Source organism: Camellia sinensis, chromosome 5, assembly GCF_055761805.1.
Source record: "Camellia sinensis isolate YWXY chromosome 5, ASM5576180v1, whole genome shotgun sequence".
In the NCBI taxonomy this organism is placed as follows: Eukaryota; Viridiplantae; Streptophyta; class Magnoliopsida; order Ericales; family Theaceae; genus Camellia; species Camellia sinensis.
This window is the reverse complement of record NC_138965.1, coordinates 100,088,895-100,160,983: the sequence shown is the minus strand read 5'-3', so window position 1 is coordinate 100,160,983 and position 72,089 is coordinate 100,088,895. Positions and strand designations below refer to the sequence as shown.

The following is a 72,089-nucleotide window of genomic DNA, read 5'->3' as shown; positions in this document are numbered from 1 at the left end:
TTGTGAATAAAAGAAAACAAACAAACCTCTTGATGATGTTGATATAAAGTTCATGGATCCATTGATCACTCTTAAATCATCAAGGAAACACTCATAAAGCACCCTGCAATATAAAACACTTTGTTTTCTTATTCCTCTCTGAAAATTTGGGCAGCTCAAACCCTCAAACAAGCAAACAACACACTTTATAGTAAACTAGATCACAAAGACCACTCGAGCGCACACTTCCCCGCTCGAGCGGTGTGAGTAAAGGCGATGCAAAACATATAGGCTGATTTCTCAAGCGCAACTTTCACCAATCGAGCGGTAAAACTTGTTTCCTAGAAGTTCAAGCGCTCTGCAAAAATACTGGATGATCTTTTTTCTCTGCTTGAGCGCACAAATGACCACTCAATTAGTCAAACAAAACCTCATTCCCCATACATAGTCAACAAAGTGGCAAACAAAAGCATATTTCGTGTTGGATTCGTATCTAAATACTCACATCCTCATTGAAATATAAGAGCGAATAAAATTACAACTAAAATGAGTTTTGTCAAACGGGATTGTCAATTACCAAAGCATAACAAAGTAAACCCTAGTTGTTAATCAAAGTGATTTCGAAATAGAACAATTAGAGGAGAGATTTTCTAATTGGACAATGCCAAATAAAGATATTAATCAATTATATGATAAAAAAAAAACTGAATTAAGACAAACTTATAAAATTAAAACAGTAGAACAAAATTTACTTTTTACTCATAATAGCTAGACTTTTCAATTATTATAGATAGAAAAAATATTACAAAATTAAAACAAAAATTCAATTATTTACATCTTGACTAGTGCAAGTTGATATTAAACCACTAACTCGAAATCAACTCAACAAATCAATTGTATCTTCACTTCGAGATACGCGACACCATAATTATAATGATTCTCTTTTAGGTATTATCAAGACTAAGTTTAGTTCAAGGACCAGTTATTTCGAATATTACTCTAATTTGAAGTATCATTAGCTGATCCAACTATTCTAACACTCTCACTTTTACTATCCAAACTAAGAGATATAATATGGATTCAACTACCTTAAATTTAATGATAGTATATTGAGTTTATTACAAAGCTACGACAACACCTTGCCCTAGCTTTAAAAAATTGTCTCTGGTAACAAAGATTCAACGATATTGTTTCAATCTCACCGAACTAGGTCTGAAATTGTAGTTCCCAAAGTAATAAAATGAGATGAAGTTTATCAAAAGATGCGAAAAATGATGACACTTGAGTTGTGAGAACCCAAATATACAAATAAAATAAATAATTAAATAATAATTATTTTACAAATCTCATATATTTTTCTTGTGAATCTTTATGTGCAAATTAAATATTATTGGAAGGTTTTTTAATTAATTTTAAACTTAAATTAAATTTATGGTGGAAGTTTTTAATTTAGAGGCAAGATTTATTATTTAAAAAAAAAAAATAGGGGGCAAGTTGGTAAGTATATTTTGATATAATAATAGTTATATTTTATTTAAATTAATGAAGTTGGAAATTAAAATAATATAAAGAGTTAATAATTTAGAACCTTTTGTATATATATATATAGGAACCCTAGGTTGCCTAATACAATATAGGGCAGCAGCAGCAACCACGGGAGAGAGAGAGAGAGTTTGAGAGAAAAGAAGAAGGAAAAAAAGGGTTGCAAACAAGGAAGGATTTTTGGGTGTGTGGTAGGCCTTTATCTTTCTTCTTCTTTTTGTTTTTGTTCTTTATCCCTACTCTATTATTATTTAATTCATTGATGGAAATATTGTAGGTGTATGTATTTTTTATACATATAAATACTGTTACGAAATCTGAGGAGAAAAACTGTTACGTAAAGAATGGGAGTAATTCTTAGTTTAAAAATTCTATACAGAATCATAAACTTTAAAAATCAAGGAATCATATCAAACGGATGAATTTTGAATTGAAATTTTTATAGAAGATTATTTACATATTGAATTGCATATTAGAGGTTTCTCATAATTTTGGGGAGTCAAAATCTATATTAACTGGTGTGTTCAAATCTGTCCAGAAAACTAGTGTAAAACAGTAACTTCGGAAGTGTCGTTCTCTTTGGGTATAAATCCGAAAATTATCAAATCAGTGTCATTAGAACTGATTACGAGTCTAGTTTTTTACATTTTTTGCCTTGCATTGATTGCTCATGTATACTAAGAGAACCATTAATTTTTTTAAAGTGCTGCAGAAAGTGACCTGTTTGGATATAATTGTAAATAATTATTTTGATAAGAAAATCAAGTAAAACCAATTGGGTTTGAAACTTAAGATATATTAGTTGATATCTGAAGGGTTTTGGAATTTTTCGAACCGCGTGGAGTGAGTTTTTAATTTTCAAAGTTAGCGAATAGATTGGGCAAACTTGTTTAAAATTCTGTTTTATCTTAAAGATATTTTTAATCAAGTTTCGATCTGAACCCATGTCATGAGTAATTTGAGACCTTGAAGAATATGAACTTACATATTATTTAAGAGCAACGGTGAGTGGGGTTGAGCTGTGTTAGTGCGCTTTAGTTTGGGGTTACATAGTTTATTGTTCCTTTTAGTATGTTTAAATTAGTAGTGACGTGTAGTTTTAATACTTTGTTCAGGGCACTAGTTGGACTTTCATACTTTATTCGAGGATTATATTATACTGTGTTTAGGTGAGTAGTTGCATGCTACATATTTTTATAAATGTTCCCCAACCCTAAACTGTTGGAAAATTTAATTGTTATTTCAGGACTAAACTGTTTTGATAAATTATTATATTATCAATGGAATTAAATTATTTCTGAAACATATGTAAACTTGGCATACTGTAAACTATTTGTTATGGTCTCATGTTTATAATGGTGAACTACCATGTTTTGCAAAACTGAATTGTATTGATTATCGGGACCATATGTATATTTTAGTCCAGGGAGATTGTTCCACTGTGTGTGGTGACTCTGGCCACTTGGGAACAGATCCAAGTTGGGCCGTGATGACTCTAGTGCTCAACGATTGTAAGGAAAAGACCAAGGCTAGGCTAGGTGACCTTCAATCGGATCGTCTTAGAAAAAAGGCCCGAGTTGCCACCCTGAGGATGACTTTTGGTTCGATATTGGATCCAACGAGCTTATTGCCTTGAGAACTTTGTGGCATGTTACTTGTTATTCTTAGTGCCCAGAAAATTATTGGTGTTCGTGTTGTAATCTGTTTTAAGTGGAAAATGTCGTTTATCATGTTCTTGAGAGACATGAGTATTTTAACTGTTGAACTGTGGAACCTTATTTTTTAAACAGATTATCTTTATCAAAAGTGTATGCCAATCTAGTTTCTGTAATATATATCTTATTTTGGAATTGAACCTTATTTTCAAACTGTATTTACTATCCATGCTGCTACTCACTGAGCCATCAGCTGACTTAGTTATTTATCATTTTCAGGTGTTAGAAAGACTTAGAGTGTAATCACGGCGTAGCGGGGACTCAATTGCATGGACCTCTAGGACATTCATTTAATCTGTTTTAGATTGTTATGTCAAGTTTGTACACATTTCTTTTTACTTTTATTGAGGTTCATTTAAGATTATTTTGATATGTATCCATAAGTTTGGATAATATTGATTACGGTTGGTTCTGCCGTTTATCCTTGTGACATATCACTAGATTGACTATTGGTTATTTATTTATAGGCTATCGTCACATTTATTCAATGTGATTATGGATTCGTGTTTAGGCTTACGTGTACATTACACTGCTGGAAAAATGACTTTTAGCGGCGTTTTAAAAACGCCGCTATATGTTTGAAAAACACCGCTAATTCCTTTTGTGACGCTTACAACCAAACGCCGAGGACGCGGCCGTCGCTGTAAGTTCATGACGCTTTAAAAACGTCGTAAAATTAGTATAGGCGGCGTTTATAAATGTGGCAACAACGGTAACATGACGTCACACAGGCATTCAGCGACGCTTCAAAAACGTCGTAATAGCTTTTTTGTTTTTTTAAAAATATAACTATAGTGGCGTTTTGAAAAACGCCGCAATAGAATTTTTTTTTTTCCTTTTTATTTGAACTACTAATTTTGTACCCAATAAAACTTTGCATAGACATATTTCTGTGAGATTATTATTCCCTCACATCTATAATAGTACCCAATACAACATCCTTTAAGAAAAAAATCCAATAAGTTCAATCCCAAAAAACCAAGCAGCCATCTCATACACAGTTTCACATCATCCAACAACAATCTAATATAAAAGGCAATTAAAATTGTCTTAAAATACAAATTGACTCTCCTGTAGAATATAAGTTCCAGAATAGAGATAAATACAAAAATCCTTGGAAAAAACCCCACTAATTCAACAAAATAGAAAGTCAAAGCATCTATTCTAGAATGAGACTAAACTCACTCAAGTTCTAGATATCCATTGCATAAGTCTTCCAAAGTTAATTCTAATTTCCCAATTGTCTAGCCATTGGCTGTAACGCCCTCAAAATAATAACATTAAACCCGTCAGATACGACATGCATTTACATATAAACTAACCACATTCCTTTATTTCATTGAGTTTCATTACATAAGTATTACATGTTAACATCAAAACAAAATGCCCTACGGGCTTACAGCTTTCCAAGTTAACACTTGGTTACAACAAAAGAGTACAAACTCGTTTACACATTAAGCCCTTGGCTTGAAGTTACATGTAATACATCAAAAGTAAAACAACTACACTATGTCCGCCTCTAGCCTCCTAAGCTATGTCCTTGGAGGTGGCATGCTTCCTGTAGCTGAAAATAATATTCCCATATAGGGTGAGCCACAACCCAGTAGAAATGCACTAAACCAACCATGGACAATGACTAAAACATTAGCAATTGATAGTTGGTCAACACTGATACAATCACATAAATAACATATTTATGTCAACGACTTACAAGTCCCAATTACTTTTCATTTTCCCTTCAACAACAGATAAGCATACTGTAGACACCCCATTTTTGACCGTCCTCAAGACTTGGACGTCACCGTTTGAATACTCGGTGATTATCCATGTTTGTGTTCGTTTGGAGTTCCCGGAGGTCTCGGCTCGCGCGCCATGCCTCAGGATCCCCGAATTCGACCTTTTAGTGTCTGGTTTTGCACCAAACACTTGCATCTTGCCTTTGAGAGGCAGGGTGGGGCTTGTAGACCATCCCCACCCATCACCGGCAGTGGCTAGATGCCACCGGCTGGTTTTTGCTGCCACCGGCAATATAGTTTGCCGGTCGGCACTATTTGTTGCCGGTCAGCACTTTTTTGTGCCGGTCGGCACTTTGTTTGGCCAAGATGGCATTTTTTGCCGGCCGATTGCTGTTCATCTGCTTTTGCAGATATTTTTGGACAGCTGTATAACTTTTGCTCCCCTCCATACACGTGTATGGAGGGATCTCCCTCTTGCAAAGCTTGTCTTGTAAGCTTTACAAGAGGCTTATAGAGAGGGCTCTCTCTAAGGCAAAAGAAGAGGGCTTTAGACATTTTTGAGGGAGAAAAGACAGAGGAGAGCTCTGGTTTTCTAGGGTTAGCGTTAGATACACTCACCTATCTCTCTTTCTCTTCCATTTTGTTCACTAGGTGTTTTGTGCCTTACTATTGCACACAAACACCTAGTGTTTCACCTTCCTCTTGGAGCTGAGGTTCTAAAGAGTGTGTTTTGAAGTTTTTGTCTTGGATTCAAGCTCAAGGAGGCCATTGGAGCATCTTTGTTGAAGAAGGCTACAAGGGTGAGAAACTAGTCCCTTTTTCTCCCTTTTTTGCATTGATTTTTCATCTATCTTAGAGATGTTTTTGTGATTATTGTATAACATAAAAAAGTTCTATTTTTAAGCCCTCTTTATTGTTTATTAAGAGTGTTTTGTTGTTTGAGGGTTGTTGACCACCCTTAGGCCTCAAAAGGCCTCATTTTGAGCCATTTTGTGCTAGCTCCGGGATTTTGGTGTTGAGGTCTCTTCACCACTGAAATCTTGAGGGATTTCAGTGGTGAAGATGATGCTTTGAAGTCCCAAGAAGGAGAGGGCCACCCCCTCTCCTTGTTGTCCTTGAAAAGGGCACATTTTGGCCTCTTAAAGAAGCCTATGCTTGAGTGTGTGTTGAGCATGTTTGGTTTGTTTTTCATGCTTATATATCCATGATATAACATGATTTCAAGTTGGTTTTGGAACCTCATGCATGCTTAGCATAGTTGCCTTGTAATGCCATATTTGTGCCTTAACATGTCTAGGTTGTTAGCCTTTGTTGGAGCATGTTTTAGGCTTGTATTTGTGAAGATTATATGCTTATTTTGCCATGTTTTAGATCTGTCCATAGTCGTTTGGGTCGATTTTAGCATGCATTATATGGCTCCTTTGCATTTGGGCTTGTTGGCCTTGAGTATGTGCATGTGTAGCATGCCATCTTTGCATTGTTTTGGTGATTTGGGATCATTCTATATGTCATTTCAGTCCCATTTCCATGCTTGTTTGATTGCCTTGCATGCCTCTTTAATGCTTTGAAAGCATATGTTGCAATGCTCCATGTTTTGGTGCCTTTGCATGCCTTTGTCTTTGAGCCATCTAGACGCCATCTAAGTGGTCTTTTGGGCCTCATGTTATGAGCTAAAAACCTGTTTTAGGTTGTTCAATGCATGCCATGTTTGTTGTGATAAACATGCTTCAAAGCTTCATGACTTGCTTCAAGTGCTTAGACCATGCTTACATGCATTTGCTTGTCTTGCTTAATATGATTTGGCATCATTTTATGACATGATTTCAATGCTTAGGTTGCATGCTAGTTGCTCTCGTTTATCCCTTTTAAGTGTGCTTGAGGGTTGTTTAAATTGTGCCCAAGTGTAGGCCTTCCATCATGTGTATGTGTGCATGTGTTTTGGCTTCTTGTTTTGGTCATTATGGCTACTGTTTTAGGCCTTATTAGAGTTGCCTAATTCATGTATAAGTCCATCTTGCCATCCATTTGCATTGCCCTATGTATGCTTGCATGATTGCATAAGTGCATTGCCATGCCATGTTGCATCCTTAGCTTGTATGCCTAGGTTGCATTGCATCTTGCATGCATGCCTTATTCCTTGAATTGGTGATAGGAATTGGGCCTAATTTGTTTGATTGGTTTGCATGCATTTGAAACCAAAGTTGCATACTTGGTTCCTTGGGCCATCATGCATGGAAATGCGTGATTGGTGGTCCGAGAATCGAGGCACATGTCCCTTTGAGTCATTACAATGATAAGAGACATGGTTGGTGCATATATGCCTTGAAATGTGCTGCCATGCCTTGCCTTGTCCTCTGTTGCTGTGGGTTGCAGGTTCTGCAGGAATACTCTGCCGACCGGCAGTGTAAGGTGCCGGCCGGCAATATTTTCTCTGCCGACAGCTTCAATTTTGTGCCGGTGGCAACATCTCAGTGCCGGTGGCAATTTCACCCAGCCGGTGGTGTCTCCCAGCATCCAAGGAAGCAGTCCTGAAATTTTGGCAGCCTCCAGAGGAGCACAGGAAAGAAAACAGAGGCAGCCTACGCATGGCGGCGCGCTTCCCGAGGCGGTTTACTGTTTTCTTAGAATAATTAATTTGTTAATTAATTTGTAATATTTAATTAGCTCGCGTAGTTAATTAATTTGTAATATTTATTCGGTCCCTCCGAGTGAGGGCGTGTCTGTAATAAGTGTGGGTGCGTGTGTGTATGTCTTCCAACCCCCACTTCTTTCTCCCTTTTATTTACCTGCTTATGATGGTAGATTAGGGCACGTTTATTTTAGCATACCTTATGCTATGCATGCGTGCATCCATACATTTGTACTGCATGCATTAGGATCGGTACATCACGCTAACTGCATTCGTACTTCAATTCAAAAATTGACTATGTGATAGTTGATCGCATTTCATATGCCATGCTTAGGTTAGCCGAGCCTGCCTAGATTGCATTTTTGCATGTAATGCATTAGCCATTTTTTTAACATGAACTAGGATCATGCATATGATTACTGACTAGTTTCTGTTTTGGCTCGGAGTACTAGGTAAGCTTTTATGCTTTAGCATATCGCATGCGTGTGAGTGTTGCCATGACAGTATGATTACCATGAGGCTAGCTGCTTATGTGATATAACTGCTTGAATGCCTGTGGATGGAGGTTGAATTACCTAAATTGGAATAATGCATTAAAACTGTGAGTTTTAAGCCCACTAGATAGTGGCAAAATCATCTTTTCTAAAAGCCCACTTGAGGGTGGCAAAATCTGCATTTTAGCCTACTTGCGAGTAGCAAACCATTTTCAAAACAAACATGAAATGTTTTGTTCCAATTTGGGCGATTTGGTCTATACTTGTTTGCTGCGCGCATAACATAGCAATTCTAGGCTAACAATTGGTTTAAGAACACATAAAGTTTTCAAAAACGGATATCACGGTTAGTAGAGGCCGGTCTTCGGACCGGGCGAAAGGGGGTGCTCATAGCTGACCTTCCCCGATCGTACCCAAGCTCCCGAGCCGAGACAACTCCGGTGATGACGGACATGTGGCCTTCGGCACCGAGTCAGGGTTTCCTAAATTCTCCCATTTTAAAATATTTAGGTGGCGACTCTGTATCTGGCAAAGCAGTCCATGTTTGGCACTACTTTTTTCAATAAAATCTGTTTTCTCAAACGATTTGCCAGATTTGGACTCTTTGGTTCAGATTTAGAACCGTGACACAAATCGAGTCCGAACTGTAGCACGAGGTCCTCCGCGGGGGCTGTTACAGTTTCTGGCGACTCTGCTGGGGAGTTTAGAGAGCTTGACTCGAACTCGTGATATCCTGTTTTGATCTCATTTATGTGTTTCTTTGCATTGCATGTGCATTGGTGCGCCTAGGAACACAGTGTTTGCCATCTGCCATTCCTGAACGGTTTGCCGGAGGCTTGTCTTGTCAAGGCATGTTCATAAGGCTGACCGGCTATGGCCTCTGACAGTATGGGAACACAAACCCCGGTTTTACCGGGGCACCCTTTTGACCATTCAACCTAGTGCATATTCGGAATCCATAGTGACCATTCCAAGCTAGGACAGGTTGCTTACCCGATGCTAAGTTGTTTGAAAACTGCAGCGTGCGTAGTGAAACCCTAGCTCCTGACAAAATAGGACAGGGAAACCCTACCCCAACATAGGGGTGTTTTCTTCTCTTTACTTGCTATGTGCTTCTAGAATGTATTTCTACAGGGAAGTACGTATCAGTTTGCAAGTTTGAGGATCAAACCAGAAGATACCAAGTATCAGTATCAGTTGTAGGAATCAGTTATCCGCGGGTATCAGATTCAGTATTTTGGGGAACAGAAATCTGGGAACAGTGATCAGCAGTAGGGAACAGTTGTTTGGCTACACCCGTGTTCGATCAGTTTGGGCTGAAATGCTGTCTGTTTTTCTTTCAGTTTACAGAGTGGCAGAGTTGATACAGAACAGCCAGTGTCCCCCTTTGCTGAGGCAAGATTTATGGCGGCACAAAGTTCAGAAGAAATTGTGGTTATGGCAGCTGTATCGGAGCAGGGAACCGCTCCGCAGAGTGAGGCCAATATCAGTATCTCATACCCGCCCAGGTCGCCCGTTGTGCACCCGGTTTGGGCTCCCCAGTTATACCAGGCTCGTGAGCCCACCACCTTCGAATTGATGGGGATGATAGGCGATCTCCAAAGGTCTGTGGCAGACCTCGCCTATGGAATGTCGGCTTCACCGCCAGCGGCGCCGTACGCCGGGAATTTTGTACCACAGGAGCCCCCGCTACTGGGGCGGATTGTGATAGAGCTCAGCCAGCCAGAGGTGGCCTCCGGCTATAGCCACGATATGTCAGCACCAACCCAGACCCTCGATCAGGCTGAGGCCAGAGGAAAAGATAAGGCAAAGGTAGATGCCGACCCTATTGAGCAACTGCTGTGGGCAGTCGAGGCTTTGAAGGCCAGAGGGATGAACAAGCAACAAACATCTGCAATAGTGACCAAAGCTGTAGATGATGCTTTCCCCGCTCCAACCAAGGGCAGTTCAAGCCAGACAGAAAACCGGGACGGGCCCCGTCATGCCCAGACAATTCCAGTAGTTCCCAACCCTACACCGGGGAAGGTTCAAAAAGCCAAGGCAGCGCCAGCTGATCCTTTCGCCAGCGCATCTGGCAAGAATCCTCAAACTGCAAAGTACCTGCCCCGAGGGCGCAGGGTTTTTCATGACCTCCACATGCCTTTGTCTAGGGCATTGTTAATATTGGCAAAGAATGGGCATCTTAAGCCTTTGGAGCCCCGGCCACTCCCGAAGAATCTCCCCGCCACCCATGATGCTACCTTGTACTGCGCGTACCATCAACAGTCCGGTCACAGCACCGATGGATGTTCCCGCCTTCGTCATGAAGTGCAGGATTTGATCGATAACAAGGTTATCCTACCACCCACCTCAGGCAAGCCCGTCACCACTCAGTTGTTGGATTTCGAGGGCTCAGATACTGCGAGTATGTAAAGTGAACCGCCTGCGGGCAACATTTGATACATTTTTGGGTGAAGCGTCTGGCACGCATTTTTGAGCATCGGTGAAACCGAGTTTTGTAAATCCTGGCTTGGAAGTCGAGTCAGTCTTTTGTTTTGAGTCTGTCTCTTTGTCCTGAGTCAGTCTTTTTTGCTTAAGGGTCTGCCTTGTTGTATCGAGTCAGTCCCCGTTGTATATAATACCTGGTGATTCTGGGGTTGTTGTCCCGAACACCGTTTTGTTTTGTAATTATCTGTTTTTGTTTTGAGTCTGTTTCTGCCGAGGGGCCAGTTGCACCAACAAAGCCGATCAAAACAGCTGTTGCTATCTCAACTTCATGCTCGCTTTCAGCATAAGTGCCAGAGAATTTGATTGGGCTGACAGTACATCTCGCCTGCTCTCCTGTGTGCCAAACTCATTGCATTAACCTAAGTTTTCCAAAAAACAAACTTTTTGAACACTGCGGTAATGAAAACGAAGAGGAAGGAATTCCTCGGGTTTTGTAAAATTTTGATCATTTTGAGAGAAAGAGAGGCATGCTAAGCCTTTTTATGAATGAAGCCATGCTTGTCGGCATGAGTACTGAGAAGGACCCTGGCCTGATCCAGATTGGTTCCACACTATCTTCGGCGCGAGCGATTCGTCGCCTTCTTAAAAACTTTCAAAAACAAATGTTTTACGCGGCCCTGCGAAGGCCTGTGTGGAATCGCTCTTAGGATTGCGCAGCCTAGGATCGCTCTCAGCCTCAAGATTCAACCTATTTGTTTTCCGACTTTGAACCCTTTCAGAATGTTCAGAAAGCTCAACGGACAAACGCCATGAAAGGCCCGTGTGGCCAGTTTTGAGGTAGCCTTCGATCAAGAAGCACCAAGGCCGAATCAGAAGGAGTAGATCTCGCCGGAAGAAGCTCGTAGAGTAACCCTGATGGATTCTCCGCAAATCAGTGCAACAGCCATTCTCCTAGACACAGAGAGGCTTCAATTTCAAAAAACCATTTGGCATGGACTTGCTACACTTTTACCCTTTGAGAGGCTCGCTGGGCCAAAAACCCGGAAGGGCGGTCCAGGCAAAAGTTAGAGCAAGAGAAAAATACAAAAAAAAAAGAGAGACAAAAGATACAAAAAAAAAGAAGAAAGAAAAAAAATAGAAAAGAGAAAAGAAATGAAAAAAGAAATAGAAAATGAAAAGAAGCTCGCAAGGTCGAAAACCCGCATTGGGCGCCTTGGCAAAAGTGAGAGCCAAACAAAGTGAAGGTTAAAATACCCGAGTGGACCTTAACCGGAACTACGTAAGGCTTGATTCCCATGTTTGGGATACGTAGGCAACTTCATCATGAAGTCCAGCCCCCAACGCTTTCATAAGCGTCTCAGTCCATGCAATGGTTTCGGTTTCATCCTCAAAGTCCAGTGGCCAACACCCTTCAAGGTGATTGTGTCCATATATGTGTTGTGACCGTCTCCGTCATCTCTGTGTCTGAGAGTTCGACCACCGCCAATGAAGACTGTCTGCGGACTGCTGCGGCACCATCCAAACAAGGGGCAACTTTCCGTTGCCACAAGCCGCTGTGAGCCGCCTTCCAAACTAGGGGCAACTTTCCGTTGCCTCCCACTCCCTTCAAACCAGGGGCAATTTCCCATTGCCTCCGATCCGAGGTTGCGCATCTCGAAGGGTAAGTTTCATGCTTGTTGAGCATCAGCTGTTTGAAAAATAGTTTTCGAAAATTTTTACTGAGGTTGACTATCCTCTCGAAAACTATTTCGTTTTCCAAAACCGGACCCTTGTCTTGGACCCAAAAAGGAAAATTTTCAGTGCTTGCTGCCTGACTTGCATGCCTTTCAAATCAAAAATCGAACAAGTACGTTAATCCGACTCTCGTTTCGATCAAAACCGTTTTAGTAGAAAGCAAAAACGAAAAATGGTTAAAATGATGAACTAGGGGCACAGTTGAGCCAGGCGTTCTGTCTCTCCCCCGTCATCAACGTACTTGCCAGAAGAGCACTCTGCCTACCGGAAGAATAGCTGTGAGCTAACGGCATCGGGCGTGAACCCACACCTTGCTATTTATCCATCAATCACCCTGGGGAGGGATGAAAAATGAGAGAATGAAGAATAGAGAGGTGTGAGTTGAGAGAAAAGAGAGGAAAAGGGTTTTGAGAGAAAAATCCGAGCTTGAGAGTTGAGTGATGTGAGGATCACAAATGAGAAAGGGTGGGAAACAATACCCAGATTGAACTGGCCCCTCATGGTCCGAGGTCCCCCATCTTCGTTTACGCGTCTGTGTGTCGTGTCTCTTTCATTTGACGGTCTCGTCTTTTGTTTTGAGTCTCTCCCGAGCGTGTCTCGTTGTGTTTAGGTCGTGTACCTCTTTGTTTGAGTCCTCCCCGCTGTGTTCGGTGGTAGGCTCGATATCCCGGTTTGAAAAACCCTCATTTGATTTCAAAAATCATTTATGCTCAGGATGCTGTGCCATTCTCTACATTCGAGCGTGTTTCGACTCCAACCGGTTCCGTCTTTGAGCTCCGTCCTGTCAGATTGGGCTGTTTGTTTGGAATTTGCTGTGTGCATGATGAACCGAATGCTGTGCTAAGGGCTGTATACAGATTAATCCCCGACAGAGTAAGGGCTGTGTGTCCAGAATCAGGCAGTGGGTTGCTTGGGTGTATTTTGTTGTTGGCTGTTTAAGTTATCTGATTATTACAGTGCAAGCGTTTAATTTTCAGACAACCAATCAATTCCATTTACATTGAGGTGTAACATGATGAGATGCGATGCAATGCATGAAATGTGTAAATGTAAACACTTTTTCAGATAAAAAGTCCGTTTCATTTCACTATCTTTTCAAATATACAAGTTTTGGAAAACAAAAACCTGCCCGCGGCAGTACAAGGTAATCTATCTACCAAACAAAAAGAAAAGTACAAAGAAAGAAAGAAAAGATAGCAAAAATCTGCATCTGTGTCCAGCGACTCCAAGGGCTGTCAGTCCGTCCTGGTCCTCTTCCTGGACGAAGGTCCAGGAGCATCATCAGCGTCGTCATCAGAGCCCGAGCTAGAACCTTCTCCGGTCTCCTCCTCCGATGACCCTGCCTCCGCCTCTGACTCCTCGTCGTCGTCATCGTCGTCCGGGACTGGAGCTCGCGAGCTACTCCCGACGTGAGTCCGCCCTCCCCTGGTACGGGGAAATATCCTGCCCTCCTCATCTCTCCCCCGAGCAGGGATAGAAGGTCTAGCTGGAGCACCTCCTGCCATGGGAATCTGGAAAGGAGGCTGAAAAGGTACACAAAAAGGGAAATGCATCAGTACACTGTGAGCAGTTTAACAGTGCAGAATGCAGTGTGTGAGTACAGTGTATGAATGCCGTGAGCAGTTTAACAGTGCAGAATGCAGTGTGTGAGTACAGTGTATGAATGCTGTGAGCAGTTTATCAGTGCAGAATGCAGCATATGCAGTGTTCAGATACTGTGGGATCAGTGTATCGGGTGTTGTGCCGTGCGTCAGATTATGTAAAGCAGAGTATGAATGGTTTGAGGCCAGTGTCAGAGGGACATACCGGTATGCTGTAGACAGCCAGAAGGTCAAATGTCCGCTGGAGCATCCCCATCATCGAGGCATTCATCGCCAACGACTGACGGGTGTACTCAGAAGAAGCCTGCAAAGGTATCAGATGCATTAGTATTCTGTGGAATATCAAGTAAGCTGAAATGAGTAACTGTACGAAGTGCAATGATACATACCGGCGGAAGGTCGGGGATGTCAATGAACTCATGCCCAGCCGGTGGAGGGGCGAAGGGGATCTGATAGGTCGCCCCACCCTGCCCCTGGAAAGTCAGCACAGCGGGTAGGGCAGGCCACCCAGCTCCTCGTCCACCTCGCACTCCACCCCTGCCACGGACCCGGGCCCTCCTCGAAGATCCAGCCCCTGCTCCCGCTCCGGCCCCAGCCGCCGATGCCACAGGCCTGGCCCCCTCTGCTCGACGGCCGCTCAAAGGTCGCATCAGGTACGTCCGCACGTACTCCTGATAGTCGCCGGTGCCTCGGAAGCCGGCCTCCTCCCAGCCGATGGAGTAATCATCCAGCTGCTCAGGGGTCAGCCCCTCGGTCTCCCTCATCTCTGCAGGAGGGTGAGCCGGGACTATCTGCTCAGGTAACCCGCGGGTCTGGCGTAGAAAACGCTCCCCCAGGTACCAAGCCCGACAGACCGGGCCCTCAACCAGAATCCGGAAACGCGAGGTCTCCTCAGCACCAGGGAACCGACCCCGCATCGCCGATGGCAAGGAAGCCCATGGCCGCCATGTGATCTGAAAGTGGCAGACAGTTTGTTATCTACTGTTATTGAAATATGCAGTGGGAAAGCGAAGCTAAATGAACTGTAAGTAAAGCATACCTCAGCCGGGGTGATGGTGTCGAAATATCGGCGGAAGAAGCCGAACGTCTCCCGTGGTCGCCGGGTGCATCCCCCGTCAAAGCGACTCGAGAAGGGAACAGCCGGAGGAGGCTCCGCAACTGGCACAGGTGCAAGCCTAGGGAAGTAGGCATAAACCCACAACTGCAAAACAGATGTCAGTATGACCATCAGATGAAGCAGAATATACAGAATGAAGCAGAAATGGCAGAGCCGTGTGTTGAGCCGTGTATTGTGTGCAGTGTAAGGCAGAATGTATGTGTGTGCCGTGTGAACAGTATACAGCAAGTCTAAGGCAGACTACAGTGTGTGCAGTGTACAGAGTACAGAAAGTACGAGACAGAAAGGAAAAGCGGAGAAGGAATGTACCTCCCAAGCCCGCCAGTAACCTCCAAGCAGCTGGCCGCTGCCGCGAGAAGCCGAGCTCATATAGCCGTACAGGGTGGCCAGAGCAGCGCCGCCCCAGTCGTAGTGCAAGATATCCCGGACGTCCACCAGTGCGCTGAGAAGGCAGAGAGGCACGGTGTTCGCCCGGTCGGCGAAGATAGTAGTCCCGAACAGGAACATGAGGAAGCCGCGGGCATACCTCTCCACGTCCTCCTCGGTCATCTGAGTCTCCTCCCCCAGTGCGGGCTGGACCCTGAACTGTGCCTCGAACCAGGAATATCGGACAAAGCCTGGACGAGCTAGCGGCGGGGCCTCCCCCAGTAGGTGGACCTGAGTGGCGGTCCACTCATCCATCGCTATGTCGAAGGGGATCGGATCACCCCCTACCCCGATGCCTGTGAGCATCGAGAAGTCATAAGGGGTCATCGTCATATCCCCCGCAGCAGAAAAGTGGAAAGAATCGGTGGTGTCCCACCACCTCTCCGCCAGAGCGGCAAGAAGAGGTCTGCAGGTGGACAACCTAGAGAGCCCTCGGCAGAAGGTGCCGAAGCCCGCCTGATCCACGATGCGCTGGACCGCATCAGGGAGCTCGTCATACCACTCCCGAGCACCAGTATTCCCATACCCGCGAATGGTATGGGAACCCTCCTGCAAACAGAGAATGACAATTGCAAGACAACATTCAAAATGCAGTTGTGAAAAGACAAATATGGCATGTATGCAAGTTTGTCCAGATTTTGACAAATACCGGGTGCCGGTGTGCTTACAGTAAAATACGTGTGCTGTGTCAGCGTGTTTAGGTGTTTCAGAACAGATGTAGCATGTATGCAAATCTAACAGATTCAGACAAATACTGGGTACCAGTGTGTGTGCAGTAGAATACAGTGAGTGCAGTGTGTTTGAGTGATTCAGGGCGTGCAGTGTGTGTGCATATGTCAGTCTCAAGCAGATATCGGTTGTATGTATGTTTACAGTCAACTACGGTCTACGGCATATCAGATTTCAGCAATTAAAGAATACAGCTAACTATGGCAGTTTTGTATCCTACATTGCAGAAAGTAAAGCAGAAGATGAAGAGTTACCTCGGGAGTGCCAAATGAAAGGTGGGAGGTAGGCTCGCGTAGTAGTAGCTCAGGGGCCGCGTACCTCTCAAAGCTCCGGAACTGACGCAGGCCGTCTGGGGGCAGAACGTGGATCGCCGGCCGGTAGGTCGCCGGGTCGAACGGGCGCTCGCTCAGTGGTAAGAGCTCGACCCCGGGATCCATCTCGTGGTCCGGGGGAGTCCCGCCACGTGGAATGTTGTCCGCCATGAAGAGAGTGGTGTGAAAATGGCCGGAAAAGGAAAATCGAGCCGGAATATGAAGAGTCAACTGAAAAGTCAACTCCCGAGAGGGTCGAAAATGGCCGGGAAGGCCGGAATGTGAAGAGGCACGGAAATGAAGAGGAAAGTGAGGGGAACGAACCCCGAAAAGGCGAGAACGCCGAACGAGGCAACGAAACGAAAATGTGATCGGTGGAAAATGTCCGAAACGCGAAGAGGATCGCGAATCCGACGACGAAACGAGCGTAGAACGCGAAGAAACGGGCGAAAAATGAGAGAGAAGCACTCTAGAGAGAGAGAGTGAAGGATTTCGGCGGTGGAAAAGTAAGGAAATAGGGCATGAAGCCCTATTTTATAACACCCAAGGTGAAAAGACAAAACTGCCCCGCACCAGCAACTGTTTGCCGGTCGGCAATGTTTTGTGCCGGCCGGCACTTTTTTGTGCCGATGGAATTGTTTTTGTGCCGATGGCCAGCCGGTGGCCTCCTCTTTCTGCCGGTGGGGTTCCCACAGCCTTGTTTAGGCCATTTGAATTGTTTTGGGTCTTAATAGCTCAAGAAAGTGCAAGAAAGTGCATCTCCGACGTTCAACCGGCCTCCGTTTTGACTTCGGGCCGTGTCTTCAGTGCGTGGCACTCGAATTCGTGCAAGGTGTATCCTTTTTGTATCCTTTTTGAATTCAAAAGTTGCCCCATGTGTGTTGCACGAACTCATCACACTACTTCGGTACATTACATCGCACTGTCGTGCGCCGCACATTTGCATTGTTATGCACGTGTTACATGCGTTGCAACACGCACCCCCTTTGCATTGTCGTGCACATTTCTCATGCATCATTGCATTTCGGAATCCGTGCGTTGTTGCGCATTTAAGCCCGTTTACATTCCGTGTGGCATGCACGTCACACCTGGCATCGCACTGTTTTGTGCATTTCAAACCATCGCACTGTTTTGTGCATTTCAAACCATCGCACTGTTTTGTGCATTGCATTGTTCGCGCTGTTCTGCGCATTGCACTGTTTTGTGCATTTCAAACCTCGCGCTGTTCTGCGCATTGCACTGTTTTGTGCATTTCAATTTCGCGCTGTTTTGCGCATCTCATTGCATTTTGCATGCATTCCATCGCACTGTCCTGTGCACTCGCGTTGCCTAACGCATTGCGCTATTTTGCGCATCATGCCGTCGTGCAACACGCACGGTCTGGCGAGACCTTAAACACGCATGGTCTGGCGAGACCTTAAACACGTACGGTCTAGGAGACCTTAAATCCTTGGAAGGTGTAAGACCTTTAGTGTTCGCATTGTCATGCACTTCGAAAGCCGCGTGTTGTCGCGCATTTCATGCAACATGCATCACTTGCATCATTTGCATTTCAGAAAAAAAAACAAAACAAAAAAAAACATGCATTGTCATGCATACATTTTGCATCCCGGTCTAGGAGACCTTAAATCCTCTGAAGGTGCAATTCCTTCGGTGTTCGTCGTGCCCGAACGACTTTTCGGTGGTCCGGTAAAGCCACCAGTCTGTGCTTGCGATGAGTTCCTAGAAGACCAACTGGGACGGTGGAAACTAGAGTTCGAACGGCTTATGCCTAGAACGCAAAGGTTCGGGAGTTCCGAGACTAAAGTCTGGTTTAAATACCCAGAGGTTTACCCTCGGCTTGAAATCTGTATGGAAGCCCCATAGGTTGAGGCGGCATGTCTACGCCTCAGTTCTGGATACTGAACCAACCTAGTATATCACCCTGTTGGTAAGATAGGGAAAGTTGCAATCATAGTCATTGCATCATAGTGCATTGTCATGCATTTGCATTGTAGTTTGCATGCATTCATTGCATCGCCTTCCGCCTATGGCTTGCGCCTTTCCAGGTCGAGCTTGGTCTGGTATGTGTCCTTACATTTCATGTTAAAACACAGTTCTGTATGTGTATCGCGCCGATTCCACGTTGATATGTTGGTTGAGGGTTGCGGCACCTTTTCTGTGTTACACATGGCTCGTACGTGTGCATGCCTTTCCTAGGCAAGATTTGGTTTGGCTTGTATGCCATATCCATTGTATCCATATCCATTCCATTGCATATTTGTAGATATTGCATTGTAGATTGCATGCATTCATTGCATCACCTTCCGCCTATGGCTTGCGCCTTTCCAGGTTGAGCTTGGTCCGGTATGTGCCCTTACTTTTCATGTTAAAACACAGTTCTTGTGTATCGCGCCGATTCCACGTTGATATGTTGGTTGAGGGTTGCGGCACCTTTTCTGTGTTACACATGGCTTGTATGTATGCATGCCTTTCCTAGGCAAGATTTGGTTTGGTCTGTGTGCCATATCCATCCATTACATTGTAGTGTAATTTTTGCATCCGGCATTAGGATCGTAGTCCTTTCTCCAGTGGGTTGTTTCCCCACTTATGTCAATTCCACCCAATGCTTGTTCTTGCGTCTGTCTACAATGCTCACAGTTCAGTTGACCGTTCTGTGGTAGACAGACTTGTTATCTCCATCAATCTATTTGACATAGATGTGGTTTCGAACCGCTCGTGATTGGATCACGATTCAAATGCTTTGCATGTAGCTTGCATTGTTTCAAATACATTGCATCTTCATTTGCATTGTTTATACATTGTTTTGTATATATTGCATTTCGTTTTGCATCCATTTTGCATTGTCATGCATGTTGCTAACAATATTGTACCTGTTAAGTTTGTTTTCTTTGCAGGCACGATATTGTATGTACGGTTCATTTGAAGCTGGTGCAACCAGACGAGCCGCACAGGTATTGTATCTCCCGAGTGAGACGTATTGAGAATTCCATAATTCTCTTACATCCTATCTGCGTTGTAGTGTAGTTTGGTATGCTAGCTTAAAACTGTTGCATGTTTGCTTCGTTACAGCTTTCTTTGCATGATCATAAGTTATGCTCGGCTCCGTGCATTGTCTTGCATTTTGCCCCTGCCTCCGGGCGCATATCTTATTTGTATTACATGTTTGTCTAAGTCTTCGGCCTTGTCAAAAATGGGTCATCTCTGGGCTTTGACATTCACTCCCATCATTGTTATGACTTCCGAGTTCTGTCAAAGAGGGGCAACTGTAGACACCCCATTTTTGACCGTCCTCAAGACTTGGACGTCACCGTTTGAATACTCGGTGATTATCCATGTTTGTGTTCGTTTGGAGTTCCCGGAGGTCTCGGCTCGCGCGCCATGCCTCAGGATCCCCGAATTCGACCTTTTAGTGTCTGGTTTTGCACCAAACACTTGCATCTTGCCTTTGAGAGGCAGGGTGGGGCTTGTAGACCATCCCCACCCATCACCGGCAGTGGCTAGATGCCACCGGCTGGTTTTTGCTGCAACCGGCAATATAGTTTGCCGGTCGGCACTATTTGTTGCCGGTCAGCACTTTTTTGTGCCGGTCGGCACTTTGTTTGGCCAAGATGGCATTTTTTGCCGGCCGATTGCTGTTCATCTGCTTTTGCAGATATTTTTGGACAGCTGTATAACTTTTGCTCCCCTCCATACACGTGTATGGAGGGATCTCCCTCTTGCAAAGCTTGTCTTGTAAGCTTTACAAGAGGCTTATAGAGAGGGCTCTCTCTAAGGCAAAAGAAGAGGGCTTTAGACATTTTTGAGGGAGAAAAGACAGAGGAGAGCTCTGGTTTTCTAGGGTTAGGGTTAGATACACTCACCTATCTCTCTTTCTCTTCCATTTTGTTCACTAGGTGTTTTGTGCCTTACTATTGCACACAAACACCTAGTGTTTCACCTTCCTCTTGGAGCTGAGGTTCTAAAGAGTGTGTTTTGAAGTTTTTGTCTTGGATTCAAGCTCAAGGAGTCCATTGGAGCATCTTTGTTGAAGAAGGCTACAAGGGTGAGAAACTAGTCCATTTTTCCCCCTTTTTTGCATTGATTTTTCATCTATCTTAGAGCTGTTTTTGTGATTATTGTATAACATAAAAAAGTTCTATTTTTAAGCCCTCTTTATTGTTTATTAAGAGTGTTTTGTTGTTTGAGGGTTGTTGACCACCCTTAGGCCTCAAAAGGCCTCATTTTGAGCCATTTTGTGCTAGCTCCGGGATTTTGGTGTTGAGGTCTCTTCACCACTGAAATCTTGAGGGATTTCAGTGGTGAAGATGATGCTTTGAAGTCCCAAGAAGGAGAGGGCCACCCCCTCTCCTTGTTGTCCTTGAAAAGGGCACATTTTGGCCTCTTAAAGAAGCCTATGCTTGAGTGTGTGTTGAGCATGTTTGGTTTGTTTTTCATGCTTATATATCCATGATATAACATGATTTCAAGTTGGTTTTGGAACCTCATGCATGCTTAGCATAGTTGCCTTGTAATGCCATATTTGTGCCTTAACATGTCTAGGTTGTTAGCCGTTGTTGGAGCATGTTTTAGGCTTGTATTTGTGAAGATTATATGCTTATTTTGCCATGTTTTAGATCTGTCCATAGTCGTTTGGGTCGATTTTAGCATGCATTATATGGCTCCTTTGCATTTGGGCTTGTTGGCCTTGAGTATGTGCATGTGTAGCATGCCATCTTTGCATTGTTTTGGTGATTTGGGATCATTCTATATGTCATTTCAGTCCCATTTCCATGCTTGTTTGATTGCCTTGCATGCCTCTTTAATGCTTTGAAAGCATATGTTGCAATGCTCCATGTTTTGGTGCCTTTGCATGCCTTTGTCTTTGAGCCATCTAGACGCCATCTAAGTGGTCTTTTGGGCCTCATGTTATGAGCTAAAAACCTGTTTTAGGTTGTTCAATGCATGCCATGTTTGTTGTGATAAACATGCTTCAAAGCTTCATGACTTGCTTCAAGTGCTTAGACCATGCTTACATGCATTTGCTTGTCTTGCTTAATATGATTTGGCATCATTTTATGACATGATTTCAATGCTTAGGTTGCATGCTAGTTGCTCTCGTTTATCCCTTTTAAGTGTGCTTGAGGGTTGTTTAAATTGTGCCCAAGTGTAGGCCTTCCATCATGTGTATGTGTGCATGTGTTTTGGCTTCTTGTTTTGGTCATTATGGCTACTGTTTTAGGCCTTATTAGAGTTGCCTAATTCATGTATAAGTCCATCTTGCCATCCATTTGCATTGCTCTATGTATGCTTGCGTGATTGCATAAGTGCATTGCCATGCCATGTTGCATCCTTAGCTTGTATGCCTAGGTTGCATTGCATCTTGCATGCATGCCTTATTCCTTGAATTGGTGATAGGAATTGGGCCTAATTTGTTTGATTGGTTTGCATGCATTTGAAACCAAAGTTGCATACTTGGTTCCTTGGGCCATCATGCATGGAAATGCGTGATTGGTGGTCCGAGAATCGAGGCACATGTCCCTTTGAGTCATTACAATGATAAGAGACATGGTTGGTGCATATATGCCTTGAAATGTGCTGCCATGCTTTGCCTTGTCCTCTGTTGCTGTGGGTTGCAGGTTCTGCAGGAATACTCTGCCGACCGGCAGTGTAAGGTGCCGGCCGGCAATATTTTCTCTGCCGACAGCTTCAATTTTGTGCCGGTGGCAACATCTCAGTGCCGGTGGCAATTTCACCCAGCCGGTGGTGTCTCCCAGCATCCAAGGAAGCAGTCCTGAAATTTTGGCAGCATCCAGAGGAGCACAGGAAAGAAAACAGAGGCAGCCTACGCATGGCGGCGCGCTTCCCGAGGCGGTTTACTGTTTTCTTAGAATAATTAATTTGTTAATTAATTTGTAATATTTAATTAGCTCGCGTAGTTAATTAATTTGTAATATTTATTCGGTCCCTCCGAGTGAGGGCGTGTCTGTAATAAGTGTGGGTGCGTGTGTGTATGTCTTCCAACCCCCACTTCTTTCTCCCTTTTATTTACCTGCTTATGATGGTAGATTAGGGCACGTTTATTTTAGCATACCTTATGCTATGCATGCGTGCATCCATACATTTGTACTGCATGCATTAGGCTCGGTACATCACGCTAACTGCATTCGTACTTCAATTCAAAAATTGACTATGTGATAGTTGATCGCATTTCATATGCCATGCTTAGGTTAGCCGAGCCTGCCTAGATTGCATTTTTGCATGTAATGCATTAGCCATTTTTTTAACATGAACTAGGATCATGCATATGATTACTGACTAGTTTCTGTTTTGGCTCGGAGTACTAGGTAAGCTTTTATGCTTTAGCATATCGCATGCGTGTGAGTGTTGCCATGACAGTATGATTACCATGAGGCTAGCTGCTTATGTGATATAACTGCTTGAATGCCTGTGGATGGAGGTTGAATTACCTAAATTGGAATAATGCATTAAAACTGTGAGTTTTAAGCCCACTAGATAGTGGCAAAATCATCTTTTCTAAAAGCCCACTTGAGGGTGGCAAAATCTGCATTTTAGCCTACTTGCGAGTAGCAAACCATTTTCAAAACAAACATGAAATGTTTTGTTCCAATTTGGGCGATTTGGTCTATACTTGTTTGCTGCGCGCATAACATAGTAATTCTAGGCTAACAATTGGTTTAAGAACACATAAAGTTTTCAAAAACGGATATCACGGTTAGTAGAGGCCGGTCTTCGGACCGGGCGAAAGGGGGTGCTCATAGCTGACCTTCCCCGATCGTACCCAAGCTCCCGAGCCAAGACAACTCCGGTGATGACGGACATGTGGCCTTCGGCACCGAGTCAGGGTTTCCTAAATTCTCCCATTTTAAAATATTTAGGTGGCGACTCTGTATCTGGCAAAGCAGTCCATGTTTGGCACTACTTTTTTCAATAAAATCTGTTTTCTCAAACGATTTGCCAGATTTGGACTCTTTGGTTCAGATTTAGAACCGTGACACAAATCGAGTCCGAACTGTAGCACGAGGTCCTCCGCGGGCGCTGTTATACATACTAGCTCTATCATCATTTCCACAGATATGTATAAAAACTATATCTCACATTCAGATAAGCATAAAAACTATATCCACATTCTCAACAGATATGTATAACAACAATATCCTCAGATAAGCATATAAGCTGTATCCACATTCTACAACAGATATGTATATCAACAATATCCACAGATAAGCATACAAGCTGTATCCACACTTCACAAAGATAAGCATATGAGCTCTATCTTCACTTCTCTAGACAAGCATATGAGCTGTGTCTACGGAGTTCATCCCCTATCTCCTCCCAATACCTATCCGGTTTAGAGGTACATCCCCTATCTTCCCCTAAACCGCGGAGTACATCCCCTATCTCCTCCTCTACACATAACGTATACAAACACAATGGTTCTATATACAATCACCCAATACATACAAATAATGTATTCTATCAACCGTCAAGTTCCATGACACATTTCATTGATTAGTTTCAGTTTACCTAATCATCATGCATTGTCTACAACAATCACGACTATCCACCACCGATAGCCCAAAGCAGTTATCTCTAAACAGAAAATAAATGCACAATGGATATTCAATCAACATTTCATTTCTTCATTCTTCTCAATTAATTATCTCAATTAATTAAACAATGTAATTAGGCCATTTTCCATAATTACCATTTCAAACCTTAGGTCCCATTTTCATCAATGATTCAACAATCATTCCATTTTTCTATGCCAAACATGCATCTAGGTTTATTATGAATTAAACCCCAACTTTTGTAAAATTACACAAAAGCCCCAAACTTTCACAAAAATTACCAAACCAAGACCAACATCTCAAAATACCAAAATTTAAAGACAAAACCCATAGAGAGGAGTAGGATATCCCTACCTTGAAGTTTCAGCCAAAAAGAGATGAAGACTCCAAGATCAACTTGCTCCAAATCCAAACTTTTTCAGATTAAATCGAAGCTCTTAACACCCTCTACCTTTTTAACAAAGGCCCTAGGCTAGATTCACACCCTAGGGAGATCAAACCTTAGAGAGAGTGCAAGTTTAGAGAGAGAGAGTGTCGGATTAAGGGTTTGCTCAAAGAAAAGAAGTGAAAAAGTGATGTTTTAGACGCTGCTGTGCGCTGATATAAAACACGCTCGCTCGAGCGAAGGATTTGTCGCTCGAGCGACCAGACACAGAAAACTCTCGCTCGAGCCAAGAAGTTCTCGATCGAGCGAAGAAAAACCCAGACCGCTCGAGCCACGAAAAGCTCGCTCGAGCCAAGAAAGACAGCTCTCAGGTCCAGAACCGGTGCAACACAACTCTCGCTCGAGCGACAAACTCCTCGCTCGAGCGAAGGACCAAAAATCTGGGCAGCAACACTAGGCTCCCAAACGCAACCAACCTGTAACAAACCTGCCCAACGCATCTTATAACTCAATATATAAAGTAAAGAGGATGCAAACTAGAAAATAAACAACTACCAACATTCACGGACACATGTCCGGATCACTGTACAACAAGGGTAAGCCTGGGATCACTATATTGGCTTTCTAAAAAAATTGTGCAAAACGTAAACACTAATGTTTTGACATCTATGAACTATACCCAATAGAGCTTGAGCCGCTGCACTCTTTTCTGCAAATTTGTTATTGTTGGAAGGCTGGCCAACAAAGTTCAATCCATTAAAAATCACAGTAGAATGAAACTTCTTGTTTTTTAGTTGCGTTGTCTTGTAGGTGGGTGCTTCATGTCCAGCCCTGGCAAGCAATGTTTGGAGCTCGTTCTTGGAATTATCACCACCGCCATCAATACTTCTCAAGGGCGTGCTTGGCAGCATCTCTTTTGTGATCTTTTTTGAAGATGTTGGTACCTGGCGACCAAAAACAAATCTACCTTCACATTGATCCTCTGATACTAATAGTCTTACCGCTGACAGGAGCTCATTGTGATTTTTTATTTCCATCTTGGAATTCAAAAGCTACATCAACAAACTACAGAACGATAAAACAAATAAATAAAACAGTCAACATCAAATTGCGGGTATTTCTCACTTCAAATTATGAGTGAGTGAGAGAAAGATTCAGCCTTGAAAACTTGGCCAAGGGTTTGGAATTTTGCCCATATTTATCCATCCCTTGTGCCAAACATAACTGTGTTGCAAAATACTTACTTTCATTTGAATAAGTTCTTCAAGCTCATTCTTCAATCTTAGATATGTATCTGCCAAGGAAGGTTTCATGAAAAACTCCAAGTATCCTCCCAACATTTTCAAGTGTCCATCCTATGCAAAAGCAGGAAATGATCCCAGTAAAATATATGGCACAATAAAATGAAAGAAAATTAATTATCATGGATATATTTTGCAAGAATCGATATTGTCGATAGTATCGACTATAGATGAAAAAAGAAACCAGGCCGCCTCTAGAAATCTTTCCTCCAAATAAGAGAATCACGGAATCAGATACCGCAGTTGAATCTAGGAGAAATACTGAATTCACTTTAACCTTGTCATTGAAAACCAGCCAAGGGTATGGAATTTTGGGTTCCTGGGCGTTCATAGAATTCTGGGAGAAAGAAAAAGATAATGCTATCCACATTAGAACTCAAAAATAGAATACCTAAATCTGATGATTGTTTTAATATTAAAACATGTTTATGGATGATGCCTTGCCGAACACCATACCAAAAAAGAATTTCTTATAACCTTCTGCGCATTTCTATAGATGACAAGTAATCAGAAAACAAATACATATCACAACAAGGTGCTTCATTGGGAAAGTGTTGCTTCCACAAAAAAATAAAAATAAAATGTTAATTGTTTAATACATTTGAAATGACTACGCTTGAAACTGGACCAACATTTATTGTGAAGCTGTCAACACCAATAGCATTTGATAAGACTATAATGATCTAAGAAAATTTCACATCTAAAGTGAACCACAAAGAGAAAACAAAATTAAGGGAAAATTTGAGCAAAGAAGCAATCACTGAATAATGAAGCCAAGGTCCTATTTATCTCCATGACAGTGTCATGATTTTTTTATTTTTTTATTTTTTTTAAAATCATCTTGATGGTGTTGTATTTGTGCGCCATATTTGTATTCTTTCATAATCTATTTTCCAAACCAAATAAAAACAAAGAAACAATACAAAAACAAGTAAGCAAGATAAATAATAGCACTATTATGATGCTACTAAGAGACAACGTGAAGGAGGAACCTAGTTCTAGATCAACTATTTTATTATGTAATTCCGTTTCAATCAATAAATCAATGACAAACCTGTTCCAGCAAGATAATTATACATCAGCAACACAGTTACACTCAGCACCTTGACTAGTAAAATTGGGAGAAATTACAAACATAATTTGGATTTGACGATGACTTTGGTAGAAAACAATGCAAATATGATTTAAAATGTCAAGAACTGAATGACCCCTACTTGGATTTAGAACCTCAGATAAGTACAGACTTCTAATGGTGCTTGCCAACTAAACAAAGAGGTAACAAGTTCAACAGCCTCAAACAAATAAGGCCGTTCAATAATTAAATTATCCAGAAACAAATGCCAACTTCTATCAGTGAGCTTTCATCAGCCTGAGGTTCTTGTTGGTCTCCGATGAGAAAGAAAGACTTGGGAAACGGCAGCTTTGTGTTATGTGGACTTTATGGAGGGAATACAACAGGAGGTCTTTTGAGAGGATCTATACTCTTTTATCTATTCTTTTGGTATAGAGAGGAGTGTCCTTTCTCAGTTATTTACATTTTACTTGCTAAAATAAACAAATAAATAAAAATCACACATCTATGTAAGTTGAAGTACTTAGCAAGTGATGATTTAAATGTAGCTTTATGTACTCAAAAATGTACAATGATCACTAATGATAAGATGTCAATCAAAGAATGAAATAAACGAGCACCTAAATGGGGCTTGTTGCTATAATTGGCATGAAGCTTGATTTACAAGCACTTTCTGCTTTTTATTGCTCACAGGTACCTGTGAAAATGATAAAATAAAGAGAGTTAGTGTAACAACTATTGCACCAAAAAGGAAAGGGAAAAATGGAGACACTAGCATATAATTAAATATTCAATTTGTTCATGAAATCCTTATGCGAATCCTTATGCAATTCATCATTTTGGTAAATAGGAATCCTCAACTTTTTGTGCTCAACAAATTACCATACATATATAATCAAGTTCGCTAACAAATTTTGAAATGAATTTCAATACAACATTACAAAGCGTAGGTGAAAAGGACTATAACTGCCTATAAATTTTGAGTAATAAATGCATAACCCATTACCTTTCATCGCCGTCTTCCAACACATGATTATGCACCTGTTAAAGAAATGGAAAAACATTAAAAAAAAAAGGACAATGAGTTTACTGCGAGATGAGGTGAATAAACGAATATACAAAAAATTCAAATATTACAATGATAACAAGACACTCATACAGCCAAGTGTGTACATGGCAAATACACAAGACCCTTTGTAATGCCCTCAAAATAACAACATTAAACCCATCAATAAAGATATGCATTGATATGTAAAAGTTCCACATTCTTCCATTTATCAGAGTTTCATTACAAAAAGTATTACATGTTAACAACAAAAGCAAATGCCCTATGGGCTTACAGCTTTCCAAGTTAACACTTGCTTACAACAAAAGAGTACTAACTCATTTACACATTAAGCCCTTGGCTTGAATTTACATGTAGTACATCAAAAATAAAACGACAAAAGTATGTCCGCCTCTAGCCTCCCAAGCTATGTCCTTGGAGGTGGCATGCTACCTGTACTTGAAAATGATATTCCCATATAGGGTGAGCCACAGCGCAGTAGAAATACACTAAACCAACCATGAACAATGACTAAAAGATTAGCAATTGATAGATGGCCAACACTGATACATTCACATAAATCACATATTTATGTCATACGACTTATGAGTCCAAGTTACTTTTCATTTTCCCTTTTTCAACAGATAAGCATGTTAGCTCTATCATTATTTCAACAGATATGTACAAAAACTATATCCCACATTCACAGATAAGCATATAAGCTGTATCCACATTTCACAAAGATAAGCATATGAGCTCTATCTTCACTTTTCTAGACAAACATATGAGCTGTATCTACGGAGTTCATCCCCTATCTTCTCCCAACACTATCCGGTTTAGAGGTACATCCCCTATCTTCCCCTAAACCGCAGAGTACATCCCCCATCTCCTCCTCTACACATAACGTATACAAACACATTGGTTCTATATACAATCACTCAATACATACAGTTAATGTATTCTATCAACAGTCAAATTCCATGACACATTCCATTGATTAGTTTCCGTTTGCCTAATCATCATGCATTGTCTACAACAATCACGACTATCATCCACCGATAGCCCAAAGCAGTTATTTCTAAACAGAAAATAAATGCACAAATGGATATTCAATCAACATTTCATTCCGGTGAGTGATAAATAATTCAACTACACCCTTTAACCCTTTGCATTCCTAATCTCAACAATCTCATTTCATTTCCTCATTTCTCTTAATTAATTATCCCAATTAATCAAACAATGTAATTAGGTCATTTTCCATAATTAACATTTCAACCCTTAGGTTCCATTTTCATCAATGATTCAACATTTATTCCATTTCTCTATTCCGAACATGCATCTAGGTTTATTATAAATAAAACCCCAACTTTTGTAAAATTACACAAAAGCCCCGAACTTTCACAAAATTACCAAACCAACCCCAACATCTCAAAATACTAATATTTAAAGACAAAACCCATAGAGAGGAGTAGGATATCCCTACCTCGAAGTTTGAGCCAAAAAGGAGATGAAGACTCGAAGATCAACGTGCTCCAAATCCAAACTTTTTTAGATTAAGAAGAAGCTCTCAACGCCCTCTATCTTTTTAACAAAGGCCCTAGGCTAGATTCACACTCTAGGGAGATCAAATCTTAGAGAGAGTGTAGGTTTAGAGAGAGAGAGTCTCGGATCTAGGGTTTGAAAGAAAAAGAAAGTGAAAAACTGATGTTCAAAAACGCTACTGTCCGCTGATATAAAACACGCTTGCTCGAGCGAAGCCTTTGTCGCTCGAGCGACCAGACATAGAAAACTCTCGCTCGAGCCAAGAAGTTCTCGCTCGAGCCAAAAACTCAGGAGTGCACTCGAGCGAAAGAATGCTCGCTCGAGCTAACAACTCAAACCCTCAGGTCTGCAACCAGAAGCACGCTCAAGCGAGAGACTTCTCGCTCGAGCGAAGAACAAACCAGACCGCTCGAGCGAAGAAAGCTCGCTCGAGCCAAGAAATGCAGTCTCAGGTCCAGAACCAGATGCAATCGCTCGCTCGAGCGAAGCCACTCTGGCTCGATTCACCAGACACGAACTCAACTCTCGCTCGAGCGACCAACTCCTCGCTCGAGCGAAGGTCCAAAAATCTGAGTAGCAGCACTAGGCTCCCAAACACAACCAACCTATAACAAACCTGCCCAACACATCCTATAACTCAAATACGAAGTAAAAAGGATGCAAACAAGATAATAAACAACTACCAACATCCATGGACACATGTCCGGATCACTGTACAACAAGGGTAAACCCGGGATCGCTATAACCTCCCCCCCTTAAAGAATTTCGTCCCCGAAATTAAGCACAAGTTTTCAAAAACAGGTTTTCCTCCATTTTAGATAATGTTACATTTCAACATTCAACAATTCGACCCATTACCGGTCATTCCATCCCTTTGACAAGAGGCATTTCACAATATGTAAACAACATATGTACTTTCAACATGCACCAACATTACGCATTATCTTTCCAATTTCAACAATATATTCAACATCTATAATGTTACATTCAACTTCCATAGGAGGCAAGTTCCAAAACATACTTCCAATAAACCAAAACATTTTCAATGTTTCACAACTTAAGACATATATAAAAGCTCTTAAGTTCAACAATAGTTCAAAATTTAACTACAAGATTACATATCAACAAACAAGTCCGGATATTTCTCATGGACTTCCAACTCACGTTCCCAAGTGGCTTCCTCCACTCCGTGATGTTTCCACAAGACTTTCACCAAAGGAATGGTCTTGCCACGCAGGACCTGATCCCGCCTATCCAAGACCCGAACCGGTCTCTCCTCATACGAGGCATCCTCACCTACCTCTAAATCGGTCCAATCCAACACATGTGATGGATCTGGCTCATACTTCCGAAGCATACTCACATGAAACACGTCATGCACTCCGGACAACTGCGGCGGTAAGGCTAACCGATAAGCAACCTCGCCAATCCTCTCAAGGATCTCAAAAGGACCAATAAACCGAGGGGATAACTTTCCACTCTTCCCAAACCTCATCAAGCCTCGCCTAGGTGATATCTTCAGAAAGACATGATCACCTACCTCAAACGCCAAAGGCCTCCTTCTACGGTCAGCATAAGATTTCTGACGACTCTAGGCTGTAACAAGCCTCCTACGGATAAGTTCAACCTTCTCCGTCGTCTCCCTAACCAACTCCGGACCCAACAAAGGTGCATCACCCACCTCGGCCCAACAAATTGGAGACCTACACGGTCAGCCATACAAGGCCTCAAACGGTGCCATACCGATGCTAGACTGAAAACTGTTGTTATAGGCAAACTCTACCAATGGCAAGTGCCTCTCCCACGTCCCGCTAAAGTCAAGGACACAACCCCGAAGCATATCCTCAAGGATCTGAATAGTACGCTCGGACTGCCTGTCAGTTTGAGGATGATAAGCCGTACTAAAGGTCAACTTAGTGCCCAAGGCACTCTGCAAACTCTGCCACAACCTGGCGGTAAAACGAGGATCTCTATCCGAGACGATCGTCACTGGGACCCTGTGCAATCTCACTACGTCCCGAATATACAAGTCGGGAAGATGATCTACCGAATCTCTTACGCGCATAGGAATAAAGTGCGCCGACTTAGTCAACCGGTCTACAACCACCCAAATAGCATCACTACCCCGCTGAGTCCTCGGAAGACCTACAACGAAGTCCATAGTGACATGCTCCCACTTCCACTCCGCAATAGGCAAGGGTTGCAACAAACCCGCTGGCCTCTGATGCTCGGCCTTCACTTGCTGGCAAGTAAGGCACTTCGATATGAAAACAGCCACATCTCTCTTCATACCCCGCCACCAAAACTGGCGACCCAAATCCCGATACATCTTAGTACCTCCCGGATGCACCGCAAGGCGCGAATGGTGAAACTCTCGGAGTACCTCCTCTCGGCAAGACTCCGGTACAAACAAACGGTCTCGGTATCTCACACTCAGGTCGGGATACACCGTCAAACCCTTCTCAACTTTCCCACTGGAGATCTTCTCTCGGAGGGATTCTACCTCAAGGTCACCTCTCTGTGCCTCTAACACTCTAATCACAAGTGTAGGCTGCGTAACAACAGAAAACAAGGCCGCAGCCTCAACAGATTCGCCCAGTAGCAAATCAAACTCGCCAAGTGCTCCCAACATCTCCCATTCCCGGATGGCTATACAAGCTACATCACTAATGGACTTCCTACTAAGGGCAGCGGCCACAACATTGGCCTTTCCCGGGTGATAGTGTAACTCAAAATCATAGTCCTCGATGAACTCCATCCATCTCCTCTGCCTCAAATTCAAGTCTCTCTGTGTAAACAGATACTTCAAACTCTTGTGGTCCGAGAATACCTCGAACCTCTCACCATAAAGGTAGTGCCTCCAAATTTTCAAAGCAAAGATCACTGCTGCTAACTCTAGGTCGTGTGTGGGGTAATTCTTCTCGTGTATTTTCAACTGACGTGAGCCATAAGCTACCACTTTCCCCTCTTGCATCAACACACAACCCAAACCCTCTCGTGAGGCGTCACAATAAACCGCATAACCCAACCCTCTCTCCGGAATGATCAACACCGGAGCGGTGGTCAATCTAACTTTCAGCTCTTGGAACGACTTTTCACAAGTCTCACTCCACACAAACTTGACTCCCTTCCGAGTCAGTCTAGTCAACGATGACGCTAACCAGGAGAAATCTTTCACAAACCGACCGTAATACCCAGCTAATCCCAGAAAACTGCGGATCTCAAACACACTCTTAGGCTGTGCCCAATCTTGCACTGCCTCAACCTTGGATGTATAAACAGACACCCCTTCCCCGAATACCACGTGGCCTAAGAATTTGACTTCCCTCAGCCAGAACTCACACTTCCCAAACTTGGCATACAGCCTATGGGCTCTAAGTAACTCAAGCACCACTCTCAAGTGTGCCTCGTGCTCCTCCTCAGAAGGCGAATAGATAAGGATGTCGTCCACAAAAACGACTACAAACCGATCCAAGAATTCCCAGAAAATCCGGTTCATCAAGTCCATAAAGACTGCCGGTGCATTGGTAAGCACGAATGGCATCACCAGAAACTCGTAATGGCCATACCGCGTACGGAATGCCGTCTTAGGAATATCCTCCTCCCTGAACCTCAACTGGTGGTAACCCGATCTCAAGTCTATCTTAGAGAAACAACGGGAACCCTTCAACTGGTCAAACAGGTCATCTATACGGGGCATAGGGTACTTATTCTTAACCGTAGCCCGATTCAACTTTCGGTAGTCAATACACAATCTCAAGGCACCATCTTTCTTTTTAACAAAGAGAGCCGGTGCTCCCCACGGCGAAACACTAGGGCGAACAAAGCCCTTATCTAGCAATTCTTGGAGCTGAACTTTCAACTCAACCAACTCTGCTGGAGCAAAACGGTAAGGTGCCATAGAAATCGGCACCGTGCCAGGCACTAAATCAATAGAGAACTCTATCTCTCGGTGAGGTGGCAAACTAACAAGATCTTCGGGAAAGACATCTGAATACTCACAAACCACCCTCAGCAACACAAGCTGGGTCTCACCACTCTCACCACTCTCAAAGCTGGCAAGTAGACTACTAAGCTCACTTCGCCCTCGCGAATCATACCCCGGTGGCAACACACAACCAACCCGGTCTCCCAAGAAATGGAACCACTCCCCGCTCAAGGTACATAACGTGACCCTCTGGCGGTAGCAATCGATAACAGCCCGGTATGACGATAGCCAGTCCATACCCAAAATAACATCAAAGCCCTTCATGGGCATGACGACAAACGGAAAAGGAAGCCTATAGTCGGCGACCTCTATATCACAACCTCTAGCACCCTGTTTCAGAATCAACTCACCACCCAAAGGCGATACCACACAAATAGGAGATGCTAACTGTGCTAACTCCAATTCCAAAACAGATGCAAATGCAGCAGATACAAAAGAATGAGATGCACCCGTGTCTATCAACACATTAGCAACCGAGTTGCAAAACAGAAAAGTACCTCTCACTACTGATGGAGCCGGTACTAAATCCTGCGCGGTAACAGCATACACGCGCCCCGTAGGCCCCTGGTCTACCTGCTCACCTCTCGGAGCAAAAGACTGCTGCACAAACTGGGATGACGAAGCTCCCGGATTGGCCCTCGAGGCCTGCACAGACTGAGCTGGCTGAAAACCCTGCGTCTGCCTAGAACCAGACGCTCCAAAAGTGGCACTCAACTGCGGGCAAAACCTCTTCAGGTGCCCAGGCTGTCCACACTGATAACAAGACAAGGGCTGCCCCCTGCCCAAACTCTGACTCTGCGGTCTAGCTGAAGAAGAAGCAGCTCTCTGACCCCCACCCTTCTGCGGGCAAACTGAAACCTTGTGACCCAGCTGGCCACACTTGTAACAAGAAAACTCCCCCTGATTGCCTCTCCCCGATCCTGCACTCGGCACTGGAAAGGTCGATCTAGAAACTACTCCCTGAGACTGCTGAGGGTTATAACCCCTCTACCTCCTGCCATCACTCTGACCATCCTGGCTCCTCTTGGAGCCCCTCTGTTCTTCCTCCTCTTCTTGCATCATAATTTCCATATGAGCAGCAGCATCTACCAGGTGTCTATACTCTCAGATGAAGACCCACCAAATCTCAACTTGAGGCCCCGCCTCAACTTCCGCTCAAACTCATTGCAACGGCGTTCCTCAGACGCCACCAGTTCCGGTGCAAACCTGGACAGACTGGTAAAAGTAGCCTCAAACTCGGCCACTGACAAGCCCTGCTGTTTAAGCCGGCTAAACTGGTCCCTCAGCTTCTCCCTAGCTGCTGCAGACAAAAACCTCTCCTGAAAAGCATTCACAAACGCCTCCCAAGTACCACCAACACGAGCCTTCTCGTACTTCCACCATTGACTCGCATCTCTCTTCAGCTGGAAGGATGCCAAGGTCACTTTCAGTGCTCCGTCCTCGATGCCAAGCATCTCGAACGTCTTACTCATTTGCTCTAGCCACTCATCAGCCTTCAGTGGCTCCTTCGGATCCCCGATAAACTCATCCGGATTAGACCAGAAAAACTCCCTCTTCATGAAAGAAGGCCCTGCCTCAGCTGTCTGATTCCCAGCTCTAAGAATACCCAAAGCTCCTGCTATCTCTCTGGCCAAGGCACCCATAGCCTGCTGACCTGCCGGCTCGGCCACATTGGCCTGGCCAACTCCCTCCTGCACTGCTGGAATCTCACCCGGTAACGGTACTTCCTGTCTCGCAGGTCTACCACGCCTAGCACCTCTTCCTCATCCTGACATCCTAATAAAGGTAATACAGAACGTTAGCACATTCACAAATGTGCCAAAACTAAACACTCACGTCCTAATGCATGGACAACTGTAATTCACTCCACGTAAGCACATAAACACATAAGCACTTACGAATTTCATTTCCGGATAATGATAGCCCCGAGGCGTTACTAGAGCTCCTGTTAGAAATACCATTGATCAAGTGCTTTTCCAACAAGACTCCCAGAAACCCAAGGATCCAATCAACATCCTAGAAATTAAATCCCATAACCACATAGTCACATAAGCATGTTATCAATTAAGCACAAAGCATAAGACACTACTTCTAAGTCTCTATCAAGCGAGACAAACCCATTGTGATACTAATCACTTCCCACGTACCCAAAGTATTCGAACCCGGTACGCTCTGATACCAAGTTGTAACGCCCTCAAAATAACAACATTAAACCCATCAATAAAGATATGCATTGATATGTAAAAGTTCCACATTCTTCCATTTATCAGAGTTTCATTACAAAAAGTATTACATGTTAACAACAAAAGCAAATGCCCTATGGGCTTACAGCTTTCCAAGTTAACACTTGGTTACAACAAAAGAGTACTAACTCATTTACACATTAAGCCCTTGGCTTGAATTTACATGTAGTACATCAAAAATAAAACGACAAAAGTATGTCCGCCTCTAGCCTCCCAAGCTATGTCCTTGGAGGTGGCATGCTACCTGTACCTGAAAATGATATTCCCATATAGGGTGAGCCACAGCCCAGTAGAAATACACTAAACCAACCATGAACAATGACTAAAAGATTAGCAATTGATAGATGGCCAACACTGATACATTCACATAAATCACATATTTATGTCATACGACTTATGAGTCCAAGTTACTTTTCATTTTCCCTTTTTCAACAGATAAGCATGTTAGCTCTATCATTATTTCAACAGATATGTACAAAAACTATATCCCACATTCACAGATAAGCATATAAGCTGTATCCACATTTCACAAAGATAAGCATATGAGCTCTATCTTCACTTCTCTAGACAAGCATATGAGCTGTATCTACGGAGTTCATCCCCTATCTTCTCCCAACACTATCCGGTTTAGAGGTACATCCCCTATCTTCCCCTAAACCGCAGAGTACATCCCCCATCTCCTCCTCTACACATAACGTATACAAACACATTGGTTCTATATACAATCACTCAATACATACAGTTAATGTATTCTATCAACAGTCAAATTCCATGACACATTCCATTGATTAGTTTCCGTTTGCCTAATCATCATGCATTGTCTACAATAATCACGACTATCCTCCACCGATAGCCCAAAGCAGTTATTTCTAAACAGAAAATAAATGCACAAATGGATATTCAATCAACATTTCATTCCGGTGAGTGATAAATAATTCAACTACACCCTTTAACCCTTTGCATTCCCAATCTCAACAATCTCATTTCATTTCCTCATTTTTCTCAATTAATTATCCCAACCAATCAAACAATGTCATTAGGTCATTTTCCATAATTAACATTTCAACCCTTAGGTTCCATTTTCATCAATGATTCAACATTTATTCCATTTCTCTATGCCGAACATGCATCTAGGTTTATTATAAATAAAACCCCAACTTTTGTAAAATTACACAAAAGCCCCGAACTTTCACAAAATTACCAAACCAACCCCAACATCTCAAAATACTAATATTTAAAGACAAAACCCATAGAGAGGAGTAGGATATCCCTACCTCGAAGTTTGAGCCAAAAAGGAGATGAAGACTCGAAGATCAACGTGCTCCAAATCCAAACTTTTTAAGATTAAGAAGAAGCTCTCAACGCCCTCTATCTTTTTAACAAAGGCCCTAGGCTAGATTCACACTCTAGGGAGATCAAATCTTAGAGAGAGTGTAGGTTTAGAGAGAGAGAGTCTCGGATCTAGGGTTTGAAAGAAAAAGAAAGTGAAAAACTGATGTTCAAAAACGCTACTGTCCGCTGATATAAAACACGCTCGCTCGAGTGAAGCCTTTGTCGCTCGAGCGACCAGACACAGAAAACTCTCGCTCGAGCGAAGAAGTTCTCGCTCTAGCCAAAAACTCAGAAGTGCGCTCGAGCGAAAGAATGCTCGCTCGAGCTAACAACTCAAACCCTCAGGTCTACAACCAGAAGCACGCTCGAGCGACAGACTTCTCGCTCGAGCGAAGAACAAACCAGACCGCTTGAGCGAAGAAAGCTCGCTCGAGCCAAGAAATGCAGTTCTCAGGTCCAGAACCAGATGCAATCGCTCGCTCGAACGAAGCCACTCTGGCTCGATCCACCAGACACGAACTCAACTCTCGCTCGAGCGACCAACTCCTCTCTCTAGCGAAGGTCCAAAAATCTGGGCAGCAGCACTAGGCTCCCAAACACAACCAACCTATAACAAACCTGCCCAACACATCCTATAACTCAAATACGAAGTAAAAAGGATGCAAACAAGATAATAAACAACTACCAACATCCACGGACACATGTCCGGATCACTGTACAACAAGGGTAAACCCGGGATCGCTATACCCTTTAGGAGACTACACATTACAACTTTATTGGACACATTATTTCAACATTTTCTCACTTACAAAACCACACATCACCTTTAGTATAAGCAGATGCCTTTTAATAGTTTGCATAAACTCATTTTCAGTTTTTTTTTTTTTTTCCTCATCACTCAAGTTCCATCAGGAGGATGAATGCCAAATGGATGTTAATGTATCTTCAAATATAGACTTCAAATGTTATCACTTTGAACTCACCAGAAAAGCAGGAGACTTTGCCTCAAGAAATTTAGAACAGTTAGGTGTCCAACGCTGACATCGAACCTTAGCTCCACCATGCCATTCAACATTATAATCATATGCCAATTCAGTTTCAACGAAAATATCTTGCTCCACAAATATACCAACCCTTATTTCCCCCAAAACTATCCACTTCCTAGTCTCACAATTTGGATGGCTGCAAGACCAAAATAATATGTCAATGCCAGGGAAGATAACCAGAATTACTTAAGGCAAACAATTCCATTTCATAATTCCTTGATACCTGTTTGCACTCCGTAGACCAAAAAGGGTACAAACAATACCTCATTATATCTATACTAAATACTAGTATATAAAGGGAGAACACCAATTGGTGAATCCCTGTTTATGAAGTTCCGTGGACATTTTTTTATACAAAATTACTCATATACAAATCTTTCATATACAGTTTAATTGAGTAATTGCTGACAGCAAATACAAAAAGGCATTAATTCTACTTAACTCCATGTTTTACGCAACTAATAAAAAACCCCAGGAACTTTCAGGAACTCTATGTTGTCGTCCCATCCAATGGCTATACGTATCCAATTCCTTCCTGCCATTGATCTTCTTGAATTGTGTGCATTTAGTTTTGCAATCTCACTTGAAAATTAAACCTCACTTGCAAAACTAATAACTACTATCACTACAAAAACAACCTTTCACAAATTGAGGATAGGCATAACTATTAATCAACGACACAACCATAAATCTCAAAATTGAAAAATAGAGCTGGAAAACTATCCATTTATCAAGGAAAAAAGAAATAAATGAAGACAGTTAAATACCTCGATAAATGGATAGTTTTGTACATATTCTCTCGTATAATTATGAGATGCAGGAAAATCAGGCCCACAAAAGAGAAGACGGGTGATGCGCTGGTCACTGTCCCCAACCATTTCCTCTAACATCCCTGAAAATCCTGCAATAAAGAACCTCATAATTTAAACAAGATCACTCAAGTGACTTTTCAAACAAAGGAAGGTGGTGGATAAGATCTATATAGGTAATTATATGTAGTTTGAATAAATTTTTTATAAGAACTAGCAAATTAATATGTGGCTAGACAAGATAATCCATAGAGAAAAAGACCAAGTCCAATGCTGCGGAACGAAATGAAAAACATAAGAATGTAAACTAAGGGTTGTATAATTGCAAATATCGCAAAGAGTTGTCATGACTCGTTATTGACACAACAACAAAATGCATGTATGGAAAATGAGGAAAATGTCTGTCTTAATTATGTCCCGAATCTCAAGAAAGAGAAAAGTCTCTCTCTTGTTTCATGGTAATCAAATCAAAAACTCTGTCATGGATAAGTAACAATACCATACCACATTCCATGACCACAACATCAAGGGTAAGGGTGTTACTTCCAATAAGGTACATGCTTAATCAATCAATTTCCATAATCCATACCATGCCCCAATAAACTTGATATTTTGAAGGCCTTTAGGTGGATGAAAGAAATAATAATACTAGCAATTACTTATCGTAACCAAAAAAAAAGAAAAAAAAAAGAAAAAAAAGAAGTCTTTGCCACTATAATCTTCTAATGGAGTTCGTCTATATAAGGAGGGAGTGCAATGATCATGTCAGAGCACTAAATGTAGCTCCATGGCCTTAGATTTCTCACCAGCAAGGCCCATGCAGTTTGAGAAGGACAGCAGTGTGAAGGAGTGTCTTTAATATTGCAGGCCCAACCTTTAAATATTTGGAGCTTCTTGAAATGAGCCATTGGTGCCCTGCTGGCCTTGTAAAACACATGGCGGAACATCATTTCCAATCTGTATGGTGATAAAACTTGAATTATGTATTTTATTTCATTATCATAATTTTAACTCAATGGTAGAAGTGAATAAAAAAATTGTCGCCAAGTGCGTCTGTCGTGTATACAATATCTATGGCCACGTCCATGGCATTTGAAATTAGAAATTGCAGAGCAGGTAAAACATGAAACTAAGTCAAATGTGGAAGGAATAAAAGGGAAAAAGAAAAGGAAACAACATACAAGTTGAATAGCATAAGTGCCTCTTCTAAATCTAGGAATGTACTTTTATAAACACCTCTTTTTATTGTGTTAGTGCATCTTGAGCCTTGGATTGGACTATTAAAATGACAACAGCAAAAGCTAACTCTTGTCAAGCAACAAACAAAAACAGGATGTATATGATGCTCCAAATGTAAACATTTTCGGAAAACGCTGAAAAGCATTTTGGAAGATGCCAAAGACAGAGCTATGATATGCCAAAGAATGACCAACAACCCACTGAAACATGACCAATACATGCAAGAATGACATGCTCCTTTGATAAGCTATGAAGAGGATTATTCTACACATGCAAGAGGCAAACATGAGGTGACCAAACCAACCCTAGACAGAGCCTAGGTAGGTCCTAAGAGTCACCAAAAAGTGCCTGAACTAGGCCCCCAAATGGTATAAACATATGCTCCTTTGATAGGCCAAAAATGCTAGTAAACAAGACAACAAGAGAGAGGGTCACCCCTCTCTGATTTAGGCCCTCAAAACCACATTCTCACCACTGAAAATCCACTGAATTTCAGTGGTAGGAAGGCCAAGCAAAGATTAAATCAAAGGCTTTATGGCATGGCACAAAATAAGGCTATTTAAAGCATGCAAAAAGGGTAGATGACCTTCAACACCAAATGGTCTTAAAAAACATCAAAAGGACCTCAAAACAAGACTTTTTTCAGTTGACAACAAAGCTCAAATAAGCATACAAGTTTGGCAAGTTTGGCTAAGAGAGTGATCAAGACAAAGCTTTAAAAGAGGGAAAAGAGATTACCCTTGAAGCTTTGCAAAACCAGCAACTTCTCTAACCCAAAACCAATTCTTTAACCTCTGAAAATACCCTCCAAGAACCTCAGATCAATGGTGGAGGTGTGTGGCTATGAGGTGTGGTGCAATAGGCCAAGAACAATGCACTTTTTGAACCAAAAATGTAGAAATATAGAGAGGGATATATATTTTGCCTTAAACAAATTTTTTTTCGGAACCTGGTATAAGGAGAGGGAGGCCCTCTCTTATAGAGGAGCAAAGGTTCAAGCTTCCTCGAGAAGCTAGAGCAAAGGTTCAAGCTTCCTCAAGAAGCTAGAACAAGGGTTCAAGCTTCCTTAATAAGCTAGAGCAAGGGTGCAAGCTTCCTCAAGAAGCTAGAGGAGAGGTTTAAGCTTCCTCAAGAAGCTAGAGCAAGGGTTCAAGCTTCCCCAAGAAGCTAGAACAAGGGTGCAAATCCTTCATACACGTGTATGGAGGATACAGTCTGTGCCTTCCAGTTGGCACAACTGGCATCCACTCAGTCAGACAAAACAGGAGAAAGCTGGCCGACCAGTTAAGGTGGTCGGCCGACCACTTTCCCAGGTCGGCCGACCAGGGCAAGTGGTCTCCCAGATAAAAGGTGGTTGGCCAAGGGTATTGGTGGTCTCCACTTTGAAAGCAAGCTAGTGGTGTGGTGGGAGACCAGCAAATGTGGCCCAAAGACCAAGAAAACCAGCTTCCCGACAAGAAAACCTGCTTGCAGGGAGAAAGTGGTCTCCAAGGAGAGAAGGTGGTCTCCCACCCTTGTACCACCTCCCAAACAAGGAAAACAAGGTTCATGCCAAAAATGAACCAACACGGATGCAAAACGAGAGTTCAGGGGGCAAAGCGCGCGGCCGAGTGCCCCGAAAACTGGCTGTTGAGCACCAAAAGTGGCGTACGGTCACAAAGGTGGTCTCCCAGACCACAGTGCCCCTCTAGACAGAGGAAACAAGGTGTGTTCCAGAAACTTTTCCAAACGGAGAATGTTAAGCGGTCTCGAACCAACGCACACGACCGGCGGCTCCGAAAACTGGAAACTAGTCTTCAAACGGGAACAGTGGCCTATGACCACGAAAAGTAGTCTACTACCACTGAGAGATGGTCTACAAGACCTCTCCCTCCCTCCAGGAAGAGAAAACAAGACTTAGTCCGCAGACCGAGTCAAAGTACAAACAGTCCTGAGGTCCGGAGGTGAGGCTCTCAGCCAAGAACTCCGAAACCTCGAAACGAGCACAACATGCGCAATCACCGAGTGCTCAATCGATGACGTCTGAGTCTTAAGGTTGGTCAAAAATGGGGTGTCTACAGTTGCCCCTCTTTGACAGAAATCGAAAGTCATAAGTGACGGGAGTGAATGTCAAAGCCCAGAGATGACCCATTTTTGATGAGGCCGAAGACTTGGACAAACAAACAAAATACAGATGCAGTTGGTTGAACCTACAGGTTGCCTACGTATCCCTTTGCAAGGAATCAAACCAGCGTAGTTCAGGGGTAGGATGCAAAATGTTATGCAGGAAGATTTTGATAATTGGACTTATACGCTACGCAAAGCCGGTTTGAAAATTGGACTTATACGCTAAGCGAAGCCAGTTTGATAATTGGACTTATACGTTGCGCGAAACCGGTTTGATAATTGGACTTATACGCCACGCGAAGCCGGTTTGAAAATTGGACTTGTACGCTTTCGCGAAGCCGGTTTGATAATTGGACTTATACGCTTTCGCGAAGCCAGTTTGATAATTGGACTTATACGCTTTCGCGAAGCCAGTTTGAAAATTTAGGATTTATGCAATGCACTATAATGTAGTGGCTAAAATGCAATGTAATAACTAGGAAGTGAAGGTACCTTACAGGGGCAATTGGCAAATGACTTACCTCATGCTGCTGGGGATCTTTCGCTTCTTCTTGGTTGAACCGCAGGTACTACTTTTCTCCCCGACTATGGTCGCAGCTTTCCCTATTCTCCAACAGGGTGATAGACTAGGTTGGTTCAGTATCCAAAATTGAGGCGCATACACAGGCTATCTCAATCTATGGGGCTGCCATACAGATTTCAAGCCGATGATATACCCCTGGGTATTTGAGCCAGAGTTTAGTCTCGGAAATCCCGAACCTTTGCGTTCTAGGCATGAGCCATTCGAACTCTAGTTTTCACCGTGTCAGTTGGTCCCCTAAGAACTCACCGCAACCACAGGCAGGTGGCTATACCAGACCACTGGAATCCTTCGGGCACGACAAACACCAAAGGAATTGCACCTTTAGAGGATTTAAGGTCTCCTAGACCAGAGAGTGCACAAGACAATGCGAATAAAGATGAAGGATTTAAGGTCTCCCAGACCAGAGATTGCACAAGACAGTGTGATGCTATGCACTAACAAGTGCAAGTGAGGTGCGTAAGAAAGCGCGAGCAATGCACTAACAAGTGCAGGTAAGATGCGCACGGAAGCGCAAACAATGCAATGCACTAACAAGTGCAGGTAAGGTTGTAGACACCCCATTTTTGACCGACCTTAAGACTCAGACGTCACCAGTTGAGCGCTTGGTGATACTGCATATTGTGCTCATTCGGAAGTCGCGAAGTCTCGGCTGCGAGCCTTGCCTCCGGACTTCCGGACTCCTTCATGCTTTGCCTCGGTTTGCGAACCAGGCTTGGTTTTCTCTGTTTTCTCTTCGCGAAGGGAGGGAGAGGTCTCGTAGATCATCTCTCAGTGGCCGTAGGCTACGTTTTGTGGTCGTAGGCCATTTTTGCCCATTTAGAGTCCGGTTCCCGATTTTTCAGAATTGTTGGCTGTGTGCCTCGGTTCGGGACCGCTTAACCATCTCTGTTTGCTTCGGTTTTTGGCATACTTCTTATTTGCTCCCTTTTGAGGGACACTGTGGTCCAAGAGACCGACTTCGTGGTTGAACACCACTCCCGGTGCCTAACAGTCGGTTCTCGGGGCCCCGAACTGCGTGTTTCGGCCCCCGAACCTTCATTATGCATCGATTTTGGTTCATTTTTGGCGGGGACCTCTGTTTCATTGCTAGGAAGGCCGTAGAAGGGTGGGAGGCCAGTAATTGTTCTGTCAGCCAACTTTATCCCTTCATCGCCCTTCGTCGCCCGATTTTCCTCACTTCAAAGCCAATGTTGAACACCCTTAGGCCATTTTCTTGAACCCTAAACCACATATTTGTGATGTACACATCTGGGAGGCCACCAATATTTGGTGGCCAGCCAGTAATTGTTGTTGACCCTTTTGAACCCCTTTGAAAAGTGGGTTGTTCTCTCTCCTGGTTCACTTTTTCTAGTGTTTAACCACAGGGTTGTGTTGTGTACACATCAGAGGCTCTCTATTTGTGGTGGCCGGCCATTAATCACACTTGACCCTTTTGACCCTTGGCCGGCCGGCCATGGGAAGTAGCCGGCCGGCCACCTGTAACCTAGATAACTGGCCGGCCAGAATCCTTACATCATCTACAGTGCAGATACAGCCTTTTTTCCCCCCCAGATTCTGTATTCGGGGGCCTGCATTTTGGAGGGAAACTTGGTTTGTTTTCCCTCTATTTTTTCCCCCTTTTCCCCCCCCCCTTTTTGGCTATATAACAGAAGCTCCAGCTCTGTTATTAGGGTTAACAAAAATTCCCCTTTAAGCTCTTGCTTTGTATCTCTCTTTCTCCATACTCCCAACCTCAAAGCCTCTCAAGTCCAACACCCTTCTCTACACCACCACCTAGCCCCACCCTTCCATCCTTCATTCCAGCAGCTGGAGGTGATTCTTTAGAGCCTAGGAGTACTGCAACTCAAGCCAAGAGGCTGTCAAGACTTGGTCTACAAGGGTGAGCTCCTTTTTTCCCTTTTCTACCCTTTTCTTGATTCATTTATAAGTCATACTTGCTTGCTGTTTTGGGCTCCGACCCCAACTGGAACTAGGATTATTTTGAGCCATTTTTCATGTTTTTTGAAGGGCCTCTCACTGTTTGAGGCCTCCTTGTTGCACTTACTTCATTACCCCTCTTGTATGCCATTGTCTTGTGTAGTATTTTTGGCCTGTGTATAAACTGTTTTGAGCTCTGTCATGAACTGAAAAGTAGCTTCTTTTGAGCCATTATTCAACATTGTTGAAGGGCTCATTGCTGTTTGAGGTTTTCATTTATCAGTTGCCTTTATATCTCTCTTTTGGCCATATTTTTGCATGATTTGTTAGCCTCTTTTGATTCTGTTTTTGGGTCCTGTTCTGAACTACAAATGGCCTTATTTTGACTTCATCTTCATGTTCCATTAAGGGTCTTTCACTGTTTGAGGCATCCTTCATATACTTTGTGTTATATCCCTCTTTTTGGCCTTATTTTGCATAGTATTTTGAGCATTCTTGCATACTGTTTTAGGTCCGTCCATCAACTGTAAAGTGAAATATTTTGGGCCCCTCTTCAACATTGTTGAAGGACCCCTTTGTTTTTGAGGCCAGAAACCACCACCTGCTTCTTTGTCCCTCATTTTGGCCCATTTCTTGCATGAGAGCTTAGCCATACATGTGCTGGTTTTTGGGGTTTGTTGTAAACTGTAAAATATCATATTTTGGGCCCCCTTCAACTTTGTTGAAGGGCCCTCATCTGTTTGAGGTCTGCAGCTGTGACTTGCTTCTTTATCTCACATTTAGGGCCATTTTTGCAAGCTAGTTTTGCCCTATTTGTGTTTGCTATTTAGCCTTGCTTAAAACTGTAAACATGCTTTTTTTGGGGCTGCCTTGAATCTGTATTTACATGTCATGATCAAATAATGCATGTTTGAGGTAGATACAAGTCATTTTATGTGCTTAATCTTGCATTTCGGGACCATTTCATGCATCGGGTGCCATATTCCTATGATTCGGGGCTGTTTTGGGTCATGTTTTGCTGCTGAAACTTGCATGTTTGTATGCCATCTTCCATGCCTTGCCATATCTTGTTCGAGTGGCATTTTGTGCCTTAGGATCGGTCCTCGGTTTGCGTGCATGCGTGCACGCATTTCGAGTGTCTCATTTTCATCTCATGGCCTCCTATGTGAGTGTGGCTGAGGTCCACTTGTGTTGGCGTAAGTCCATTGTGCATTGTGTATGCCATTTCATTTCATAGCATTGCGTATGCTAGGTTGTATGTTAGCGCATTGTGTATGCCATGTTACCTAGTGCATCGTGTATGCCATTTTCATAGCATTATGTATGCTAGGTTGTATCTTAGTTGCATTTCATGCATATCATGCATATTGCATCGTGCTTGGGATAGGGGTTAGCCCGAGCACGGGAAACGAGGTACGTTTCGTACTCCGAGTGACGGAACGTGTCTCAATTCCCCAGTCACCGACGCTCCGGATTATCCATGATGGAGTTAGGTCTTAGTTGAGTTTTCATGTGCATTCATTCTACATTGAGTTGCACATTTTGACTCCTCGGCCATCATGCATCGAGATGCGTGATTGGTGACACGAGGATTGAGACATGCATACATTTGTGAAAATACATTGCTATGCCCCTTTCCTGCTCTTTGTTGTAGCAAATCAGGAATTAGCAACCTTCCGGAGCTTGGCGCGCTTTCCAAGAGTAATTGTAAAACAGAGGCTAATTGGGGCATCCCAGTGGATTTCCGTGCAAGGCAGCCCAGACATGCATCATCCATCATCTGAAAAAGTGTCAAGGCAGTACCTGGCTTGCATGCCAGTTTATTATTTTTCTTAGTTAATTTGTAAATTAATTAGGAATTTGTATATATTTGGACTGTATTATTTGGACTGTACTATTTATTCGGACCCTCTGCGCGAGGGCAATGTTGTAATAAGCGTGCGTGAGTGTGATGTATGTCTTCCAACCCCACATCTTTCTTCCCTTTTATTTACCTGCTTATGATGGTTAGATTAGGGCATGTTTCAATTAGCATACAGTATGATAGCATGTTTGCATCATTCATCTGTTTTGCATGCACCGGGCTCGGCGCATCATACTAACTGCATTGTATTTTCAATTCCAAGTTGAATACTTGTTAGCTGTTGCATCTCATATGCCATGTTTAGAATAGCCGAGCCTGCTATAGTTGCATTTTTGCATGTGTTGCATTAGGCACTTCTGTATAATTAGGATCATGCATGGATTTCTAATTAGCTTCTTTTTTGGCTTGGAGTACTCGGTAAGTTTTATGCTTTAGCATCCTTACATGCGTGTGAGTGACTGCCATGAATAGCATACTTACCATGAGGCTATATGCTTATGTGATATAACTGCCTGAATGCCTGTGGGTGAAGGTTGGGTTATTTGGATTGGAACAAATCATCAACTGTGAGTTTTAAGCCCGCTAGATAGTGGCAAAACCATCTTTTCTGAAGCCCACCTGAGGGTGGCAAAATCTGCATTTTAAGCCTACTTGCGAGTTGCAAACCGTCTTTCAAAAACAAACAGCAAATGTTTTGTTCCCATTCAGGCAATCCAGTCTATACTTGTATGCTGTGCGCATCACATAGTAATCTAGGCTAATAACCGGAATAAGAATGCATAATGTTTTCAAAAATAGATATCATGGTTAGTAGAGGCCGATCTTTGATCGGGCGAGCGGGGGTGCTCACGAAGTGACCTTCCCCAATCGTACCCAAGTTCCCGAGCCGAGGCAACTTTGGTGATGACGGACACGTGGCCTTAGGCAAACGAGTCAGGGTTTCCTAAATTTTCCCAAAATAAAATATTTCGGTGGCGACTCTGTATCTGGCAAAGCAGTCCATGTTTGGCACTTCTTTCAAAAAAAATCTGTTTTCTCAAAACAATTTGCCAGATTTGGACTCTTTGGTTCAGATTTAGAACCGTGACAATTTGAGAGTCCTGAGCTGTAGTGACCCCAAATGAACAGAACGGGAGCTAACCCTCCCGGGGCGTTCGGGGGACATCTACAGTTTCTGGCGACTCTGCTGGGGATTTAGAGAACTTGACTCGAACTCATGATATCTGTTTTTGACTACACTCGTGTGTTTCTTTGCATTGCATGTGCATTGGTGCGCCTAGGACACCGTGTTTGCCATCTGCTATTCCTGGACGGTTTGCCGGAGGCTTGTCTTGTCAAGGCATGACCATAAGGCTGACCGGTTGTGGGCTCTGCCAGTATGGAAACACAAACCCCGGTTTTACCGGGGCACCCTTTTTGACCATTCGACCTAGTGCATATTCGGATCCATAGTGACCATTCCAAACTAGAACAGGTTGCTTACCCGTTTATAGGTTGTTTGAAACCGCTGCGTGCGTAGTGAAACCCTAGCTCCTGACAAAATAGGACAGGGAAAACCCTACCCCAACATAGGGGTGTTTTGGCTCTCACTTATTTGTTATGTGCTTTTAGAGTGCGTCTCTACAGGAATGCATGTATCAGTGTATGAGTTTGGGCATCAGGCCTGCGGGCATCAATCAGTATTTGAGAATCAGTTATCTGCGGGTATCAGAGATTCAGTTTTGGGGCAGTGATTCAGGAATAATAATCAGTGTTGGAGGACAGTGTGTATTCAGCTTGTCGACCGTGTGTTGTTATGCCCGGCTGTGTGTCATGCATTTATTTTAAGCTGTTATGCTGTCCGTTTATCTGTTTATTTATTTCCTTATTGCTTTATTTATCTTTTTACTAGGGCAGTTCTAGCACAATTGCTTCCAACCCAGTAGATATTCCCTAAGCACTTTGGACACGAGGTTGCCGACTCAATCGATCCGAGGATCTAATTGACGGACAACCAGTGTTTTATTCTCTACCCCCCGTTGTCAGAAGAAAGCCGAGAAAGCACAGTGTATCAGAACAGAGGTTGTCAGAACAGTGGGTTACTTCATCAGAGGACAGTAGGACTGAGGTCTCGATTGTTGCTTTAGAAATAGACATACCAGTTAGTCGGATGGATCAGCAAAATACATCAGGGATGGAAGCCCTGATGCGCCAAATGCAGGAGAGCATGAGACAAATGCAAGAGGATGCCGCCCGTCAAGCGGAATTCTCCAAACAGCAGGCCGCGATCATGGCCTAGCAGGCTGAGCTAATTACCAGACTGCAACAGCAGAATGCGGCATGTACTTCACGTCAAGTTCCTCCTCCGCCAGGGGCTCCATTACCCGAGCAGGCACCTACTGTCCAGAACGCTCTGCCAAACACCCAGAACACCATGGCAAATATCCAGAACCTGCAAGAGGACACGAACCTTCCAACGGGGCCAGCTCCGCCCCCACTTCCGCCTTAATTGTCCAAAACCCATACACCCAACCACCCAGACTCCCCCTTTGAGTTCGAAATCGACCATACAGCTCTGAAACTGAGCAAGCTTGAGAAGCTCTTCAAGAAATCACAAGGGGTAAAGGCTATTCTGGATATCGAGGAAGGATATACTGATGTGGCTGTGACATTGCCCGATAGGTTCAAGATGCCGCAAATTGACCGCTTTGACGGGTCCGGGGACCCCATGGTCCATCTTCGGCTATTCTCAGACATCCTACGGCCAATGGGCCTAACCCGACCACAAAAGCTTTCGCTGTTCGGCCGAACCCTATCGGGTGTGGCCGCCATCTGGTACGCGAAGTTAGAGGATGAGGTAAAAAGAAGTTGGGATGAAATGGCTGAGGCCTTTGTCGCACAGTACTCGTACAATACCCAGATGGAGATTACAACTCGTGATCTCGAAATGACAAGGCAGGAGCCCAAGGAAACTTTCTCAGATTTTGTGACTCGATGGAGGGCAAAGGCGTCGATGATGACTTTGAGGCCCACTGATAAGGACCAAATCCGGATGATTGTGCGCAATCTCCAACCAAAATTGATGCAGAAAATGATTGTACTCCCCTTTCCTACTTTCTCGGATCTACACGAGATGGGGGTACAAATCGAAGACGCGATAAAGCAAGGTCTGATTGACCAGGATAGGGAGCAACCCCGGAGGACATTCAACCGTAACAACAATGCAGGCCCGAGTGGCGCTGCAACCGCAAGAGCTTCGGAGGTCAGCATGGTCACCACCATTCCCCCTCCCCTTCCAAGGCCCATGGCAGCCACAGCCTTCTCCGGTGCATCCGGAAGCAATACTCAAACTTCTAAATACCTGCCCAGAGGCCAAAGAACCTTCACCCCACTATACATGCCTTTGTCTAAAGCTCTGGGGGTCTTGATCATAAAGGGGCATCTAAAACCCCTAGAGCCGAGGCCATTGCCGAATCCACTCCCTCCCTCTCACAACCCAGCCAAGTACTGTGCATATCACCAGCAGCACGGCCATGATACTGACCAATGTTTCAGGCTGCGTCACGAGATTCAAGACCTCGTTGACAAAAATGTCATTTTGCCGCCAGAAAAACCCAACGTCACAACCAACCCCCTCCCTACACACAACCAAACTCCACCTCCCAAAAGAGTCAATCTTATCCAAACTGGGGTCGTGTCTTACGATCCCAGCATCTATATTACTCCTACCCATCTACCTAAGCCGGAGGTGCTCCTTCCCGACTGCACTGACTTCTTGTGCATGTTGGACATCTCCACAACCCAACTAGTGCTGACGGTGGTGACCATCGAAGATGGGGCAGGGTAGACTTCGGGAAAGAATGAGATTGTTGAGTCTGGGATTGAACAGAGTTTTGTTGGGAGAGCCTATGATCCAAGTGAGTACATCTTGTCAACAGGCCAGATTGGGCTGGGTATAGAATTGCCAAGAAAGGAAGAACTGTGTATGATCCAGGGGGATAGATTTGAGCAAGGGGCAGATGATCTGATAGCTGTAGAGGAGGACTTTGCCAACCTGCGATTTTTCGATGACCAAGAATCAGGGGATACGGCAGTCAACTGGTTTGACTATGGGGAATCGGCAGAGGCCACTGGATGGCTCGATGATCAACCAGATGTAGTGGGAGAATCTCGACCAGAACAGGGCCCGGCAGGGGCGAGGGTATCAGCTATGGCCGGAAGGGCCAGAAGTCAGGTTACATTGTCGGAGAGCGCCGGTACGAAGAATTTCGCTCAGGACGAAAGCATTGTGAAGGTTGAACAACAAACTGCACTGACGCAGGTGGAACAACAGGGTTCTGAGAGAACCGGGAAAGCCAAAATCTATGAAGGGATCGAAAGTGCTGCGGGCACAAGAACAGAGGATGCTGTGGGCATGCAGACTGAAAGTGCTGTGAGTACAAACATGTCCGAACCGGACATGTGTCTTTTGAATGCCAGCGGAATGTGGTGGGAAGACGATGACTTATGTCTTGCCCACACAGACGAAGACTGGGGAAGCAATCAACCAGATGACACTTGGTACCTCGATGAGGTTGATCACATGACAAGAAGTGGGCGGTACTTCAAGCCCCCGCACCTAGACCAACCCGAGGCATCCGGGAAGGATAGAGAAGCTGAGAAATAGAAGGAGAAGCAGATCGAAGAGGAAGCTGTGCTGAAACAGCTAAAGAAGATACAAGCAGACATCTCCATCTGGGGACTGCTTATGGCATCGCGAGTACATAGACAAGCTGTCTTATCTGCTATAGACAAGTCCAAACTCTCCATAGATACTACACCAGAGCAGCTGGTTGGGCTGGTTTTTCCGGGAGGAGGTTCCCTGGCATTAACCTTTTCAGACAAGGAACTACCACCTAAGGGCACAAATCACAATAAACCCCTCTACATTTCCGTGGAATGTAGAGACAAGTGGATACCGGTGGTACTTGTTGATACCGGGTCCGCCATCAACGTCTGCCCAACCAGAACAGCGTATGCAATCGGGTTGAAGCCCGCGGACTTCGTGCCGACTACTCAAGTGATCAGAGCATACGATAACACCAGCAGGGAAGTGATGGGGACTGTCAAAATTCAAACCCAGGTTGGTCCAAGACAACACAACATTGAATTCCATGTCTTGGACGTTCCCGCAACCTTCAACCTACTTTTGGGGCGACCGTGGTTGCACCAGGTCAGGGCAGTCTCTTCCACTTTACGTCAGATGTTGAAGTACCCTCACGGGAAGGGGGTGGCTATTGTCTTCGGGAATTCATCAATCCATCCACCACCGGAAGTGTCCACACCGGTCTTGGAAATCGAGTATGGCACTGAGGATGTGTTCTTATCAGGGTTCACTTTGGCTGAGGCTCGAGTGGTACAGAACATTATGGCTGTGAATGAGGGGGTGTACGTCAGTGCTCAATCTGTCTACCTCATGAACAAGTTACAACACATCCCCGGAATGGAATTGGGAAAAAGCGGCCGGAAAGGCGTCGCAGCATTGGCCGAAGTGCCACACAACCCTCACACCTTTGGATTGGGTTATCTGCCCACCAAAGAGGACTGGGTGAGAAAAGGTAAAGAGATAGCCGGAAGAGCCAGAGCAAAGAAGGATGGGAAGCCTTTTGAATTAATGCATCAACCCATTCAGGGTACCCTAAACGGACGCCTCGTCCGGGAGGGGGAAGATTTTCCATTTTGCGGCTTCCCGGAACCGTGGCTGAACGTAGAGAGGAAGCGCGTGCCTGGTTTCGAGATCTTCTTCGACCTACAACTACCCGGGGATGACGTTGCCAAAGAGCAGATAGACCAATCAGCTGAGGTTGAGCAGTGTAAGGCAGTGGACTCCGAGAGCACCGAACTTGAAATGGGGGTAGCGCTGGCATGTCTACTTTCAGATCCTTTGATCGACCAAAAGTGCTTGGGGGATAACTCCTCGGTTTCCATGATTGAGGATGAAATAGTTGCGGGCCTTCCAGCCACTATTTTGGATGCATCTATCGCACCCTCTCTCACTTGGCAGTACGAGGAGGGATTTTTGTCCAGCAACACCGGGTCAGGTAGTGAGCCGGAATCTGATTCCACTGAGTCCTGTGAGTCGGAATCAGGTTCCAGCTCGACTGAGTCTGAGTCCGATAATCCTGGGGATGATAACCCGGATGCCACAGTTATGTCCAGGTCGTCTTTTTCTTTCTCATTTGAGTCTGTTGTAACCGAGAATTCAGACGATTTGGATGTGCTTAATGAGAATCAAGTAACTGTGATTTTTGAGTACTTTTCTGTGCCCTTAATTTATTGCATAAACTCAGACTTTCAAAATTTTGATGAAAACAACGAGGACGAAATTCCTCCAGTTTTGCAACGTTTAATTGAGCAGGAGCAGGAGAGATTTTTCAAACCCTTAACAGATGAAATCATTACCACGAATATTGGTACTGAGGAGGACCCGCGGTTGGTCCAGATCGGGTCCACGTTGTCTTCGGAGGAACGCGAGTGCTTAGTCGCTTTATTAAAAGATTTCAAAGATGTTTTCGCGTGGTCCTACGAAGACATGCCCGGGATCGATCCTGAGATTGTACAGCACCGGATCCCCCTTGACCCCGAAGCCCGACCTGTTAAGCAAAAACTCAGAAGGATCCGCCCAGACTGGGCTCTCAAGATTAAGGAAGAGGTCACCAAGAAAATCGACGCAGGCTTCCTGCTGGTATCCGAATACCCTACTTGGTTGGCCAACATCGTTCCAGTGCCGAAGAAGGATGGCAGGATCCGGGTATGCGTGGATTTTAGGGATTTGAACAGAGCTAGTCCGAAGGACGACTTTCCCTTACCGCATATTGACGAGTTGATAGATTTCACAGCAGGGCATGCTTTGCTCTCATTCATGGATGGCTTCTTAGGGTACAATCAGATAGTAATGGCACCAGAAGACAGAGAAAAGACTGCATTCACCACCCCGTGGGGAACATACTGCTACAGAGTAATGCCGTTTGGGTTGAAGAATGCCGGAGCTACTTATCAACGGGCCGCGACCACAATATTGCACGACATGATCCACAAAGAGGTTGAGGTGTACGTGGACGACATGATTGTCAAGTCCAAAGAAAGAGAGGGCCACTACACCGCCTTGCAAAAGTTCTTTCAAAGGATCAGGGAATTTCGGTTGCGGCTAAATCCTCAGAAGTGTACGTTTGGTGTTACAGCGGGAAGAATGCTGGGGTTTCTGATTCCACAAAGGGGCATCGAGGTCGACCCTTCAAAAATCAAGGCCATCTTAGAAATGCCACCACCAAGGACTGAAAAGGAGGTGCGAGGCTTTCTGGGTAAAGTGCAATTCATAAGACGGTTTATCTCAAAATTAACCTTGACTTGTGAACCACTTTTTGGCCTCCTGAAGAAAGGCAAGAAGTTCCAATGGGACGGCCGATGCCAAGCTGCTTTTGAACAGATCAAAGAATATTTACAGAACCCGCCGTGTTATCGCCACCAGAGCCGGGGAAACCATTGATATTGTACCTTTCAGTGACTGAGACTACAATGGGCTGCATGCTCGCACAAGAATCGAAGGATAAGGTGGAGAGGGCCATCTACCATCTGAGTAAGAAGATGTTGGACTACGAGACCCGCTACACTCCGTTTGAGAAGGCTTGCTTGGCTTTGGTATGGGCTACCAGGAAGCTGCGGCACTACTTGTTAGCTCACTCCGTAATGTTGGTTTCACGACTGGATCCCATCAAATACCTTTTCGAGAAATCGGCACTTATGGGTAGGCTAGCTCGTTGGCTGCTGTTGCTCTCTGAATTCGATCTGAAATATGTGACACGCAAGTCAGTAAAAGGGAGAGCAGTAGCGGAGTTCCTTGCCGACCACCCGGTTGAGGGGGATGAAGCGGTTGAGTACTTATTTCCAGATGAAGCCATTTTGCACATCGACGACGAATATTGGACGATGTACTTTGACGGAGCATCAAATCAGTACGGATATGGGATAGGGGTGTTGCTGATAGCACCCGACAATTCCCGTATCCCTTTAGCCTTCAAACTCCGGTTCAAAGTCTCGAACAATGAAGCAGAATATGAGGCGTGCATCGCCGGTATAGAAGCGGCCCTGGAACTAGGGGTAAGACGTTTGGACGTCATCGGGGATTCGAACCTTGTTGTTTCTCAAGCATACGGAGACTGGAAAGTCAAAGATGAAAAGATGATGATGTACCACCAGACCTTGGACTTGCTAATCCCTCGGTTTGAAAAGCTAAACTTTGCTCATCTTCCAAGAGAGAACAACAAGTTCGCAGATTCTTTAGCAACTCTATCTTCCATGATAGACATCCCATTTGGAATCCGGATGCGTCCAGTCGTCATTGACCAGAAATTTGCGCCAGCCTATGAGTCGATTGCTGCTATAGATGAGGTTCAGGACCAAAACCCCTGGTATTATGACATTTGGAATTTCCTGGAAAAGGAAGCATACCCGCCAAGGATAAAAGGGCAATCAGAAGAATGGCCGTCCAGTTCATCATCTGTGGGGGTAAGCTGTATAAGAGAGGTCATCTGGGAATGCACAAGCTGTGTGTTGAAGCCGAGGAATCGAAGCGCCTGATGGAGGCCATCCGTGGAGGAGAATGCGGTGCGTATATGAACGGAGTAATGCTAGCACGGAAGATCCTCAGACAGGGTTACTACTGGTCCACCATGGAGGAGGATTGTATTAGTTTTGTTCGGCGATGCCACAAGTGTCAGATTCATACAAACCGCATGAACATCCCGCCATCGAAGCTGTACAACATGACTTCGCCATGGCCTTTTTCAGTGTGGGGAATTGATGTGATCGGGGCTGTCACTCCGAAGGGGTCGAATGGGCATGAGTTCATCCTGGTTGCAATAGATTATTTCACGAAGTGGGTCGAGGCCCAATCGTATGCGGTGTTGAAGGCGTCACACGTCGCAAAGTTTATCAGAAACAACACCATTTGTCGCTATGGGGTCCCGAACGAGATCGTTTCAGATAATGGTTCCCACTTCAAGAACGAAGTGATTGACTTGTTGGAGAAATACAACGTGGCTTTTCATAAGTCATCTACATACCGGCCGCAAACCAACGGAGCGGTCGAAGCCGCCAACAAGAATATCAAACACATACTGCAGAAAATGGTGGAAACCTACCGGGATTGGCCAGATAAGCTGCCATTTGCTCTGTGGGGCTACAAGACTTCAATCAGAACTTCTACCGGAGCGACTCCGTATTCATTGGTTTATGGGATGGAGGCCGTTCTACCTATCGAGATTGAGGTTCCGTCATTACGAGTATTGGCTAAGTGTCAAATAGCCGAAGCAGATTGGCAGCATAGCAGATTTGAGGAACTCATGCTTTTTGACGAGAGAAGACTGAAAGCACTGTACCATGTTCAAGGCTATCAGCACAGAATTGCCTGGGCTTTCAACAAGAAAGTTAAGTCCCGGAATCTAAAGGAAGGAGATTTGGTGCTCAAGGACAACTGAGCTCCCATCCACGACCCGAGGGGCAAGTTCAAACCCAATTGGACTGGTCCCTACATCATCAAAGCTATCTGGTCAGGTGGAGCTGTGGTTCTGATGGATCTAGATGGCCTAGAGTTTTCCCAACAGATCAACATGGACAAGTTGAAGAAATATTACCCATGAGAGGCTCGCTAGGCCGAAAACCCGCAAAGGGCGACCTAGGCAAAAGTTAGATCGTAAAAGGAGAGTGAAAATACCCGAGTGAACCTAACCCTGAACTACGTAAGGCTTGATTCCCATCTTTGGGATACGTAGGCAACTTCACCCTGAAGTTCAGCCATAAACTTTTCCCCGATCAACTTTGTCCATTTTGACCATCTCGGTCATCTTTATCCATCAGCATATATCGCGATCTCCGGTGCAGTGCTATTCAGACTAGGGGCAACTTTCCGTTGCCACGACGGTGCAGCGCTACTCAGACTAGGGGCAACTTTCCGTTGCCATGCAGTGCCGCGGTACTCTTCAAACTAGGGGCAACTTTCCAGTTGCAGGGATCCGGGGTTGTGCATCTCAGTGACAGATCTTCGGCGTGTCCAGTTCTGATCCATATCGAAAATGGTTTTGAAAAGTTTTAATAAAAGTTGACTTTGTTCAAATTAATCTCTTTACAACTAAGACCATTTTTGGACCAAAGCGGAAAATTTTCAGTACCACAACCTTCCATTTCATTGATTTCAAAAACAGAGTTCTCCTGCTCTTGCATACAATCGAAGTTGCTTTTTATTACATTCATAAAGAAAACTTGAATGTACTAACAAAGCAATAAATCCGGGGCATAGTCAAGTCAAGTATCTCTGCGCCCCCTCCCAGAGCTAGTCGAAGCCTCTGACGCCAAGCTAGGCCCAACCTGTGCCTCCTCATTGAGCCAGTCCAAGCACTCGTCAGACAAAGTGCAATTGAAAGTGGGAGCAGGAGCCAGGAGCTCTCTAGTCCTCAATGCTGTGGCATATCAGGCAAGCTGTGCACCTCAGATCGGGAAAGCAGCCGGGTACTCAATCCCCTCTGGTGGGCAAATCTGATCATGACCGAACTGGCGCAGGAACCGGAACGGAAAGTAGAACACACAGTGGGTCAGACCAATCAACTGGATCCCGATCAGCCGGGACATACTATAGCTCATTGCCGGGAGATTGAGCCAAGGACAACGCAAAGCAATGCGATCTGTGGACAAATTGCACATCCAGTCGAACCACCACCTTTCACCAGGGGCATCGACTAGGCGTTGTCGAAAGAAATAGCCTCGAGCTGAGTAGGCCGGGCAAGAGTCCACAACCTGCAATTTGTCCATCAACCATACCTGGGGAGGGATGAAAAATGAGAGAATAAAGAATAGAGAGATGTACGGTGAGAGAAAAGTGAGAAAAGGGTTTTTGTGAGAAAAACCGAGCCTGAGGGCCGAGTGAAGTGAGCAAATACCTATGTAAGATTGGGTGGGAAACATTACCTGCAGCAGCAGTGGACTCCCAGCAAATCTGGCCATCTCCCGGCGGTGGACAGAATCCAAGCCCATCAGTGTCTCAGTCAAGGTCATGGCAATGCAGCTCTTTCTTTCTTTCAAGCCTTGAGCAACTTCAATCAGACGAATGCTACATCCGCCAAAGCCCGGGGAAAGCAGAAAGTGAGACAGCAGGCACAAGCAAATGGCGTGTTTCCGGAAACCTTGCCAATAATGGTTGCTGCGGTCACCGGCGTCAGAAAAGCGATGAATCAAACCAAGGATATCCAGTTCCCCATTATAGATCAGAGACCGAGCATCATGCACGATGAGTCCACACATCCGCCCTAAAGCTTGGGCGTAGCCAAAGCGGAATTGGGGCAAGATCTCTTCATGACTTTCAGATTCCATCAAAACTTGAAAATCTTCAAAAGTTGGACATACCTTTTGACCGCCGAAGCTAAAGACATGCGTCACCGGGTTCCAAAACCTCGCCGCGGCCTGGAGGAAAGGGAGATGTAGCGGAGTGCGACTCAACGTGAATAGTGCATTCAAGCCGAAACCCCGGAAGTTCAACTTTTTCGAGCCATCTAGAGAAGCGATCCAAGCTGTGAGATTTTCAAGGAGAAACGCCTCCATTTTTGTACAAAACTAAGATGAATTGAATCAAAACACGGAGCCAAGGCTTTTAAAGAGGAAAAGACACTATTCAAGGGGACAAGCGTCAAAAATTGGGCGGCTGCAGAGTTAAGTGGCCGGCCGGCCATCTTTTCTGGCAGGCCGGCCATTTCTTGTTTCAAAACTGGCCGGTGACCCCCCCCTCTGCAATAAATCTGGCCGGCTGGCTCCCAAAAGTGGCCAACCATGCTCCAATGTATGTCTTTGGCCCTGTTTTACCCTCCAAAGGAAAGTTTCAAGCATTTCCATGCAACGGATGTGTCAAAGGCCTCTATTTCCCTCTGTTTCGGATGCGTTCCGTTGCCCAGATCGTCTGAAGTACACTTCGTTTTACTAAGTTTTGTTTATCGAGTTGTAGTTTTGTTTATCGAGTTGTCGTTTTGCTTATCGAGTTGTTTGTCGAGCTGTCGTGCTTCGTGTTTTTGAGTTGTTACTCTTTGTTTAAGCTTTTTGTTTGAGTCTTGTTTATCGAATTGTCAACATTATTGTATTTTGTTTATCGAGTTGTAAACTTGCTAAGGTTTTGTTATATCTTAGAAAGTTAGGTTGTTGCGTCGATTCACTACCTGACTGGGCAAAATGCACAATACACATTTCCATTCAATCTCATTATGATGCAGAATGATGCGATATAATGCTAAGTGTTTAAAATACAATACTTTTTTCAAAAGCTGTTTCATCCCATCATGCCTTGCTTGTTACAACATTTTACAGACTAAGGCACAAGTTTTACAGAAAATAAAACTGCTCGATAATGTACAATGTGCTACAACTACTAGCAAAAAAAGATAAATAAAACAGGAAACAGCTACATCTATGCTCTCAAGAACAGGAATAAGAGGCCCTCTTCGTCCTCTTTTGCAGAACAGACTCTCCGCCACCATCGCCATCGCCATCATCTGAGTCGGAGTCGTCATCCTCGGGGTCCCCCTCAGCCACGCCCCCACTCCCGGAACCAAGACCGGAGCTGTCCTCTCCATCATCAGATGTCTCCGACTGACGGTCTGCAACCTCCTCCTCCTCATCCTCACCAGGCTCCTCCTCCACAATATGTGCTCTGCGTCTGCGAGACGACCCCTCCCCTCGAAAAGGCCAGGATGGCCCAGCTCCCCGGAAAGGCCTGGATGGCCCAGCTTCGTGAAAAGGCCTGGATGGCCCAGCTCCGTGAAAAGGCCCAGATGGCCCAGCTCCCCGAGAAGGCCCAAGTGGCCCGGCCTGCGGCTGAGCGTACACCGGAGGCATCTGAGAACAAAGAGTTCAAATTAAATACATCAGTCCAAATGTGTACATCAGATGCAGATACAAGCAAAAACTACATGAAGTGGGTGCATGTAAATACAGTATACAAGTGGGGTGTGTGTCAGATGTGCTCTACACAAGTAGCCTATCAATGCGGTAGAAATCAGTATGTCATCAGAAGTATGATAAATGTCAGAAAACTAAAAGGTACCTGGAAGCCCATGATAGACAACTGTGCCTCCCTCCGCAGGACCATCCCCACGAGTGAGGCCACCATCTCGAGCACCTGATCCATATACTCAACAGGGGGACTGTAGATGCAAAGGCAAGGGTGTCAGTAAAAGAATGAATGTCCAAATATCTGAGTGATGAATCAAAGCTGTAAAACATACTGGTGGCGAGTTAGGGTCTCTGGTATATCGATGACCGGGCATTCGAGGCTCTATCGGGATCGGAATCGGAGAGGTAATCCCATACTGCCACCCCATCAGCTCAGTCGGCATATCCGGCCACCCAGGATGAGGAAAAGTCAGAGGAATCGGGGGAACCGATCCACCCCCACCTCTAGATGTACCAGCCCTGTTGGTGGAAGGGGCGTCTGCAGCTCGAGCCCGGGGCTGACTCGAAGATGGCATACCAGTAGGCCTCATCATCGGAGTGCGAACTCCCGTCAATAGAGGCATCGGGTATGTGTGACGGTAAGTAGCGTAATCCCCCTCCTCAAGATATAGCAAAGCGTCAATACCCAGCATAGCATTAACAACGTCCCGGGAAATGAGCACATCAGCGATCCGCATATCGGCTGGGGGTGCTGAGGGAGGGTCCTGAGAAGTGTACCCCCAGACCTGGCGCAAGAAACGCTCCCCCAGGAAAAAGGCCCTACCAATCGGCCCTTCGAATAGGAGCTTATACCGGGAGGCACCCCACCCTCCGGCAAACTGGAATTGGAGACCCTCGCCTAAGGGTGCCCAGGGCTGCCATGTAATCTGCAGATAATAGGTGCATAAACCAAGCAGAAATCGAAGATATACAGGACAAAACAAAGATGAAAACAGAAAGAACTGAGAGTTCTGAAGTACCTCCGATGAGCGCACTGTGTCGAAATACTGTCGCAGGTAAAGGAGAGACTCCCGAGGTCTTGGCCGGTGCCGGCCTTCAAACACAAGTGAGTACGGGGTCATGAGAGGTCCCGCCACCATCATCTCCAGGGCCATTGTCGGGAAATATACATAGACCCACAACTGTAGAAAACAAAGCAGAATGTGAAATGCTGAGGGCAAAATGCACGATACATAGTATAAAGTGCGCCGTGTGTGTGATGTGCAAGTAATGAGGAGCAGAAATGTAAATCAAGAGGGCAGAAACTACCTCCCAGGCTATCCAGTAGCCGCCAAGTAAGTCCCCCCGTCCGCGGGAAGTCACGCTCATATAGCAATAAAGGGTGGCCAAGCTGGCACCACCACAATCATACCGCCTGACCTGTGACAGGTCCACCAAGGCACTCAACAGATAGAGCTCAACAGTGTTCCCTCTATCGGCAAACAGAGTAGTCCCGAAGAGGAACATCAAAAAGCCGCGAGCATACTGTGCTGCCTTATCAGGAGTCCCGGGCTCCATCTCCACCCGCCGGAAATGGGAAGAGAACCAGGTGTATCGGACTCTCCCCGAAGCTCTGTCAACAGGCGGGCGAGCCCCCAACAGATATATCCAAGCGGCCTCCCACTCGCCCATGTCATCATCATATGGGATTGCCCAACCTCCCACATCAAGGCCGGTCAATACAGCGAAGTCAAAATGGGTCATAGTCATGTCCCCAGTAGTAGAGAAATGGAAAGAGTTGGTGGTGTCCCACTATCTCTCCACCAGGGCGGCCATCAGCGTCCTCCTGGCAGGACAACGAGATAGCCCAGCACAGAAGGGCCCGAACCCCACTAAGTCAACCAAATCTCGGACGGCCTCCAGGAGCTCAGCATACCAGTCTTTAGCCACGGTGGAGACATACCCTCGCAAGTTGCGAGAAGTCACCTGCATTCAGAATGAACACATGTTTCAGCATGAAATGAATAAGGCTGCGTGCGAATAAAATGAATAGGCTGCGTGCAAAGTAAAGTAAGTGGGCTGCGTGTTCACCATCAATTGGGCTGTGCGCTCGGAATATCAGTGTTTTGGGCTGTGTGTTCAGAAATTCAATTTGGGCTGCGTGTTCAAATCTCAATCAGTCTGGGCTGTGTGTTCAGAAAATCAATTTGGGTTGCGTGTTCAAATCTCAATCAGTCTGAGCTGTGTGTTCAGAAAATCAATTTGGGTTATGTGTTCAAAAAATCAGTCTGGGCTGTGTGTTTAGAAAATCAATTTGGGCTGTGTGTTCAGAAAATCAACTTGAGCTGTGTGTTCAGAAATTCAATTTGGGTTGCGTATTCAAATCTCAATCAACTGGGCTGTGTGTTCAGAAAATCAATTTGGGCTGCGTGTTCAAATCTCAATCAGTCTGAGCTATGTGTTCAGAAAATCAATTTGAGCTGTGTGTTCAGAAAATCAGTCTGGGTTGTGTGATCAAAAAATCAATTTGGGCTGTGTGTTTAGAAAATCAACTTGAGTTGTGTGTTCAGAAAATTAGTGTTTGGGTTGCGTGTTCAACTCTCAATTAGTGTGTGCTGTGTGTTCACCTTCAATCTGGGCTGTGTGTTTAGAAAATCAATTTGAGCTATATGTTCAGAAAATCAACTGGGCTGTGTGTTCAGAAAATCAATTTGAGCTGTGTGTTCAGAAAATCAATTTGAGCTGTGTGTTCAGAAAATCAGTCCGGGCTGTGTGTTCAGAAAATCAGTCTGGGCTGTGTGTTCAGAAAATCAATTTGGGCTGTGTGTTCAGAAAATCAATTTGGGCTGCGTGTTCAAATCTCAATCAGTCTGGGCTGTGTGTTCAGAATATCAATTTGGGCTGTGTGTTCAGAAGATCAATTTGGGCTGCGTGTTCAAATCTCAATCAATTTGGGCTGTGTGTTCAGAAAATCAATTTGGGCTGCGTGCTCGAATCTCAATCAGTCTGGGCTGTGTGTTCAGAAAATCAATTGAGCTGTGTGTTCAGAAAATCAGCCGGGGCTGTGTGTTCAGAAAATCAATTTGGGCTGTGTGTTCAGAAAATCAACTTGAGCTGTGTGTTCAGAAATTCAATTTGGGCTGCGTGTTCAAATCTGAATCAACTGGGTTGTGTGTTCAGAAAATCAATTTGGGCTGCGTGTTCAAATCTCAATCCGTTTGAGCTGTGTGTTCAGAAAATCAATTTGAGCTGTGTGTTCAGAAAATCAGTCTGGGCTGTGTGTTCAGAAAATCCATTTGGGCTGTGTGTTCAAAAAATCAACTTGAGCTGTGTGTTCAGAAAATCAGTGTTTGGGCTGCGTGTACAACTCTCAATTAGTGTGTGCTGTGTGTTCACCTTCAATTTGGGTTGTGTGTTCAGAAAATCAATTTGAGCCGTGTGTTCAGAAAATCAACTGGGCTGTGTGTTCAGAAAATCAATTTGAGCTGTGTGTTCAGAAAATCAACTGGGCTGTGTGTTCAAAAAATCAATTTGAGCTATGTGTTCAGAAAATCAGTCTGGGCTGTGTGTTCAGAAAATCAGTCTGGGCTGTGTGTTCAGAAAATCAATTTGGGCTATGTGTTCAGAAAATCAATTTGGGCTGCGTGTTCAAATCTCAATCAGTCTGGGCTGTGTGCTCAGAATATCAATTTGGGCTGTGTTTTCAGAAGATCAATTTGGGCTGCGTGTTCAAATCTCAATCAGTCTGGGCTGTGTGTTCAGAAAATCAATTTGGGCTGTGTGTTCAGAAAATCAATTTGGGTTGCGTGCTCGAATCTCAATCAGTCTGGGCTGTGTGTTCAGAAAATCAATTTGGGGTGTGTGTTCAGAAAATCAGTTTGGGCTGCGTGTTCAAATCTCAATCAGTGTGTGCTGCGTGTTCACCATCAATCTGGGCTGTGTGTTCAGAAAATTAGTGTTTGGGCTGCGTGTTCAAATCTCGATCAGTGTGTGCTACGTGCTCACTATCAATTTGGGCTGTGTGTTTAGAAAATTAGTGTGTTGGGTTGCGTGTTCACCCCTCAACCGATGTGTGCCGTGTGTTCACAATCAATTTATGGGCTGAGTGTTCAGAAATTCAAGTGATTGAACCGTGTGTTCAGAGTGCAAACAGAATGCAAGAAAAATTCGTAATACATTACAGAAAAAGTAGGAATGAAGTAAATACCTCTCGTGCCTCATGGGAGAGATGATACTCAGGCTCCCGCAGGAGGAGATCCCCGGGTGCTCGCTCGTCGAACTCGGTGAAATGATGAAAAACAGCCCGCGGGAGAACGTGTACTGGTGGATCATATCTCTCGGGGATGAAGGGGCGAACCCTCGGAGGCGGAGACATGATGTTAGGATCGCCTCCAGCGCCTGGAGAACCTCCACCGTGGGGAAATTGACCCGCCATTTCAAGAAATCTGCAAAAGGGGCAAAAATGAGCAAAAATGAGCCAAAATTGGAAAAAGTCAACAAAAGTCAACCCTCGGGAAATGAAAAAGTCAACAAAATTCAACTCCCGAGAAAATTTTCCAAATATTGAGACAAACTCACCTCAAGTGGCGAAAATGAGAAAAGAAGCCCCGAAACCAAAATTTAATCGGTTCAAAGTGCTTGAAACTGAAAGATTTCGCGAAAACAACTTGCGTGGGACGTTGGAAAACGCGTATAGAGCCCAGATCTGTGGGAGAAAATGGTTTGGGAAGCTAGAGAGGAGAATTTCGGAGCTGCACTTCTGAGCTCAAAAGGTTTGGATGAGTGTATTTATAGAAAAGAGGCTAAAAGGACAAAATTGCCCCCGGATTTGACAAAGTGGCCGGCCGGCCACTTTTTCTGGCAGCCCGGCCATTTACTTTTCAATAACTAGTCGGTGGCCTCCTTCTCCCAATAAAACTTGCCGGTGGTGTTCCCTACATGTCCTCCAAGGTCCCTGCAAATTTTGAGGAAGATTGGAGTCCCCGCGACCTGAAAAAGTACAACTGAAGTGCACTTTCTGTCGCGAAATCGCTCCGCCGGAACTTCGGCTTCAACTTCCGATGCACGTCTCATCGTTTACTCATCGAAAGTGAGGTATATCCTTCTGAACATGTCGTAACCCCTCTGGGAGGTGGACCGGAGGTCGCGATTTAGTAGCCCTCGCCGAAACGCGCGTTTCTTTCCGCATTGCGATGCACTTTTCTATCAACACCATGATTGTCTGCATTCGATATCACATTGAACGTATGCTGTTAAATATGTTGTGCTTGTTGAGTTTCTTTGTTTTGCAGGCACGATATTGTATGTACGGTTCATTTGAGGCTGGTGCGACCAGACGAATCGCGCAAGTATCGTATCTTCTCCGTGTGAGACGCGACGAGAATTGAATAATTCTCTGCATTCCTAATTGCATGAAATGTAGTTGTTGCTTTGCATTCTTGCTTAAAACTGTTGCATCTATTTGCGAATACTTGCTTCATTACAGCTTGCGGCATTCGCACGATCATTGAGTTACCTTCGGCTTCTTGCATTGTCAGTTGCATTTTGCCCCTGCCTGCGGGAATGCCTGCGGGCGCATCTCTGTTTATTTTGCCTATTTGTCTAAGTTTTCGGCCTTGTCAAAAATGGGTCGTCTCTAGGCTTTGACATTCACTCCCGTCACTTATGACTTTCGAGTTCTGTCAAAGAGGGGCAACTGTAGACACCCAATTTTTTACCGACCTTAAGACTCAGAGGTCACCAGTTGAGCGCTTGGTGATACTGCATATTGTGCTCATTCGGAAGTCGCGAAGTCTCGGCTGCGAGCCTTGCCTCCAGACTTCCGGACTCTTTCATGCTTTGCCTCGGTTTGCGAACCAGGCTCGGTTTTCTCTGTTTTCTCTTCGCGAAGGGAGGGAGAGGTCTCGTAGATCATCTCTCAGTGGCCGTAGGCTACGTTTTGTGGTCGTAGGCCATTTTTGCCCGTTTGCAGTCTGGTTCCCGATTTTTCAGAATCGTTGGCCGTGTGCCTCGGTTCGGGACCGCTTAACCATCTCTGTTTGCTCCGGTTTTTGGCATACTTCTTATTCGCTCCCTTTTGAGGGCCACTGTGGTCCGAGAGACCAACTTCGTGGTCGAACACCACTCCCGGTGCCTAACAGCCGGTTCTCGGGGCCCCGAACTGCGCGTTTCGGCCCCCGAACCTTCATTCTGCATCGGTTTTGGTTCATTTTTGGCGGGGACCTCTGTTTCATTGCTAGGAAAGCCGTAGAAGGGTAGGAGGCCAGTAATTGTTCTGTCAGCCAACTTTATCCCTTCATCGCCCTCCGTCGCCCGATTTTCCTCACTTCAAAGCCAATGTTGAACACCCTTGGGCCATTTTCTTGAACCCTAAACCACATATTTGTGATATACACATCTGGGAGGCCACCAATATTTGGTGGCCGGCCAGTAATTGTTGTTGACCCTTTTGAACCCCTTTGAAAAGTGGGTTGTTCTCTCTCCTGGTTTACTTTTTCCAGTGTTTAACCACAGGGTTGTGTTGTGCACACATCAGAGGCTCTCTATTTGTGGTGGCCGGCCATTAATCACACTTCACCCTTTTGACCCTTGGCCGGCCGGCCATGGGAAGTAGCCGGCCGGCCACCTGTAACCTAGATAACTGGCCGGCCAGAATCCTTACATCCTCTACAGTGCAGATACAGCCTCTTTTTCCCCCCAGATTCTGTATCCGGGGGGCTGCATTTTGGAGGGAAACTTGGTTTGTTTTCCCTCCATTTTCCCCCCCTTTCCCCCCCCCCTTTTTTGGCTATATAACAGAAGCTCCAGCTCTGTTATTAGGGTTAACAAAAATTCCCCTTTAAGCTCTTGCTTTGTATCTCCCTTTCTCCATACTCCCAAGCTCAAAACCTCTCAAGTCCAACACCCTTCTCTACACCACCACCTAGCCCCACCCTTCCATCCTTCATTCCAGCAGCTGGAGGTGATTCTTCAGAGCCTAGGAGCGCTGCAACTCAAGCCAAGAGGCTGTCAAGACTTGGTCTACAAGGGTGAGCTCCTTTTTTCCCTTTTCTACCCTTTTCTTGATTCATTTATAAGTCATACTTGCTTGCTGTTTTGGGCTCCGACCCCAACTGGAACTAGGCTTATTTTGAGCCATTTTTCATATTTGTTTAAGGGCCTCTCATTGTTTGAGGCCTCCTTGTTACACTTACTTCATTACCCCTCTTGTATGCCATTGTCTTGTGTAGTATTTTTGGCCTATGTATAAACTGTTTTGAGCTCTATCATGAATCGAAAAGTAGCTTATTTTGAGTACTTCTTCAATATTGTCGAAGGGCTCATTGCTGTTTGAGGCTTTCATTTATCAGTTGCTTTTATATCTCTCTTTTGGCCATATTTTTACATGATTTGTTAGCCTCTTTTTATTCTGTTTTTGGGACCTGGTCCGAACTACAAATAGCCTTATTTTGACCCCATATTCATGTTTCATTAAGGGTCTTTCACTTTTTGAGGCATCCTTCATATACTTTGTGTTATATCCCTCTTTTTGGCCTTATTTTGCATAGTATTTTGAGCATTCTTGAATACTGTTTTGGGTCCGGCTATCAACTGTAAAGTGCAATATTTTGGGCCCCTCTTCAACATTGTTGAAGGGCCCCTTTGTGTTTGAGGCCAGCAACCACCACCTGCTTCTTTGTCCCTCATTTTGGCCCATTTCTTGCATGAGAGCTTAGCCATACCTGTGCTGGTTTTTGGGGTTTGTTGTAAACTGTAAAATATCATATTTTGGGCCCCTCTTCAACTTTGTTGAAGGGCCCTAATCTGTTTGAGGTCTTCAGCTGTGACTTGCTTCTTTATCTCACATTTAGGGCCATTTTTGCGAGCTAGTTTTGCCCTATTTGTGCTTGCTGTTTAGCCTTACTTAAAACTGTAAACATGCTTATTTTGGGGCTCCCTTGAATCTGTATTTACATGTCATGATCAAATAATGCATGCTTGAGGTAGCTACAAGTCATTTTATGTGCTTAATCTTGCATTTCAGGACCATTTCATGCATCGGGTGCCATATTCCTATGATTCAGGGCTGTTTTGGGTCATGTTTTGCTGCTGAAACTTGCATGTTTGTATGCCATCTTCCATGCCTTTCCATATCTTGTTAGAGTGGCATTTTGTGCCTCAGGATCGGTCCTCAGTTTGCGTGCATGCGTGCACGCATTTCGAGTGTCTCATTTTCATCTCATGGCCTCCTATGTGAGTGTGGCTGAGGTCCACTTGTGTTGGCGTAAGTCCATTGTGCATTGTGTATGCCATTTCATTTCATAGCATTGCATATGCTAGGTTGTATGTTAGCGCATTGTGTATGCCATGTTACCTAGTGCATCGTGTAGGCCATTTTCATAGCATTATGTATGCTAGGTTGTATTTTAGTTGCATTTCATGCATATCATGCATATTGCATCGTGCTTGGGATAGGGGTTAGCCCGAGCACGGGAAATGAGGTACGTTTCTTACTCCGAGTGACGGAACGTGTCTCAATTCCCCAGTCACCGACGCTCCGGATTATCCATGATGGAGTTAGGTCTTAGTTGAGTTTTCATGTGCATTCATTCTACATTGAGTTGCACATTTCGACTCCTCGGCCATCATGCATCGAGATGCGTGATTGGCGACACGAGGATCGAGGCATGCATACATTTGTGAAAATACATTGCTATGTCCCTTTCCTGCTCTCTGTTGCAGCAAATCAAGAATTAGCAGCCTTCCGGAGCTTGGCGCGCTTTCCAAGAGTAATTATAAAACAGAGGCTAATTGGGGCATCCCAGTGGATTTCCGTGCAAGGCAGCCCAGACATGCATCATCCATCATCTGAAGAAGAGTTAAGGCAGTCCCTGGCTTGCATGCCATTTTATTATTTTTCTTAGTTAATTTGTAAATTAATTAGGAATTTGTATATATTTGGACTGTATTATTTGGACTGTACTATTTATTCGGACCCTCTGCGCGAGGGCAATGTTGTAATAAGTGTGCGTGAGTGTGATGTATGCCTTCCAACCCCACGTCTTTCTTCCCTTTTATTTACCTGCTTATGATGGTTAGATTAGGGCATGTTTCAATTAGCATACAGTATGATAGCATGTTTGCATCATTCATCTGTTTTGCATGCACCGGGCTCGGCTCATCATACTAACTGCATTGTATTTTCAATTCCAAGTTGAATACTTGTTAGCTGTTGCATCTCATATGCCATGTGTAGAATAGCCGAGCCTGCCATAGTTGCATTTTTGCATGTGTTGCATTAGGCACTTCTGTATAATTAGGATCATGCATGGATTTCTAATTAGCTTCTTTTTTGGCTTGGAGTACTCGGTAAGTTTTATGCTTTAGCATCCTTGCATGCATGTGAGTGACTGCCATGAATAGCATACTTACCATGAGGCTATATGCTTATGTGATGTAACTGCCTCAATGCCTGTGGGTGAAGGTTGGGTTATTTGGATTGGAACAAATCATCAACTGTGAGTTTTAAGCCCGCTAGATAGTGGCAAAACCATCTTTTCTTAAGCCCACCTGAGGGTGGCAAAATCTGCATTTTAAGCCTACTTGCGAGTAACAAACCGTCTTTCAAAAACAAACAGGAAATGTTTTGATCCCATTCAGGCGATCCAGTCTATACTTGTATGCTGTGCGCATCACATAGTAATCTAGGCTAATAACCAGAATAAGAATGCATAATGTTTTCAAAAATAGATATCATGGTTAGTAGAGGCCGATCTTTGATCGGGCAAGCGGGGGTGCTCACGAAGTGACCTTCCCCAATCGTACCCAAGTTCCCGAGCCGAGGCAACTTTGGTGATGACGGACACGTGGCCTTAGGCAAACGAGTTAGCGTTTCCTAAATTTCCCCAAAATAAAATATTTAGGTGGCGACTCTGTATCTGGCAAAGCAGTCCATGTTTGGCACTTCTTTCAAAAAAAAATCTGTTTTCTCAAAACGATTTGCCAGATTTGGACTCTTTGGTTTAAATTTAGAACCGTAACAATTTGAGAGTCCTGAGCTGTAGTGACCCCAAATGAACAGAATGGGAGCTAACCCTCCCGGGGCGTTCGGGGGACGTCTACAAAGGTGCGCAAGAAAGCGCGAACAATACACTAATGAGTGTAGGTAAGGTGCGCAAGATAGCATGATGCAATGCATGCAAAATGCAATGGTGAATGCAAAGAGGAAAATACTGCAACCATGCTGGAATCATGAGAGAAGGAAAAACAAACAATCAGGCGCGCATACGACGCAACCTAAGTCAAATTCCAAACACGTTGAAATCGCGTGAGGAAAGGGACACTCAAACCACGCTGAAATCGTGAGAGGAGGTCCAAAACAAACTGCCCAGCGCGTCTACAACGCAACCTGAGATAAAACCTGCCCAGGCCCGCACATCAGGCGTCCTGAGATAAATTCCAAACACGCTGAAATCGCGTAAGGAACGGGACACTCAAACCACGCTGAAATCATGAGAGGAGGTCCAACAACCCACCCAGCGTGTCTACTACGCAACCTGAGATAAAACCCGCCCAGGCCTGCGCATCACGCGTCCTGAGATAAATTCCAAACACGTTGAAATCACGTAAGGAACGGGACACTCAAACCACGCTAAAATCGTGAGAGGAGGTCCAACAACCCGCCCAGCGCGTCTACAACGTAACCTGAGATAAAACCCGCCCAGGCCCGCGCATCACGCGTCCTGAGATAAATTCCAAACACACTGAAATCGCGTAAGGAACGGTACACTCAAACTATGTTGAAATCGTGAGAGGAGGTCCAACAACCCGCCCAGTGTGTCTACAATGCAACCTGAGATAAATTCCAAACACGCTGAAATCGTGTAAGGAACGGGACACTCAAACCACGCTGAAATCGTGAGAGGAGGTCCAACACAACCCGCCCAGCACGTTTACAACGCAACCTGAGATAAAACCCACCCAGGCCGTCGCATCAGGCGTCTTGAGATAAATTCTAAACACGCTGAAATCGTGTAAGGAAAGGAACACTCTAACCACGCTGAAATCGTGAGAAGAGGCCCAAAACAAACTATTAGGTGCGTGCTCGGTGCAACCTAAGAAAGTTCCGGAGGACAACGATCCTAAACGCAGCTCGACGTAAAAGGATAAATGATACAAGATAACACAAGATGCAAATAAACGTAATAAGTGCGATGATACAGTACATGTTACAAGCAATGTAGAGCATGATGTTTAGGGAATGCAATAAACAGACAAAGCGGCACTTTAGAAAGCACCTCATGGAGTTAGTGGCGGTAAACCGCTATACTCTGACGGGGATCTCTTCTTGTATTCTTCGAATACTTACCTTCAACTCACAGTATAAAGGTTCTGAAATGCTGACAAGGAGCAACATCTGCATGTAGAAACCACAAATGCCGTTTTATGTCCTGATCATATTCATAACTTTCCCTAGGAAGTCATTGCAAACACAGCCAAGATGCCTCCGGCAGGGAATGGTACTCAGGAAGAGCATATCTGATTGCCATTCTGGCTTTGAAACAATCAACGCAGTATTCTGTTCACTCTAAACACACAGCTCATACAACACACTGCTCATTCTGAACAAACAGCCCGTAACACTGTACTCTGTTTCTTTTGAACATACAGCTCATAACACAGTATTCTAGTCATTTTGAACACACGGCTCATAACAGCACACTGCTCACTCTGAACACAGTACTCAGTTTATTCGGTACACAGCTCATTCCGAACATATGGGATGTAGTGACAGAACTTGCAGAAGTTGAAACAAGCTCAGACGCTCCAAATTTTCCCTCTTTTCTTTTGCTTTGCAGCCTGGAACTTTCATAGCTTCAGGTGGGTCCTGGTTTTTACTGTTCTCATATGACTTAGGTTGAACCCTGGGGTTTTATGAAAGAACAAATTCTGTTTTGCACAAATGTGGAGAATGGCACGGCACTCTGGGCACAAAACGATTTTTTGAAAGTGAGATGAGAAAAGGGTTCTCAACCGGGTATTAAGCCTACAACTGACCACAACCAAAATGACTTAACAACGGAAAACAAAAGGTAGAACAACCTAAACACAACTCAACAAAGGAAAAACAAGGTAAAACAACCTAAACACAACTCAACAAAGGAAAAACAAGGTAAAACAACCTAAACACATCTATTGACACTCAAACGACTCAAAACAAGAATCGAAACAAACAAAAACACACAAACACAACACTCACCTGTGTTATAAAGGGAAGAGACCTTTCGGTGCACGAGGAGCCAGTTTCTTTGGAGATGTTTTCCCACCCTTTCTCACTTGTGATTCTCACATCACTTGGCCCTCAAGCTCTGTTTTTCTGAAAAATCCCTTTTCCTCACTTTTTCTCTCAGCGCACGTCTCTCTATTCTTCAATCTCTCATTTTTTATCCCTATCCTGGGTGGTTGATGGATAAGAAAGAAGTTATGGGCTCGGGCCCCTGGTATTCTACCATATTCTTGTTCTTGTTCACAACAGTGAATTTCTCCCACAGAGGGGTTGCGCTACAACTGGGTGTGTAGCAAATCTGCAGCTGACATCGGTTGACGATGCTCTGCTGGGGAGTTTAGACGTGATCAGATCTATCCAGATGAGGGAGTGGAATATCTTGATCCATTCCAGTTCGTGCTTCGCACTTGGCTCGAT

At 44.4% G+C, this 72,089-nt stretch overlaps 1 protein-coding gene across 1 annotated transcript; it reads right to left on the bottom strand.

Annotated features, from left to right (window-relative positions):
• Positions 1–25,007: 25,007 nt before the first annotated feature.
• Positions 25,008–26,250, bottom strand: LOC114272935 (DExH-box ATP-dependent RNA helicase DExH3). The gene is made up of 3 exons (XM_082871921.1): positions 25,882–26,250; positions 25,641–25,751; positions 25,008–25,448 (listed from the first exon to the last, which is right to left on the bottom strand). Exons 1-3 carry the CDS (start codon positions 26,065–26,067, stop codon positions 25,008–25,010), a joined length of 738 nt encoding a protein of 245 aa, XP_082728047.1. The 5' UTR covers positions 26,068–26,250.
• Between the last annotated feature and the right edge of the window lie 45,839 nt (positions 26,251–72,089).

Excerpts from the sequence above, each read along its gene's own strand:
- LOC114272935 (XM_082871921.1), bottom strand. The coding sequence starts at position 26,067 with ATGTGGATAGCATTATCTTTTTCTTTCTCCCAGAATTCTATGAACGCC. Across the intron at positions 25,752-25,881 it reads AGATTTCTAGAGGCGGCCTG|GATGGACACTTGAAAATGTT; the intron begins GTTTCTTTTTTC and ends GCTTTTGCATAG. Across the intron at positions 25,449-25,640 it reads AAGAACTTATTCAAATGAAA|CTTTTGAATTCCAAGATGGA; the intron begins GTAAGTATTTTG and ends TTGTTGATGTAG.